The sequence below is a fragment of the Mercenaria mercenaria genome, chromosome 18 (genome assembly GCF_021730395.1).
Source record: "Mercenaria mercenaria strain notata chromosome 18, MADL_Memer_1, whole genome shotgun sequence".
In the NCBI taxonomy this organism is placed as follows: Eukaryota; Metazoa; Mollusca; class Bivalvia; order Venerida; family Veneridae; genus Mercenaria; species Mercenaria mercenaria.
In genome coordinates, this window is record NC_069378.1 from 63,898,477 (window position 1) to 63,970,565 (window position 72,089).

The 72,089-nt window shown below is 34.8% G+C and overlaps 1 protein-coding gene across 3 annotated transcripts; it reads right to left on the reverse strand.

The window, feature by feature from the left end:
* Window positions 1–22,606: 22,606 nt before the first annotated feature.
* LOC128550745 (tyrosine-protein kinase SRK2-like) lies at window positions 22,607–46,793 on the reverse strand. 3 transcript variants are annotated; one of them, XM_053530454.1, is made up of 13 exons: window positions 46,740–46,793; window positions 46,215–46,274; window positions 44,836–44,895; window positions 44,158–44,205; window positions 43,706–43,817; window positions 32,656–32,760; window positions 32,387–32,457; window positions 29,707–29,862; window positions 28,212–28,388; window positions 27,518–27,774; window positions 24,008–24,164; window positions 23,666–23,803; window positions 22,608–23,170 (listed from the first exon to the last, which is right to left on the reverse strand). In XM_053530454.1, the coding sequence occupies exons 1-13, from the start codon at window positions 46,768–46,770 to the stop codon at window positions 22,926–22,928; spliced, it is 1,617 nt and encodes a 538-aa protein (XP_053386429.1). In that variant the 5' UTR covers window positions 46,771–46,793; the 3' UTR covers window positions 22,608–22,925. The 3 variants fall into 3 exon arrangements, with proteins under 3 accessions (XP_053386431.1, XP_053386429.1, XP_053386430.1); XM_053530456.1 differs by lacking the exon at window positions 28,212–28,388 and having other exon boundaries at window positions 22,607–23,170; window positions 46,740–46,792; XM_053530455.1 differs by lacking the exon at window positions 44,836–44,895.
* Window positions 46,794–72,089: the final 25,296 nt, after the last annotated feature.

Here is a 72,089-nt window from a genome sequence, read left to right on the forward strand (position 1 = left end):
AGACCCAAAATATAGTTGTAGTGTGACTTACTTGTTCTCATGACATAATGAAAGATCAGCTGCTGTGGAATGCCAGTCATACATATGTACCTGCCAGAACATTACCTTTTAATTCAAGAAAGTTGCTTTTAAATCAATCTTGTGGCTTTATATCTTTAAACCTGAGGTCATATTCATAAAGGTTCTAAGATTATTTTCATCTAAGATATTCAATATTTTGTTAGAGACCTGAGGTTGATATATTTTCTAATTCAAAATATGAAAAACATTATGAATATGTCCTCTGTAATTAAATTAATTGATGAATCACACAATTATGCATATTGGTTTAATTTAATATAATACTGTGTAACAGATTAGGTCCGATTTGGGCAATGTTTTTAGGTGCTCAAGTTGCTTTATAAAGCATTTTAACCTTTATCATGTTGAATACGATTGATCCTGCCTTTGCAACCAGTGTAAATTGTTCATGCAATCTGAACTGCACTGTTTGCTATTTATAAGTCAGTGTCTTTTTTGTAAGCACCCCTTTTAACAGTTACCGGTACTGTCCAAAATGAAAATTTGAGAAATTCTGCAATGTAAACCAAAAAAAAAAAAAAAAACAACAAAAAGAAACACACACACACACAAATATATAGGTTTATAGAAACTTTATATAGCTATTACAGTAGGAATTTGGATGAATTTTTATACTGGCGAGTTTCTTTTATGTGAATAATCTGCAGGTTTTCTTTTTTACATTCTTAAAGTTTTTGCAAATGAGCAGAAGCTAACATAGATTGGAAATAAATATATTTCACCATTTTAATCTACACTGAAAAATGCTTTTTTCTCATCTAAATGAAATACAAAATCATAGCAGTGTTAAAAGAATGTTAAAACCTATCTCTAGTTGTTTTTTAGAATTATGCCATCAGTGGTAATGATTGCTATCACTCCAGTAAAGGTTGGCTCTTTATCTATTCAAATGTATCCCTAAATATATCTTTTAACACTAAATCTTCAATAATAAATAAGTTCCTGTCTTATTATTCCTTCTCTTGAGAAGGAATATCTTAATTCAATAAGTCACACTTGACTGAGCTACTGATATCGAAAGCTGTTGTAATTACAAGCTGGTCAATTAAACTCCGTGACCTTAGAAATAACCTATGACGTTAAACTATTCTTTCTCAATTGAGGCGACTCCATGGATTACACAATACTAAACCCGAGGTGTGATTAATTGATTCTTTTATTTCCTCCTGAACATAACATATGTACATTCACCAGATAGACATATATCAGCAAATGTAAATGTAAACAACCAATTATTATCGTTACCTTCGAACTCATGGTTAGTATGTAAAAACAACCCCTATTGTGACCCTCTAATGAATTCACACATCGAATCATATAATAGATTGAACAGGTCAATGTCTTATTGCCGTATTTACTCTACTGAAAGAGGTAACAGATTTAATTTGTTGTTGGATTTAAAAATTTATGTTAAATAACTAGCGTAAATACATACTTGATATTTTTGGCAGTATAAAACAGACAAAATTTTACAAGATGGTCATTTTATATTTATATAAATATGCCCTAGAAGGAACTTTTAGTATGCTTTAACTTGTCATCTTATTACGTCAGTATCACCACTCGCTAATTGACGCAATCTAAAATAGCACAGTGCACACCTGTTTGCAGAATGTCATCAGTGCGAGACCTTGTTAAACTCTTATCAATATACCAGTAGAGTGATAAATTACGTCAGCACAGTGTGTAATTAGGGATTTATATTGATACAGGAAAACATTAGCTTGGAATTTTGGATTTCCGGGAGAAATGATTGATTTATGTCCGGGAAATGGACAAAAAATCCGTGAGACTCCCGGACAATCCGGGAAACTTGACATGTATGTGGTTATATCATAAAATATTATTTGACTGTTTTATTTTAGGGAGTATTTCTGTGTGTCTTGAAGCATTGAATGGCCCAAAACAACCAGTATGATAAGAAGGTAATTTAGAACTCTTCTTCGTGCCTTTCACAAAATTACAAAACCTATAACTGAGTAATTGAATTACCTAAGGAAGATCTGAAACACAAAACTTCAAAACACTAACTATGCCCTGATGTACATACAGATTGTTTCTTGCATTTTTATTTTTATTAAGATGAGAAGAGAGTTCATGTATATATTTGTTTCTGCACAAGATTCAGAATCAATTTTCTATCAACTATGACAAAAGTAGACAGATTTCAAAATATGTCATAATAAAATTCAATATTTCAGGAACTTCTTTGAAAAGGATATATTAAAAATTATGAAGTTGCTTTTTATTACATTACAGACCAGAGTATACGGCTTCCCAAAATGTTGAAAGACTAAGCTGTTTTTCTATGGACTTGTAAGTATTTTGAATGTTTGATTTCTCTTTTTAACCTTATGATTGAATATTCCATTTCAATTAGTCAGGACACTTAGTCTTTTTCTAGTAATTTGCATCTACATGTCAACATGTTTACACGTTTTTTACACAGAAAGATTTTTATTTCTTTCATTCTAGGTATACTATCTAGGCTGAAAACAGCCACAGACAATGAATTTATGTGTGTGTTTTGTGTTCAATAGATATGTTTTGTCTATGTATAATTTGTTCATATAATTTCTTTCTTATGATGTGAATTGTATGCTTCTCATCTCATGGTGGAATAAAAGATATATCTTTTATCTATCATTCTAGGTATACTATCTAGGTTGAAAATAGCCACAGACAATGAATTTGGAGGTGCATGCTGGAGTATCAGAAATTAAATACTTGGAATAAATAATTGCACAATACACTTTTACTGAGAAGTGGCTAATAATTATGTTGAAGTGCAATATCCATATTTGTAGTATTTACTTGGGGGTAATAGTTACAGTGTTCAAAGAGACTACCAGTGTTACATTTAAATCTAAGTTACAGTGTCGATGCTAATTCTATATTCTTGATAATCAAGTGTTTTTAATAACTTATGAATACTAATTATTTATCAAACTGTTTAATTTATCACATTCCTACATCATTATTTTATATAAAATGCTTGTAGTTATATGGTATACATCACTAAATGATATACAAGTTCTTAAAAATGACAGACGCTTTTCTGACGAGGAAACTAACAAACAGGACGAAATCCTAGACCTCTTAGTACCATCCTTGACTGTTTACATTGAAGCATCGGAGCTCCTTTGCTGGATGTGTCATTTTTCAATGTAAGTACGATATATTTTATCTGTTTATAAATCTTACGTTGTTACACTTTAATAGAGGTTTGTTGTGATTTTTATCTTAAACTTCGTAAAAGGGGTCTATAATATCTGTTAGTAATACTCGTCTTAATGTTTTTAAAACAGCATGTTAAACGGAAAAAAGGCAATAAGAGATAAAGTGAGCTATGTAGGCTTTACTTCACAACAGCGGGTATTAAGTGCTGTGGCGGCAGTAAAAAGTCGCCCCGACTTCATCTCAGTGTTGTTAAATTTTCTGGTCCTTCGGGATCATTGATTTCAATTCATTTAGATTTTAAGATTGAATACTGCTTAAGCCGGTGCTAGGGGGGCGTGGGCAGTGTTGCATTTTCTATTACTGCTCATGAACAGACTGCAATTTTCACTGTTTGCATTGTTCTTGGTGTTTCGGAGGGATCTACTTTCCAGATTTTATTTACAAAAAGAATGGTTACTAAACTCAACTTAGGACATAATGCTATTTAAGGATCTTGAATGCCTGCTCCGTGTTAATATTGATTACCTTGCTAAATCATTGCGTATCTAACTTGAACACAATACACAAACGAATATCACCAGGCAGAGTGTTATTTATAACCAATAACACATTGTTTACATTTAAAGAAAATTCCTATAGTTCTGTTCTTTTCATAGATTTTTTAAATTCACATTTATGATAGGAAAATTGGTGCTGAAAACAAAGAACAAATAAAAACAATAGGTCACAACGCTTGTTTTTGTGAATAATTGTTTTGAACATACCCATTGTTGCTGAAACTGTCAGCGATTTTTCAACATTTTTATAATTTTCTACTTTTTTATAAATACCAATCAAAATATACATCAGGACAGCACAATAAGTTTTTTTTTTCTTTTTCATTATATATTTATTTAATATCATAGACATATCTGTAATACTCTAATTTTACAATAATGGGTACAAATGAAAAAATATATTGAATCATATTTACTTTTGTGAACTTTTTTCAATGAAAAATACCCATAGTGAAGATTTTTTTTTTATTTTGGAAAAACTCTTTCATAAAATTTGTCCTGTTTTTCTTGTGTATAGATAAATGTATTCTATGCATAAAAATGGGTAAAAATGTATGGGTCACCAGGCTTAATTTTATGTTAAGACGGCTAGAATACAACACCTGTTCGGACGGGAAATGGCGCGAACCAGGCCAAATTGATTACATGTTAGAATGTTAAAAAAATGTTTTAAAAAGTGTTAATTATTTCTATAATGAATACTTAATAATCTGAAGGGTAATACTGTCTTATCAGTACTATAAAAATGTGGAAATTAGATCCCTCGGAAGCATTGAGAACAAGGCAAACAGTGAAAATTGCAGGCTCGGTTTGACTGAGTCTGTTCATGGGCAGTAATGGAAAATGCAACACTGCCCACGCCCCTAGCACCGGCTTAAGCAGTATTCAATCTTCAAACCTAAATAGCCAAATATCTTACATTATATGAACAACACTGTCTTTGTACTAAAATGCGATGTGAAAACACAACCACAAAAATAGCAAGATACCTGTCAGGCATGATACTTGTCAGTACAACATAAACCAGTATCAACATTTGATTACTGATGAAACGTATCAAAATGTTATTTCATTCAAGATTTCTCAAATTTAAGATTGCCTGTAAAACATGTTTCAACAAATGTCTTCAGTTCAGTTTTCCATAGAAGTGTCGGCTGCGCAGAAAGATGCGCATAAAAAACTATAGGAATTTCCTGAAAGGGCATATTAGAATCGAAATAATATATAGCAAACCGTGTTTTACCACTATTTATATACTCGGGCGGTAATATGTCGTACAAATAAGTTCTGCGCATGATTGACAGGACGGCAACAGAACGATTGTGAAGAACGAAGATGCGATGGCAGAGTGCGAGAGTACGATGGACTGTCACCATCTTACTGTCGCGCTCCACCATCGGACTGTCGTATTATCGTCATAGTACTGTCGCGCTTCGTCATCGTACACTCGTACTTTCGCTTTTATAGGGAGCTGCCGATGGCCTTAACGGAACACCGTAGTTTCCACATGGCGCGGTCCACTTAATTTTTAATTTGTCAGGTATTGCAGTGCGGTCTAAAGCTATCATTGCCGTTCTTGTGTTGTTTAAAAAGTTTTATTTGCATTGCAATTCTGAATTATTGATACCTTCAACAGAAGATAGCAAAAAAAATTAAATCACCTTGAAAAGGGATATTCTTACATCAGGCACAGTTTATGACTTTGTTCATGATTTTCACGTGCAGGTAGTTAACTGATAGAGTTAATACAGGACAGTTCTATTTATAAAGTATCCGCTTACAACCGTACGAAGACACTTTTACAATAGCTCTGCTGGGGGTATAGTCGTATAAATAATACTGTGCAGCAGAAGGATTTGCAGCCAAAAAAAGTCAAGCAATGACACAAAGAAAAATCGGCGGCGAAGTGTGGAAAAGATCTCTTATACAGACGTATACATGCTTGTCTGTTTGTTTGTTTGTTTCGGGCTTTATGCCATTTTTCAACAGTATTTCATTTATGTAACGGAAGGCAGTTAACCTTACCTGTATTCCTGAATTCTGTACCAGTACAAACTTGTTCTCTACAAGTAACTGCCAACATCCACACATGGCATATCAGAGGCGGAGGACGAATAATTTCAGATACAATTTCTTTTATCAAATCGTCATGGAGAACATACGCCCCGCCTAGGTATCGAACTCACCCTATGATCCGTAGATAAACGCTCTACCTACTGAGCTAAACTGATGGGCTAACGTATACATGTATAATAAGAATATAACTGCGACAATCAAATGCATTTCAAAAAGTACATATGGGGGATCAGACCTATTCTCTTTGGAATATTTTTCTATAAGCTGTCACTGCTCTAGTTTCCCGTTCACAATTTATGTAGATATTCTCCTTAGACATGACCTTAGCTGATATTTCAAGTATTTTATGAAATCTTTGGTCTTCATAACGTATATCTATGTAAACATTACCCCATAGTGCGCAAAAAGCACACGAAGGTTTAACATAATTTACAGAACCATAGTATGTAATACCTTTTATTATACCAACGCGGGGCAATATATTTTATACTTGCTTCAACATAAAATAATATTGTAAATTAAGAAAACTCTTGTATACGTACCTAGCGTTTCTGTTATTCTTTATTAAGCAAATGATCTAACTGCACTACTTCAATGAAATAAGCATTACAAATAGCGGCGTTATCTCCTTATTGAATTCGTGTAGAAATGTTTATCTTACCTGAAGTGGATGATAATGTAGATTATGATAATGTAAAATAAGTAATAATTGCGGCTGTTTATTTTCATTTAATCATAAACATAATTTGAATAGTACTGTCCATAAAATAAAAAAACGTGTTTGTAAACATGGACGGATCCAAACGGAAGGGGAAGAAGCATTTTATAAAAATATTTCGATGGCAAAATACAATATATATCCGTAGCCCTGACCACCATATAAACCGGGCAAGTCTATTTTATAAATGCAACAACACGGTTGACCCATTTCAACGAGCTGTACATGGTTGCTCTGTTTTAATGAGTAACTTGTGTACAGAAGTTGAGCTCGTGCCAATACAATTTTACACAGTCATTGAGGGCGATTTACGATCAATAAGACCATTTCAATATCAAAGCCGTCAAAGCACTGCATTACGGTTCTACTGAAAAGAGAAGAAAACAAACATTGGTGCTAAACAAGTAAACGCTTGCCAAAAGTCACTCTAGGGCTTATTTTAACAATTAGATAAAGTACAGTAAGCTTTCGTTTGCATTGTTTCTGGTCGTCCACAAGTGGCAGATGAAGGTTAATATCAGCCTTGTTTCCATTTTCCGCGGTAAAAGTGTCATATTTTTGCTTTCATTATGTGGTGTCGTCTCAGAAACACTGCTTTGAAGATGTTTTGGCTTTATCACTAGACATCATAGACATAAGCGAAAGACAAGTTGTTTTCTGAAATACAAATTTCACTTCGACGCTTTTATATTCTTTATATAGGTTGAATTAACTACTTATATAACAAACCCATTTCAAACATGGTTGTAAGCGAAATTATTGAATATTATGTATTCTATAAACTTTAATGTAGTAATGAAACAATGTTATACAAATTTAAGTGTTCTAAAAGCAAAAACAAAATATGATTTTCAACATGCAGGTATTTACAAAAAATAGTTATCTTAATTCCGTTTTTTTTTCTTAATTATTTTATTCAGCCCATTTCATAATATCCTCCATGTATAACACAGATATGCAAGACTAATCTGCTGACAAAATATAAAATACAAACGCCATATTCAGCTGGCGGTTGAGAATCCTTTTTTAATATCAAAGCAACCTTGTGAATTTGAAAACCACAGTGATTCAATATTCAAATATCAAGTTTCAACGGGTTCGTCAGTTTACTATCACGAAAACATGATTTACGGATCAATAGGCCCATGCTTGTTTTTAAGGCAACATAAAACAATATTTGAGAGGGAATGGAGCCAATATGACGACCCCCATTCAGTGCAAATACAAAACAAAAATATCAGCAATATACAGGTTATATAAAAGCAAACTAACAAAAAAATATTGTGATTAGGATAAAGACGTCGTTTTGAATATTGCGCACAAGAGACTGTATTTTTGGTCCGAGTAGCAGCAACATTTTGAATGTATTAAAGTTAACGACGTACAAAATAATGTTCATGATTTTACGATAGCCTGCCAAAATTATCTAGTTTTATATCTTGTTTTGGTTTATTTTTAGGTTTCAGCAATATTTCAGCTATTTTCAGAGACAGTTTAACGTAACAATCTTTCTGTCTATCTGAGATGCTATGCATTGTTAAATCAGTGACCTTAAAAACGCAGAATGTAGGTTTTCTCGTGGCGCGGCTTATTCTAGAAATTTTATTTAAAAAAGATATATATAGGTGTTACTCTTTAGACATTCAGTGCGAGTACAAAACAAAATATTATGTCCGTTTTGTTGAATGGAAATTGATATTTTATTCATGCTAGCTTTTGCCTAACGTTTATTTTGCATTGCATTTCGTTAATGTTTTGTTGTAAATAATATCTGCAGTTTATCTATAGTTTTTCATCATAAACTTTTCATATCTTTCTCATACTTTAACTTTAGACTTTTAAGTGATTAATTTTGAGAAATAATGGAAGTAATAAGTGACGTATTGTAATCACGTGACGTGTAAACTTAGTAGCACTCATATTTTGTATTAGTAGCACTATTATTTATGGGAGCCTACGGAGGTATGGTGTACCCAAAGGAGCAGTTTTATGCCCTGACTTGTTTTTGGTTATGGTGCTTACCATAATTATGTTATATATTCTAGCTTCTTCCACCAGACGACTTTTACATGGTGATGATGTCACGGCCCAGAAGTACAATATCCGAACTTAGTTTATCTTCACTCGCCTGGATGTGATTTTCCCAGCACAGAGCTTTCGTCCCATGGTTGTGCCTTAACCGCAGATACGATGATTTTTGTAGACCACTGAGACAGCTCAGGGATGCAAACACCTACCATCATAGGGAGCCAAAAAGGAGTCAACGTTTTCACGGTTTAGATGGACTTTACTTTAAGATAATTATGTTGTTTATTTTTGTGCTACTTAAAGTTCGAAGTTAACGGAAACACCTGTGTGACGTCATGTTAGAAAGGAACTGTTAGTTTTAGGACTTTATATCTGTTAGAAAGAGATACTGAGCTCAGATTAGTTTTTTTTTTTGTTTGTTTGGTTCGTTCTTTCTTACAAAAAGATTTTTCCCTTTTCATTTTTCGTTGTAAATAATCATTTTCTGTAAATAAACTTGTAAATATTGCAATTGGTGTTGATTTATTTTGAAAGTTATTGTCCCCGGTACGTCCATCCTGTCACGCAGTAGGTCTCGAGCTCTTGAATGTGAAGCGAAGGTAGCAGAGGAATAGTAAGGTCACAACATCTGTTGACATATATATAGATAAGAAATTTCAGTTTCGATGGTGTACAGAAATTCATGTGTTTTTTTCTGCATAGGAAATATATCGGACACTATTTTCCATTATCAAACACTCTTTTACATTGTTCACAGTTCAAAAGAATAAGTAGGTCGCTTTAATCATCCGTAAATTGCAAACGACTGTTAAATTATGAACTTATTCTTTTCCAACGGAGTCAAAGGAGTGCACAAAAAACGAATAAGGATGTTTACTTATCATATTTATTATATCATTATATATATTTATTGGAAGGGGAGTGTTTGCACTGGCTTCGACAACTGTCCAATAAAATACAAAAGCGTTGCAGAATGATTTATCACTGCTACGGATTTCAAAGCGAGAATTTGTAACAACGAAATATAAGTCATTGAACATAGTACTGATATTTGTATTCTGTTCAAATATGAGTTGAATACATTTTTTATTTGCAAAAATATATCATGTTGCTATGGCTTAAATAAAAGGGAAGCTTCGATTCTTTAGCATCAGAAAACCCTTAATACTTAGACAAAAACTGCCTCAATAATACATACAAATTGCATCTTACTTCCGAGAAACGAATTGTTGGGGCATATTATTTTGAAACCATTTTGTGCCGTCTATCGGTTCGTCCGTCTCATTATATTGTCCCCTCCCCACACCCCTCCTATCGGCTGTCCGTCCTAGAACAATTAAAACAATAACTTTGCATATAACTTGCCGCAATGATATAGTGCTATGGGAGGAAGCGCTGAGCATAAGAAACATATTATAATGAATAATTTTAGACTTTTTTTCATATATATATATATTTAATTTAAGAAAAATATGTATATCAATTCGTTGAATGGAATTAAATATTAGTTTATATGATAAATGATCAATGTAAATCTAATATTTTTGTTATTCTTGTCGTAGTTCGTTTTAATAGAGTAATAAGTGTCAGTATATGCGTCACTACTTGATTATTACGACAGGCTACCGTGAATGAACATAGTGATTAATATAATGTGCACAGTCTGGCAGCATCAGTGTACTTAAATACTTAGCAAACTATTTTGTAATTTGTAGTTAGACAGTACGATGTAAATAGTCATATCAAGTTTTAAAATTATCATGCATTGTACAACTTGTCAGACATTGTTTATCAGCCGTGTAAAAAAAATTGATCTCGATAATCCTACAGCAGTTCGTATCATATTTTATCACCTGACAATGATATACCTACGCGGTGAAACACTAAATCGGTTGAAATAATTTATTGTAACTGCCATAAGCTGGTAATGTGATACTCTCAGATAGCTGTATTTTATTGAATTCGCCGCACTTAAGTACAAAACAAGTTTTAATCCGCATTTTTATTATAGTTTAGCCGCTTTGGGTAAATGTCGATAGTATATCACTATGGTCTAGATATATAATAGATACATAGAAATAGCGGGACAATGATAACTATACATTGTGTTTTATGGCAAGTGTTCCTCACATGCACCTATAAATGTTTCGTTTTTCATTGTACAGTTAGGTTAATATACTTTTACCTTAGGATAGTAATTAACGCGATGCATTGTCAGTATATATAAATAAATGACCTTGCCATTATCTGGAAACAAACTATTGCTTACTCAATGCATGGCCAATTTGTAATCACATGTCACTTTAGACCGGTCTGTTTAGTGGAGGTTGAACGTGCATTTTTATAATAGAAAGTTAGCTTGTTGTTGATAGATACTTATTTGCCGTTTAATTTTTTTTATATGAATGTGATTTAACTATAGAATGATTTATATATTACGTGACAGTATTGATTTACAGTAAAAAAAAAACTTCAATAGCTTTTAGCTGATATGCAATAATGGCCAGTGTAACCTGCATGCTTAATTACTGCATATCTTATTTAAAGTAAAACATATTTGTAAAATTCGTAGGTACAGACCTTTAACAGTAGATACCGTATGTACATGTAATATTTAGGTTAGTAAATATAACCTATTTCCTGTTTTAAACTGAGCTATTAACCTGAATAGTTATTTAAAAAAGAAAGTAATTTCTTCACTACTAAGAGAGTATTAAAAAGCTTTCAGTTTTGGAAATACATTGATGTTTACACTTTATCTCTTTTTTAAACGATTGCGCATTCCCTATGGGATTATAAATCCTTGTTCTACACTGTTTGGCTCACTGTACTTCATGTGGGTGGTGTCAGTTACTTACTTAGGCGATAATGACTGTGTGTCTGCCTTTGTTTCTATGAATGTACAAGGTCTAGGAGATGGTCGGAAAAGAAAAGATGTGTTAAATTACTTAAAAGGGACGAAATTTAATATGCACTTTTTACAAGATACACACTTTACAGACAAAGGGATAAATTTTATGCGTAGTCAATGCTAATGGGGTTTTGAGGGTTATTTTAGCAACTTTAGTAGCCAGTCAAGAGGGTAGCAATTTTTATTAATAACAATATTGAATTTAAGTTCAAAAGTTTAGAAAAAGATGAATTTTAGATGCTCTTATTGAAAATGTTGATATAACAGTTATATGCCTGTACGGATTATATAGAGATGAACCTGCTTTTTTACATCATTAAGAGACAAACTATCAAAACTTGAACAAAACTGTTTAATAGTAGGAGACTATAACTTGGTTCTAGATCCTGACATGGTTTGTTACAATTATTTGAATATTAATAACCCTAAGTCACGTGATGTTGTGTTACACATGTTACAAGCATTTGACTTGACTGACTGTTTGAGAGAACAGAATATAGAGAAAAGACTATATACATGGTTTGAAAAAAAAATATCCAATCAAGAAAGCAAGATTTTTTCTCCTGTTTTCAAGTAATTTATTTACAGATCTAAAAGAAGCTACATGTACATTCGAACAGGGGTATAGATCTGACCATTCGTAAATATATATTTAAGTATTGAATAAGTTAGATTTAAAAAAGGTCGATCATATTGGAAATTTAAAAGCTCTCTTCTAACAGATATACAATATGTAGATCAAATAAAAAATGTCATCAATCAGGAAAAAACGCAATACGCTGTAAATTCGATAGAAAACGGAAGTAATGAAAATCTAGAATTAAGTTTCAAATTGAATGATATTTTTTTTTGAAACTTTACTAATGGAAATCAGAGGTATACTATTTGTTATTCGTCAAATAAAAGAAACAAAAAGACAAAAGACAATTAAATTTAGAAAAAGATATAGTTTCACGAAGAACAACAATCTATTGATTACAATCTTTAAGAAAGAAAGAAAATGAATAAGGGAACTAAGACCAAAACAATGCAAGGTGTTTTATAAGATCAAGGGCCAAATAGGTATCTGGAGGGGAAACTCAACTAACTACTTCTGTAATTTAGAAAAATAGGAATTATACTTCAAAAATAATGAACTCAATCTATTTTCTATCAGGAACTCTGCTTAGGAATCAAGAAGAAATCATAAGTGAAGAAGAGAATCATTATAAAGAATTATACTCCCATAAACAGACAGAAGACAAGCCTCATTACCGCCCAAATCGCAGGTGCCCTCAGGACGGATATTTCTATCCGATTCGTAAACACATGACAGATATTATTAATGAAGAAGAAAAAATCATTAGAAGGGCATTTGAGTTATAGTGAGATGTTGGCAGGTCTAAAAATATGTCCAACAACTCATCGACCGGTAGCAGTGGTTTTACAATAGAATTCTTTAAAAGAAGTTGGAAAGATACAGGTCTTTTTCTTATTAGGTCAGTTAACCATGCTTTTGGTACAGACGGATTATCAGTCACTTTAAAACAAGGGGTCAAAACCTATATTCCAGAAGGAAATAAAGTTAAACACCATTTAAAAATTTCGCCCCCAATATCATTATTAAATGTACCTTACAAAATTATATCCGCTAGTATTGACCAAAGTTTAAAATTAGTGCTACATAAATTAATCAGTGAATATCAGACAGGCTTTTTACCAAGCAGATACATAGGAGACAACGTAAGGTTAACCTATGATATAATGTACTTTACAAAAAATATATATATACCTGACATGCTTTTACTATTGGACTTTGCTACTTCTTTTGACTCTCTGTCGTGGTCATTTATGTCTAAAACTCTTACATTATTTGATTTTGGTGAAAATTTCATCAAGTGGATTAAGCATTTCTACAATGATATTAAATCCTTTGTAATTATTAATGGTCATCTCTCAGATACACCGTGGATATCGTCAGAGGACCCGCTGTCCCCTTACATTTTTATACGCTGTGCTGAATCTTTCAACTATGCTTAAACAAAACCCAAGAATAAATGGAATTAACTTTAATAATTCTGAATTTCTGCTCTACTCTCAGATGGAAGTGAAACATCTCTCAGAAACTCTGTGTTAACATCAGAGTTCTATGCCAAAATTTCTGGATTATGTATTAATGTAAAAAATAGTCATTCAGAAACCATAGAGCATTTATTTGCAGACAGCCAAACTTCACTAATATTATGGGAAGAAGTTAAATGACGGATAAACAGAAAATCTCGGGCATGAGTTTACCTTGATTCCGCAGTTGTTTTGTTGTGTTTTTTCTTTAATTATAAGTTTATAATATGACGAAACTTCGATCTAGAGTACAGTCTAAGCCAAACGCTTGTTGAAACATGTCGTCTGATTGATTTAAATATGTGGAAATAAAATAGCAATTATTATTATTGATATCATCATCATCATCTTCATCATTATCATTATTATTATTATTATTATTATTATTATTATTATCATCATCATCATTATTATATTGAAAATCCGATTATACTTGAATGGGTCTCCATCAGATCTAGCGAAGGAAGATCGAATATGTATGTCAGGTTGTAATCTGCTTCTCCAGAAATGACGCATATTGGTTCTTGTCTGCACATTTACACCCTACTTTCGGTCTCGATTCACAATACTTGCCATCGTTGCCTGAAAATAAACATCACATTTCATACAGAATGCATTAAATCAGTGTCGAAAATGTGTCACTAGAGCAGCTGTTTTACTCGAAAATCAACAAATAATTGAAAACCTATTTCATTACATCGGGCCTCGGCAGACCGCTCCGAGTACGGGAGGACTTGGTTTCGCACTCGGGCTGCGTCATACCAAATATGTGAATAGTACTAGATAGTAGCTTCCTCTCGAGGCGCTCAGCATTAAGAGGATAATTCTATGACTTGTTGTTCAGTGCCAGCATAATGAGACTCGGTTAGGTATAATGCCACATGTCAACAGCGTAATATATTTTAGTGAAACAGCACTGTAAAGTTGAGCATTGTAGACACCGTCGATAACTGTTAAAAAGACGCTTAACCTGAACAAACAAAAACACCCAGTGACGTAAGAAATATTAGATCTTGTCTCATCATTGACAAAAGCTACACAAATCGATTATCTATGTAAATGGGTGACTTTTTTCGGGTACTGCGAAATGTCTATGGCGCTGCGAAATTTTCATGACGTTATTTAACATAGAAGAAGAAGAATATTACTATAGTTTCTTTTTGCCATTTAATCTTCATTTTATGAACTATCGTGTTTGGAAGATTATGACGACTGACCATAAGGTAACTACAAACTCGTGGATTGGAACCCTGTCTATCAAAGGAACGGAATCAAAATTTAGGTGGTCCCGTTTTGTGGTTTTAGTTCATTGTTTAAACGAAAAATGCAGGGAATTTTCGCAGAATACTTACGATCTAAAATAAAACTTATTTTACTTGTCACGCATTACTTTTGATTTTACTTTGATCTTCCTACTTGAACCAGCTAACTGAAAGTGTGAGATTTGGGCAAAATATAGTCGAGAAAATGCAAACACTTATTACTGTTAATGTCCATATATATTGTCATGAAATTTCCCAGCATGCAAGCTTATATGGCCTCCCATGCGATACCTACGTTGGCATACATGTGTCCCATATGATGTATAAACAATACTGGACTTTTTATTTTCTTCTTTTAAGTCTCACACTTAATGTATTGATGATCGACTTTGTTAATTTCCATACGTTTACGTATTGTAGTTTTAAAACTTTTACAACACAATGTAGATTATTTTTTTTAATTTACGCTTGCCTGCTTAGTCTTATAAAAAGAGGTTACGACCCAACTGTTTTGAGACATACCGCATGTTTAGTGTTCAACCCGTTTACAGTTGGACACTACGCTTCCCTCTTTGATTGTGTCTGGCGGAAGAGGGGGAGGACTCTATGATGAGCAGTTTTTAAATCCTACCAGGACTGAACTGTTTTGATATCTGTCTTCTGGCCTGTTTCGTCGGGCCCTTAAGGGTGTTTCTCTTGTTGCTCTGTCTTCTGCAAAGGCATTGAGTACATACGTTTTTGGTTCTAAAGGTTTGCTTTTTATATATTTATACACGAGCATTTTTGTGTTTTACAAGCCATGCCTTTTTGTTTCCATTACGTGTGTTAGAGATTCACCTGGAGGGGATAACTTTTATTTACACTGTCCCGTGTCTTTGGAACATGGTGGGGGTAAGAGTGAGGTTGGGTGCGCACCATAAACCGGTTTAAGCTCCCCAGTAGTGTTTTTGCCACTGACCGTTCCAAGGCGGTGCCCCACTGTGTTCTTTTGTTTGTTCGTTTTGTCCTTATGTGTTGGCTTTGTGTGTGCGCGCGTGTATGTGAATGTGTGCGTGTGTGCTTGTGGTGTACGCGTCTGCGTGCTGTGGGTTTCGTTTTCGTTTTGGGGAGGCTGCGTGTTTGGAACGTGGCATTCCCTGTTTGATATTTGTCTTTGATTTTTTTTGTACACATCTAACAGTTGCAAAATAGGTGGTTACATCCGCTACATTTGTGATCTTTTTTGGGGTTGCTAAACTACTGTCACACCTTCCACTTTTCTGGACTATTTGCTGGCCTTTGTCTGTGCTATATTGTCAGGCGATAAATCGCTATTAAACGTTTAAGCAGCAATAATTATCGTGTTTTCGCCCCGCGTCCCAGACATACCAGTTACTAAATCTCCCTGGCGGGGTTTCGACCTGCTTTCTCGACATTTGAACTTGTTTATTCTCGTGTTTTCTCTCGACGTGGCCGCGAGATGAAAATATAATTTGATAGGGCTAAAACGCGGAATGACAGAATTAGCCAATCGAAACGATTGTTTTTTCTTCGCTGCTGTATAGGAGTGCAAAATAGGAGCGCACAAAAGTGTCTACGTACCAGAAAATGTTATAAACAGAAATAAAAGGTAGCTATATGGATAGATCGACGGAGGGACGGACTGATGGACGGATGGATTGGCGGACGGATGGATTGGATGGTACCTACCTATCTACCTATTTATTTGTCTTTCTGTCCGTCTGTCTATCTTCCATTCCTGTCTAACCCGTTGCAGGGATGTAGACACTTTCATGCACGTCCATTTTGTAAGGATGCTAAATTCTGCCAATTCGCGTTTTAGCCCAATTAAATTATATATTCAGCCCGCGGACCCGTCCAACGAAAACACGAGAATTAGCAAGTTAAAATGCCGAGAACGCAGGCCGAAACCCAAAAAGAGCGATTTCGTAACTGGTATGTCTGGGGCGCGGTGCAAAAATACGAAAATTAGCAACGTTTAATTACGAGTTTTCGCCTGGTGACTGCGCCCAGCGAAAACACGTGAAATTTATAAGTTAAAGTGGGGGGTGTTCGGGGTGATAACTCGCTATTTAGTGGGGGCAAGGAAAGGAATCATGATGTTTAACAAGATCGCGAGGTGAAATTTGGTTACTGGATGTCGGGGCGCGGCTCGGAAATACTATGTTTAAGCAGCGCTAATTATCGTGTTTTCGCTCCCCACACTTGACATACCAGCTACTAATTCTCACCCCGTGACCCCGGTTATTATCGTGCTTTTGCTCCGCTTCCCCACTCAATAGAGAATTTTCAGCCTGCGTCCCCGCATTTAAATCGTTAAATCTCGTGTTTTCGCTCGAAAGGGTCACCGGGAGATAACGCAAAATGGCAGAAATCAGCAACCATACGAAATGGACGTATAAAATGTCTACGTCACTGCAAAGGGTAAGACAGGAATGGAAGAAAGATAGACGGCCGGAAGTGCTGACAAATAAATAAGTAGGTAGTAACGTACGTAGGTATCATTCAATCTATTCATCTGTCCGTCCGTCTATCCATCTATTTATAGTTTCGATTGGCTGATATAAGTCGTGGTCACGAGTTTTTATATTGTGGCCACAACTTATCAAATTGTGGCCACAATTTACTAAATTGAGGCCATGATTTACTAAGTTGTGGCCACAATTTAATAAGTTGTGGTCACAATTTACTAAGTTGTGGCCACGATTTACTAAGTTGTGGCCACAAGTTACTAAATTGTGGCCACGATTTACTAAGTTGTGGCAACAATATAAATAGAGTGTTGCGGATGTCACCTCTGTGCCACGGTATGTATGTTAGATGATACAGCAGACAATACAATTGAATAATTCATCCAAAGACCTTAATTCTCTAAAGAAAAATTCAGACAAAAGGTAAAGTAAAATAAAGTAATAAAGAATCTTTATTCAAAGGGACGCAGATTATTCGATGCCTGGAAATTTACAATTAAGGTTTCCAATTTTTTTCTGCCAGAAATATATATGAAAATATCTATAACTTCTTCTTGTTTATAGTAATGACAAACGTTTAATCAATAATGCATTATGGTACATTATGGCAATGTATTTCAATGAATAAAATATTGATGTATAACAAAAAAAGAAAATCATTATCTTGAAAACGTTCTTTCTATCTGTATATTATTAATATACATGTAACCAGATAATTATGACTACATTTCTGTTTAACTGGTTACTTTTTCAACAGTAAAATACTTTATCCGTTATAAAATGAAGGGGATGTAATTCCTATACCACGAATGAAATAGTTCTCTCATATTTACTCAACATTTAAGGACGTAAATATTGTAAAAAAGTATGTACATTTTCTTTCTAGTCAGATTTTAACACAGAGAAAATAGGAGCATGGCTTATTATGGTTTATTTAAAAAGCTTGTGTTTTTTATTTATTTAAATTGAATGTGTATTCAATTCAGTTCAGTTTTATTCAGGTTATAAGATCACAAGAATATAATATCATAATAGAAGAATCATACATCACATAAACATATACGTGATCAATATAAAAGACAATTATTCTAAGAATATGTTATTAATAACTAATCACATGCAAGTTTGATCTTATAGCCTGGAATGGCCCATTAAAGTAAACCTAATCACTTATTTCAAATGGGGTCCCTAAAATTATATATCCTATAAAATTGACAAAAGCTAAAAATGAATTGTTATCATATAATAAGTAAGTTAATCGTCTTTTATATTCTCGTACGATGATTGGGAAAAACCAATAAGTAAAAATTATTTATAAATTGTGAATCTACAAAATAAAACTTAAACTGTATCTATAGATCTATACATATAAATATCTCTGAAAATTTACTCTATTGATTACCAGTTTGTCTCTGCCTATCTCGTTTATACAGATGTTTCTATATTTCTTGTTTGAAACAGTTTTTGGATTTTATCTTTTTTTTTTTTGGAATCATGCAGATTATTCCAGTCATGTATAGCATTAAAAAAGAAGTACTTTCTACAAAACTGTGATTTTTGGAATAATAAAATTTAATTGTCTGAATCTTGGAAGTTATGATTGAGATATTCTGGGGATTTGCATCAGTAACTAACGCCAAATGCGCTGCCCCCAACAATGTTCGTACTCGTTTCTTCCCTTGTTTACTCCCCTTTTAGAACTCGGCGTCAATTCAAATTTTGCAGACAACCGTAAATGTTAAAGAATCGAATGTGTTTACCTTTGCGATTTTTTGTTTTTAGGAATCATATTTATGATTTTGGTAAGTATCAGTCGGTATGTTTTTATCTAATTTCTCGAAGAATTTATATAAACAGCTTGGAAGCTTGACACTACGTTCGTACTCATCCGTACTCCAACTGTGTCCGTACTCAATACAACTCGGATGTAAAGTTGTGATAGAGTCCACCAAATTGGGAAATGATATGAACAGTTATTGGTAATTTTATGTTTGTAATAACGAGAGATAAATAAAATCGCTTAAAAACCTTCAGGATGTGCTTTTGATGGTGTTGTTTATTCCTGGGCCCTGGATACGGATATTTAAAACATGTTTACCGTTTCCAAGAACAACAGGAATGGTAAATAAAAAATGTACCGGAATCGTCAAGTCATCACATATGAAATCAATACATAAAGTCGTCGTGTAATGTTTTTTTATGCAAGAATAACGACAATACACGTTTGTTTTGTGTATTAACGTCTGCAGAAGCCCTTGGGATATGTTTGTGACCTCGGTCTTCGGTCTCGGTCACAAACAATCCCGCGGGCTTCTGCAGATGTTAATACACAAAAAACGTGTATTATCCCTACAATAAACCGAACGACCTTATTTTGAGTAACCTGCAACGTATCTTGCTATGCCTTTGAAAGTCCAGAATACCAAGATGAACATGAATAGTCGAAATGACATTGAATCAAAGCATTAACCAGTGTTTTCTTGGTTTGAATGCTAAAATTGTTACAATGACGATATAAGAACTTCACTCAACTATTGATCTTGTTCAAGATTGAACTAACTATTTGATCACCAGAGAGAGACTGGTCAAGTACCACACCCAGATACTTGAAACTTTCTTCAGAAGGAATAACACGACCTTTGCAGACGACCTTGTATTAGACCCACAATGGCCTGTTTTGAATGTATGACATACGGCCATGACATGTATTCATTCTACTCTACACGCTTAAAACTGCTGGACTTTGATTTACACGTTATTTCATGTAACATTATTTGCTTAGGTTTAAAGTTATTTTTTATAAAAAAAAAGCCACCCATTGATATACTAAACTCCCCGCTTGTGAGAATATACTAACTGACATGGATTATATACAGTGCAATTTTGAGGCCCTGCAAGAGAAGTTTTACCTGTTGCTTTAGTTTTACATGAATAATAATATTATGTTAAGGCCTTGTCGATGGTCGTGGACTGGTAGGAAGACCTTTGCCCGAACGAACCATAGGCGATTCTGTGAAATTGCGAAGCTTTGTTTCTCCAATGGATGGATGGATGGATGGATGGACAAATAGATAGATGAACTGCTTCGTTTTACTTGTGAAACCTGTTATGTTTCTGTTGCTTAAAAACACCACAACACAAAGAAAAATGTTCACACATCTCCTTTATGTAAATGAGCGTATTCACCGCGTCAGAAGCCTTTTCGTTGGTCATAATAATGAATTAAATATTAAAACGGAGTCATTGAATTACTATCATACTGTCCCAGATGGGTTTGCGGATGAGTTCCAGATAGTACCTGCAACCTATCCGTAGAACTCCTAAGTCATTCGTAAAAAATTTCACAGTTCACAGTGTAATAATAATAAGTTGCATGTAAAATCTAATCATGCGTCCTCAATATATTTGGCGAACTTACAAACACTTATTGAAAGTGTTTTTCCACGAAATGATAGATTATACCAAGGTTGCAGAAAAGTTGACTCGGATATTCGACTTACTAATTCACGAAGACATAAACTGTGATAAAGAAAAGTAAATCTGCTGTTAAGAAAAGCACACGAAAGTGACAGTACTTTGACATGAATTTCCTTTTTCCCACTAACTGCGGTTTTAAACTCAATCAAATAAAACTGAGCAATTTTGCTTGTATAAACTACCTGTGATTTCAAAAATATTACTCTGAAGGAGCGAAACATTTGCTTTTGAGTCATCATCAATGAAATAATACATGCATTACTAGAATACAGACGTTTATTACGGGTAAGTGTAATGGAGTGGTACAACGTCCGTAAAAGGAAATATATAGACAGAACACTACATGGATAATTGTGTATAATCAAACATGAGAGGCCAATATGCCGAATAGTTAACACGGTGACTTCCAGACCGTACTTAATTGTATAAAATACCAAGTTTCAGCTTGATAAAATCAGTTTTAAAGATTGTATGGCATTTTCAGTAACGCGTGACACTGCAACATTTTTTCCTTCGAAATAGTTGTGGCGAAATAGCTTTTAACTATTTCTCCTAGTCAGAGCTTATTTTTGCCCTATGCTACTATTTTGTTCTTAAATTTGATAACAAATAGAATATTAACACATTTCAACTCTGATAGCTATTAATGGTATGAATGGATAATATCTGGGCTCTGAATATGCATTCTCTTTTGACAAAAAAAGAGAAAGAAAGCAAAAACAAACAAACAAATAAAAACACAAAAAACATCAATTTTTGCAAAAAAAATCCAATGCAGTTTTCATTTTCTATCAACATCTGACCGAAATTGCCCATTTATACCCATATCTGGACGAATCTCAATTTTCCAATGTTGCTGATGTAGGTAATACAGTAGTAAATAAATATGATTTGTTTGTTATTTTCCGTGAATAGTAAGTCAAAATCAGTGAGAATTAATCAATATCAAACTGCTGCTGAACACTTCAGTCAGAAAGTCTGTCAGTTGTTCTGTCCATCAGTCAGTGAGAAGTATATTTACTAAACACATTGTCGGTAGGACTTTCTCTCGACTAAATGTCAGTTCCCAAATGTGTGAAATCATATTCATGAAACGCCTAATTAAGTCTTTCGTAGCACGTATTTAATACAAAAACTAGACTGATACCTGAAAACATACCGTATAATGACCATTAAATAATAAGGCGAAGAAGTCGTTAAAATTCAGTCATAGATTATATGGCGACGTTCCAGCTTTTCATGGTGGGGGAGGACTCCAGGTCCCTCTCCCAGAATTATATTTCATTACATGTCCCTCCGGGCATCATTACATCACGGATAAGCATCTCGAACCAACATTTATGAGGAAAATTGATTTGATATTAGCGACCTTATACCTCAGTCACACATACAGCGCGGATAGCTACGTCTAGCCACGAATCCGTATCGATCCGTACCTGAGCCGTATACCTCCATACCGTACGGCTCAGGTACGGATCGATACGGATTACTGCGTTTCTATCCGTGGCTAGACGTAGCTATCCGCGCCGTATGTGTGACTGGGTTATTAATCACTAGATCACGAGGCATCTGTAGTTCGTTATTGGAGTTACTATGATAAAATATCATACATTTCTATGTCACTCATATCGGGTATGCTTTCTCATATATTACCCTTTAAAATTTAATAAAAAACTTTGTACCGCAACAATTACTTTTACACCAAATATCTTAAAAGGTGGTCGTAAAAGTTTGGTCAGTCCGCTGACTTAGGTCAACACAGAGAACGCTTAGCATTAGGCTCGGGGTCGTTAGATCGAACCACGGGCGAGGTGTATGTTCTCCGTTAACACTGATAAAATACGCTGTGTCTGAAATCATTCGTTCTTAACCTCTGATTTATATGGAGATGTTCGCACTGACTTGCGAAGCAAAGCTTAGTCCTGGAGCGTAATCCAATAAAAATAATTAGGTTAACAACACAACCAGTTTTATATAACTAAACAAGCAAACACAGTCAATTCTAGTTAGCAATACACTTATATCTGCAATAACTTATTTCACTTTATGGAAATAAATAGCATATTAACTATTGAGTGTATTTGAACAACGATAATAATCAAATTTAAACTCCATTTCTTCCGTATATACATTATAATGTTCGAAAAAGTCTTTAAGAAAAGCAAATGAAGGTCTGCGCTCAGAGATTGCGTCCCAGCATTTGAGCATCACCTCACAGTAATGGTCTGGATACATTATTGGGCACTTCCTTGGTATAGGCATTCGATAACCTTTGATGACACGATGTACCACATCCGAATCGGCCATCCCTGAAAAAGGCAAAATAATGTATGTCAGTATCGGCATTAATGTACATGAGAGTATTTATTTGTTTCAATGTGAAATCGGACACCTATGTACAACCAACGGCCTTCCTCAAGCCAGCTGGATGGCTTCCTCACGCGAAATTATTCTTTACCTTAAGCGAAATTTCGAATCCACAGCGGTGAAGGACAAGTGATTCGAAGCAAGCTACTATACAGAAGTCCCAAAATACGCGATGAAACATTTCAGAAAACTCGCATTATAAATTTATGTAATTTCCGGTAGTTTTCTGTTGATGCAAAAAGTGTATAAGCAATACATTATTAACATTCCAACCGAAGCTAATGCACGCTTAAATGGTTTTAGATACTAAGACATTTATTTGAATCATTCTACCGGTCACACCTTTCGAAATTGATATTTATAAAAGCATTATCGGCCCTGTATATACTTTTCTTCCCTTCACTCGTGTTTACCAAAAATACTGCTATAATAGAAACCTTGATATGGTGCCATTCCAAACGTAATGATTTCATATAACACTACTCCATATGACCATGCATCAGCCTTGACGCTGTACTTCTTCTGAAAAACGGCTTCCGGTGCTGTCCATTTCAATGGGATAAGACTTTCTGTAACTGAAACATATATTATATTTGTTTTCCTCTGTATACTTCAAATCACATTGTCTTGATTACATTGCTGTACGGTTATGAATTTATCAATGCTTAATGATACCCTTATGGCTTTTAAACATTTGAGTTTTTATAATTTTTGACTGGTCGCATCGCTGATAGTACTGATACTCCGAAAGTGGTTACATCTCAAGAAGACAATCTCACCAGAAGAACTGGCGTATGTGTCGTCGTCATCCAATATTTTAGCTAGTTCAAATCCTGATACTTTTATCTTGTTGTCAACGCCAACGAGAACATTGCATGCTCTCAAATTCCTGTGTACAATTTTCTTTTCTGATAAGTAGTCCATTGCATCAGCTATCTGAAAATAACATAATCAGTAATATGTGTCAGTAGCCATCAATACTAATGCATAACATGTCATTACAAGAAATCATGCATTCATAGCTCATCCAGGCATAATAGATCAGTCGTAAGGAACGTAAATATTCAGACAGGAAATACGAATTTCTCGTGATGATCAGTTCAATGGCATTTCTGCTTCGTGTATTCAAATTTAATCAAAGACTCAAATTCAAAGAATGCTTAACAGCCAGTTGTATTTAACACATTTCTTTCAACTTTCTAAATATCTAATATTTCCGCTTGTATTAACTATTGATTGCGAAAGATACTTAGTTGATGTTTTACGTATAGCATTTAAAGCCACTAGTCCACACATCGTGGTGTCAGCTTTTCGAAAATCAAACTTTTGCTGTATTCAACTATATGCTGCAAGTTCTGTTGAAATTTGTTGTTTTCCTAATGAATTTAAGATAAAAATATTTGTCTACAATTTCTGATAAGGGTTTCCCTATTTATAAAAAAAAGATCAGCAAACATCACGTGATTATCAGTAGAGCGAACACATATAGGTATCGCACACTATTATGACGCTATGAAATAATCAAAGCACTAAAGTACTGATTGGGCAATTTTCTTGTCGGTTTCAGGACGGGTTCCAACCCCGGACTATTAATGATTATGGTCTAGTCATGTTACTTCCCTAATACGATTGTTAGAAAAACAGACAGTCCCGTAACAGTATACCTCCTTTTCTTGAAGAGTATTCAATTCCTACCATAAAACCTACTTTAACTAATATCTTTAGGAGGGCGTAGGTTCATGCCTCACTAGGACCAAACTTTTATTCATTATATATTTTTCTTTCAACTATTAAGATAAACTAATTTTTCAAGATTTATTTTATTATTGATTTATTGTACAAAAATGGACAGTTTTCATTTGATTAGCCATTTCTTGCTGTTTAAAGTGAATTTAACCTCTGACACAGAAGTGTGAAGATTTAGACATCTTTGAAAATACTTACATTTGCTAAGTAACATGTGGTAAAAGTTCTTTATTTTGCATTTATTCTGTAGTGTACATATTGTGGAATAAATGTAGGAAGGTTTTACTTCTGCCAAATGGTTAGTTTTGAATGCAAAGAGCAAGGCCATAATTTTTCTGTGTTGGAGCTTAATTTTCTTTCACATGAGGTTCCCCAGAAAAAAATATTATCGACAGTTTAGATGCGACAGTTTTATTTTGTGTTTTTATAATTGTTACACAATACTGTGTTGCTATAATGTATTCTCTGTGATCGTTTTGCGCAGTAGTTATCACTTCAAAATTCGTCTCTGTTTGAGCTGGAGGAAATAACATAAATTATACAAAATTAAGATAAAACGACACGGTAAAAGTTGTTTAAACAATGCAACACATTGCGAAACAATGTTAACTTCAAGACTGTATCAAGTATAATATGATCCAAAAAATCAGTTTAAAACGGGTGTTTAAACAAAAAAATTGCTCACATCTACATCCCCCCGCCCCTCTTTGAAGCAAATTGGAGACAAAGCATTTTTTACAATTTTACTTTCAGCATGTTTCCAAAACAAACGAACTTGTTTAGTATAAAAGTTGCCAAAACAAAACTGCCGTTAAATCAAATAATATTATAGTTTCTATTGTAAATATAAACATTACTTCTGTAACAAAATATAACATGTACGCGGTTTCGGTATACAAATCGTAGAATGTTGGGTTTTTTTCTTCTCGCGTTACTGTGGCAATTTCACGCAGCGCTTACCTCCCCTAGAACCTATTGCAACTGATCTGGAAGAATTTATTTTTAAAACTTCATTCCTAGTAAAAGTAATAATTTTATTTCATTAAACATGTAATTAATAATGCGCAGTATAATTTATACCGACATTTCTTATGAATGAAACTGTGCTCGGAACCAGTGTTTGTTTGGTGAGCTATATATAGACCGAGGTCACAAGCTATAACTAAGAGGTAAACATTATCCGAGTGTTTTGATAAAATTTCAATTTTATTAATTTGCCTTACAAAAGACGCAAAAGTTGCATTCATATGGATATTTCATTCATAGTGGCGGAATTAATTTATTCATTATGTAATGTTTTATAATGTTAATGCCCGTTATTTAGGTAGTGCTTTTCAGTATGATAGCGGGTCTTACCTAAATCGGTAGACGAGTATATAAATTGACCAATCAAACTACAGCCCATAAAATGAACGAACGTGTTTGTAAACATAAACGGATCTAAACGGGGGAAGAAGCATTTTATAGGAACATTTCGATGGCAAAATACAATACACATCCGTAGCCCTGACCAGCCTATAAACCGGGCCAGTCTATTTTATAAGTACAACAACACGGTTGACCCATTTAAACGAGCTGTGCTGTTAGTTTTCGTAAACATCATGTTTGTAAACATTAAAGATTGCGTTTAGTAATCTTAATTTAGGGTTCCATATTTTAGTGTGTCTGGTAAAAGAAAAACGTGAGCTCAAGCTAAAACGAACCATAATCAAAAAGTAGGTAGGTTATTTCGTAGATAGATAAGTTTTACTTTGAAAACGTGTAAACATGTATGACTTAGTCATCGAACTGTACATGCACGCGTTTGGTTTGCTGCCAACGTGATGATATCGTCTAAAAATACTGCTGCGTCTCGTTCTAAATTTATCAATGTAAAATAATAATAATAATAATAATGATTCTAAAACGATCCGATTCATTTTCTTATTAAACAAAGAAGGCTGAAAACAGTGAATTATTATACAACAATTCACTGTTCTGACGTCACAATCATTACGTCATGGCGTCAAACGGCAGAGCGGCGCGCTGGACAAGAAACTGATTGAAATCGGGCAAATATTTAATGAATGCCGTCAAGGATGTACTTTAAAGTCGCAGGTAACGTGTTAGAATCGAAATAATATATCTCATTTAGTGATTTGCTCTTGAATAAAATCATTGTTTGGAGTTCAGATGCGTATTATTATATCACTCGGGCTGCGCCCTCGTGATATAATTCCTTCGCATCTGAACTCCAAACAATGATTTATTCAGCGACAAATCACTAAATGAGATATATTATTTCTTAAATATAAAAGTTCATGAGAAACACTGCAAAATTCGACTGTTCCTGTATTTCTGGAAACTATAAACTATTCATGTTAAATATGAAACGGTAGCGGCATTTTGAAAATTGCAATACACAATGTGTGGGTTAGTCGATTTAATTTAAACAAAAATGTGCTTTCATGAACTGTCTTTAAACATACAGACACAATGAGGTTTTTTTTTTCGCACGTACCTTACATGTTACGTGTTTTTGACAGACAAAATGTATGTAATACCTGACTAGCAAAATACAGGAGGCTGTCGAAGTTCAAACCCGTCCCCATGTCTTGACGCAAATAAGTAAGCAAATCCCCTTTTGTCAGTGTGTCAGTAATTATCCAAAATGGCGGCGACTGTGTACACAGAGCTATCAACCGAACCAGTTTATCATGTCGCAAGTCTTTTAAAACAAGAGCCTCAGTCAGGAAATCCTTTACTGGAGTTTTTTCATCATCCAGTGTTTTAACACCAACAAACTCATTACCAAATGTACCTGTCAGATTCAGACCGTAAAGAAACTCTTGCAAAATCAGCATTCTAGGATTACAACATTCATGTTTCACAAGATGAGAAAGTAATAATTATCATTGAATAAACTACAATTACTAAATCAATCTAAATGACTTCATGTGACGGAATACAGAATACATGCTCTTTTCATTTGGCCTTTTTCAGTCGCATGTATCTTAAACCAAATACTAGCAGCGCTGAGTATTTCCTCAGTTTATGTAACAAAACAGTTTATATAAAAAATCCATGACTTAAAAATGGTTAATATGCAGTCTATATACATCCACGTGAAAGGTAATTAAATGCTTCAAACTTTGACAAAAACATGATATAAATTAGTTTTTGAGAAATTGAAATTTTGAGGGGAAACCTTCAGCAGTTGTTCCCTTTCTGTAGGAACGTACAGTTGTTAAAACTTACCTAGGCAATGTTCTCCAAAAAAGGGGTTTGAAACATCCTTGTTAACTTTCGTGATTAATTCTACTGATTCCTTTGTTACTTCATACAACCTGGGCCCAATTAACCATGAAATCGGTAGCGCTGGTGGGTTTACCAAACAAGGATTTTCCAATTTACAACATAAGCCATTAGAGACACCTAAACACAATATAATCTTATCAACAATTACTTAATAATTTATATACGTTCTTGTTGTTTTTTCCATTGATGAAACTGCGTATAGCTGTTGCACTCATATTTCATTCCAATATGCTTGTCTCGGTTAAAACACAGTTACGCTAGAATAACGTCACTTTAACGTGCGGTGACGTCATGTTTTGTTGCGTCCAAAAAAGAGCGATAATATATCTTATCTACTGTTTTACTAGATTAAGAGCATATTAGAAACGAAACAATTAATAGCAAAACCGTGTTTTAATTAAGAAATGATAAGTTCCCAGATGTGGTTTATCGTAGATTAACCCGTGTTTTGAGTTCTTATGCGTAAGAATATACCACGAAGGCCGGCTTCGTGATTATTATTTCGCAAAAGAACGAAAAACTCGGGTTATTTCACGATAAATCACACTTGGGAACTTGTTATTTCGATTCTAACACGACATACTAGTATCAACAGTGTTAGAAAAAATAGTATCTACTACGCATCTGGATCGGATGACGTCATTGCACGCGCGTGGGTTATTGCAGAATAACCCTAGATAGATTTTGCTGTACATGTATGTAGATTATGTGCTAGTCGTGTTAGAATACTATTTATACGCTCGGGCGATAATACGCCGTACGATTAATTTCACTCGGACTGCGCACTCGTAAAATTATTACGTCTTGCGTATCCGTCGTACAAAAATGGTGTATACTGATAGTGTTATAGTACATGGTCTATAAAACACTCTTTTGCTTTAGATTATTTCTTAGATAAAATGTTTGACCCCAGGAGCAGAAAAAATCTTGAGAACACACAATGCTCGGCTGTCCGTGGTTGTCGACACGCATAACATACATCCATTTTAAGTTGCCTCAAGAAAACGTTCCTGGAATACGTTCGGCTGAGAATGTTTCGTTTGAGGGATGGATTACTAGTCATCGAACTGTACATGCGCAGCAATTGACCAATTATAAGAATTCGAAAGAAACAAAAAGAACACAGAGTCATAGATATACATATATATTCCTGTTCAATAGTTCCTATCTGGGTATGAAATACAGGGGGGAGTTTCAAATAAATGAGAAGCTTTAGCCCAAATTAAATTTAAAAAAGCATATTTGTTTCATACCAAACTGCGATATACATAATAAGTACATTGTAGGTTTTGTACGAGCACCCAAATCGTGTTTCATTACTTGAAATTTAGTGTAAGCAACTCAACTACACAGGAATGGCAAAAAGTTACAATTACATTATCACATGCGTAAGTATTGATATTGATAATTATAATTTGTAATAACTTGCACTTACAACTGTAATGACGGATAAGGTCAGGCAGAGTATCAAAATATCGCCTTGCACTTATGTAGTACCCCTTGTTTTCCGAATATCTTATTTTATAATGTTTCACTGGTTCACTGTTTGTTTCCTTCTCTATTTTGACAGATAATATGAACAATGCATCGTCTAAAATGAAACAACAAGGTTATGTCAAAGAATATTGTGACAGCATGTTTTATGCCGATGAGGAAATAGTGTTATTTATACAAATAGGCATACAATCTATAACTGTCCATTAAACAGCCCATGTACCTGTATAAGTAAATCCATTTGTAGCATATGGTCCGCCTTACTTATGATGCATCATATTTTCTATTTTGGTACAAAACAAAAAAAAATTTGAAGACCCCTCCGTGCATTATTTCATCACGAGCGGGCACCATGGTAGAATCACCGACCTGCCGTAAGCCAGCTGGATGGCTTCCTCACATGAAGAATTCAACGCCCCAAGTGAAGCTCGAACCCACATCGATGATGGGAAGTTTGGAGGAGAGTTGTATATAGGAATCACTATGCGTTCTGTCTGTTCAGCCTGTTTGTATGTGTGTCCTCATAAATTTGGTCGTGCAATTACTTGAATACTATTACACCTACCTCTCTCCAACTTTACACATAAACATCGGCATTTTGTTAGTTAATGCCCGTTATTTACTTTTCCTTTTCTCTTTATTGCGACACGTGAAGGTAAAACAGGGTATATTGTTCGTGTCCGTGCCATACATTAAGGGATTCTGAAATAACTTGGCACAAATGGTCACCATCATGAGAAGGTGTGTCCGAACAAGACTATACTTTCTAGAATTGCAACCCATTGAAACCGATATATCATCGCAAAGTACCCTGTGGCTGGACATACAGCCATCATATTTACTACCTGCCGTGATTTGACCGTTATTTCTCGTACATTTATACTTACCAAATGACATACAGCTTTCTATTTAAATGTTTCTTTAAAATATTCTAAATCTGCCGATGATATTAAAAAAAGGACGAGGTACAGCTCACGCCATTATTTACCCAACGAAAGTTGATTGAGCCAGGCTCAGCAATGAAAACAACTAAATCCGAAAAGGACAGATACCCGGCGTGTGCAAGCGTTATCACTGTAAAATGAAAAGTCTTTCAAACATGAGAAATAACGGTGAAATCACGACAGGTAGTAAACACGACGGCTGTATATCCAACCGCAGGGTACTTCTGTGTGCAATAGTTAATAAATAGGCAGAGGCTACGATTACGGTACTGCAATTCTAGCTTCCGATTCTATGATTACGGAAGTTCCGTACTGCCAGACAACCCTATGAGGATGGATCATTTTGTTTGCAGACGGGTGTCGACCTATAGTCTCCTTCTGTCTTCAGGTAACATCTCTTCGCGTGACTTCCAGATAATATTCCATAGGGAATTTCTGGCAAGACATAATAGGAACCCTGTGTATACTTTCAGTTTATCATTCTGTGTTTTATTATAGTATATGCTTGTAAAACTAACACGGAATACTTACATGTAAACGATTCTGAAGCATTCAATTGATTATATGATAAGGTATGATAGTGAGTCACAGACCCTCCCCACTCCCAATGGATTAGTACTTCGACATTAAATGACATAATATACATAACGACTGATCAATAGAGACTTTTTGGTATCCATTTTTTATTTTATTTTTGCCCTTAAAGGACATAAATCGCCTACTGTAGTCGCAAAATGGAATACGGTGTCAGTCACAAATTCGAGTCGAAAATATCATGGATTATTGGATTGCAAATCAATATAACGTGTTATTCAGCATTTTTTAAACATAACTTGTCTGTTTCATCTATTGTATCACCATATACACATATTTATGCCAGACCTATCGTTAAACTTAAATACACATTCCGTGTAAAGTAAAATAATTCATTTTAAGACGATTTCTTACCTTCGGCCTGTCTTTTTTTTTTTTTTTTTAATCTGTCGCAACAGGAAGATAGAGAGTACAGTCGTTTATAGGGTGTGTCAATAACTACCTTATTTACTACCTAATCAGTATCCAGGTTAGAAAAAGGCAAGTACTAGTATTACGATAGTTTTCTACCCTATAGCATTTTCGATTGAAATAACATGAACACCAATTCATTTTTCGCCTGACTAACTGCTTAATCAGTATCCAGTTTAGAAATGAGACAAATACTAGTATTATGATAGTTTTCTACCCTATAGCATTTTCGGTTGAAATAATATGAAAACCAATTCATTTTTCCTATGCTCGTACAGCCAATTAGATTTTTCAGTCATTTGCAAAGCAAAGTGTAATCTCGCTTTGTGGATTTGATATTACTTTGAGAGTTTACTTTGATGTACTTGCAAAAAGAACAATAAAACTTGAATAAGAAAATTAAGATGTGGTAACTGTGGCAACACAATCATTAACGAATTAAATTACAGTTTTTTAAGGTAAATGTTGTACAAATGTATAATACCTTTTTGATACATAAGACATTTGTTCGAATTGATATTTTTCAACGTTGCTCTACTTATGTCTGCCGATTGTCGTAATAAAAGAATATCTGTTGGTACCAAACATTTCTGAAAACGCCATTTACGAAAATTAACGTTTTTCTAAGTAAATTTAAGCCAACATGAGTGATGGAAACGAAGTAAATATTACCTTTCGCTCTCCTAATAAGATAGCTACCAGTTGAGGTGGAGGGATCATGAAGTAGTTTTTCATCTTTGTCTCTGTAACATATTTTTCAATAACCCACAAAACTTGAAGATACTTGTAAATGAATTAGTTATCTAAGGTGTCTAAAAGCTAATAGAGACCAATAAAAACTCATATTTTACCAGTTCTGTTCTAGAAATTCTTTATTTATACATGTATGAAAAGGAATTATGCATTATGATCTATTGGGAAAAAATAATAAAGTTTTCTACTCATGAATTTGTAAAGGGCCGTCATCTTTCGCCACATAACTTCTTGGAATATATCCTTTCTTCCCTGAAGTCTGGTGGAGGGCATTAAACCAAAACGAAGCTTGGCTGTAAAAGTTATATTCTTGCATGAAATCATCTATGTGATTTTAAGAACACAACAATGTAGGAACTAGTTGTAAATTAAATTGCAAACAAATTCTGTTGTGTGTAAAGCGATAGAGCCCTTAATCTTAACACGTGGGAACATTCATTGAATATGTTAGCACACTGATTCACTGAATAGGGATCAAAATATTAGGATGCACTGTGCTTACAGTTTGTGGATACTTTTAAAAAGGTTTGATAGATCTGATTATCCTTATCTTATTAATTACAACACCTTAGATTTCTTGGAGAAAACGACCAGGTTAATTAGATGTTTTAAGGTACAACCCTTTGTAATGGATCAAACTCTAAACAAGCATAGTCAAGGATATATTAAATCCTGCATGTCTTGTTTCATGTTTCGTCCAATAAGCATTTTTTTCAGTAATGTTTCTTTCGTTTCGTTCAACGACACGTTAATTTGTTTCTAAAATCTCATCTAGTATGCAGCTGTTCATTCTTAAGCTTTTATGTTTCATTGCCTCTATCTCTTTGCTAGGTGACGATGTTTGTGACTGCCTTATAGTAACAAGAGGACCATGATGGTCCTGAATCGCTCACCTGTCCCAACATGACCCAGTTTTGAACTGAGTAAGACGTCGTTTTTTTTCCTATTATTTGACATAGTGACCTAGTTTTTGAGCTCATGTGACCCAGTTTTGAACCTGATCTAGATATCATAAAGATGAACATTCAGACCAAATTTCATACAGATCCCATGAAAAATATGGCCTCTAGAGGGGTCACAAGGTTTTTCTATTATTTGACCTACTGACCTAGTTTTTGAAGGCACATGACCCAGTTTCGAACTTGATCTAGACATCATCAAGGTGAACATTCTGACCAATTTTCATGAAGATCTTGTGAAAAATATGGCCTCTAGAGAGGTCACAAGGTTTTTCTATTTTTAGACCTACTGACCTAGTTTTTAACCACAGTTGACCCAGTTTCGAACTTGGCCTAGATATCATCAAGATGAACATTCAGACCAACCTTCATACAGATCCCATGAAAAATATGGCCTCTAGAGAGGTCACAAGGTTGTTTTATTATTTGACCTACTGACCTAGTTATTGATGGCACGTGACCCAGTTTCGAACCTGACCTAGACATCATCAAGATGAACATTCTGACTAATTTTCATGAAGATCCATTCAAAAGTATGACCTCTAGAGAGGTCACAAGGTTTTTCTATTTTTAGACCTATTGACCTAGTTTTTGACCGCAGCTGACCCAGTTTCGAACTTGACCTAGATATCATCAAGATGAACATTCAGACCAACTTTCATACAGATCCCATGAAAAGTATGGCCACTAGAGAGGTCACAAGGTTTTTCTATTATTTAACCTACTGACCTGGTTTTTGACGGCACGTGACCCAGTTTCAAAGTTGACCTAGATATCATCAAGATGAACATTCAGACCAAATTTCATACAGATCCCATGAAAAATATGGCCTCTAGAGAGGTCACAAGGTTTTTCTATTATTTGACCTACTGACCTAGTTTTTGAAGGCACGTAACATAGTTTCGAACTTGACCTACATATCATCAAGGTAAACATTCTGACCAATTTTCATGAAGATCTTATGAAAAATATGGCCTCTAGAGAGGTCACAAGGTTTTTCTATTTTTAGACCTACTGACCTAGTTTTTGACCACACGTGACCCAGTTTCGAACTTGACCTAGACATCATCAAGATAAACATTCTGACCAACTTTCATAAAGATCCCATGAAAAATGTGACCTCTAGAGAGGTCACAAGCAAAAGTTTACGCACGGACGCACGGACGTACCTACGAGAGCTACAATAAGGGCTGCACCCCACAGTCAGTATTACGGGGTGCAAATTTCAACCCATAATGTCAAACCAGTACAAAACAGAAGTGCGGGTAGCACCTCAGAGTTCACCCCGCAAAAACTTGGACAAACTAAAACTTATGGGTTGCACCCTATATGTAAAACTAAAGTCTGAAACAGAATAAACGGATGCTACCTTTACAACTTTCATGTGCAGACTAATTGGCTACAGTCTGCCTATCTAAAAAAATCATTCCAGAAAGCTTATTGTTACTCAATAGGCAAACCTTATTATAAATGGCAAAATTCATTTCATTATTAAACTATGACAGTTAAAGAGTTGTTTTAAGGCAGTTCTGTACGTTTGATAAACCGAAGTGATGACGTAACGTAATTTATCCGGAAAACGTAGAATAAAACTTGGATTCGGCGTACAGAAATGAAAATCATTGTATGAATTAATCGCAGCTTGTGAGTAAATTTGTTAGAATGACACTGTTGCTATATTTCTGAAGTCTCAGTTAAATCAAAACGTATGACACATAAATAATTCAAAATAACGTCTTAAAATTATCTCGAAATGTCCGGTTCAATTTAATCATGGTCAAATATCTTGAAAATAAGCTCACAGACCTATACATTTTATTTCATCAAATTATAGGTCATGTCTTTATTTACAACTACGAGAAGTTTCATCGAATTTTACATTACAGACAAATATCTATTCGTGAAAATGTTACGAAAATAATGATTTTTCCATAAACTCACATTATAAAATATTGTGCGAGGTCCGCATTTTTCAAATCGGTGTAGCAAAAAATCAAGAACACGACTCTATTTTTTTATTTCCTGCATTTTCTAGGTAAATTCTTAAGGTTTAATCAAATTCTACATTGTAAAAAAGGTTTGATCCAAACGTGCAGAACTACCTTAATTAAAGTTTCTTTGCTTTAACTATCTGTTATAAACAAATTTCTCAAGTGGCAGGCAATATTAGCGAGTAATAAACTGTTACAATTCCGTAGTCACTTTTAAAACCAAAACAGAAAAAACTCTGGACAACATCAAACATTTATTATTTTTTTGTTGTATTTAAAGTTGCACCAACACAATTATAGGTCATATGGCGACTTTGGACAACACCGAAAAGGCTCATTACCGCATGATCTGTAAACAAATATTCTACTTTCATGTCAGTATTAAAACTGAAAAGGGCTTAGTATGTACTCACACTGCTCTTGTACTAGTGATGAGCATTTTCTTTTAATATTACCACTTTTTACTACTATTCTGCAAACAATAAACAATTGACATGGACATACTAATGTGCTGCATCAAACCAACATGTCATGGACATGTTATGGGCTACAGCCCATAAAACATTTGGCAAGGCCATTCTAAACGGCTGCATCGAACTTGAAGAAATGAAACGTCTCAGACAGTGTAATGGGCTGCAACTCATAACACAACTGGCATTAGGACGACAGCTGTAAGCTATGACTGCTTTCTGTCCGATTCCTGAACTGTTGTATTGCAAATATTTCATGCTTTTCAGAATAAAAAATAGTTTAAACTAACTGGCATGAACACACTAATGAGTTGCATCAAACTGAAATGTCTGTGTTATGGGTTGCAGCCCATTAGTATGTCAATGCAGACTGTTTTAACGGTTGCAGCCCGTAACATTTCAATTCTTAAAGTTTGATACAGCTCACAAGTATGTTTTGTTTTGTTTTGGATTTAACGCAGTTTTTCAACAGTATTTCAGTCAAGTAACGGCAGGCAGTTAACCTAACCAGTGTTCCTGGATTCTGTACCAGTACAAACCTGTTCTCCGCAAGTAACTGCCAACTTCTCCACATCAATAAGAGGTGGATGACTAATCCATGCCAATTATTTTTTTACAGGTTACAGCCAATTACACTCTCAGAAACATTTCATTTCTAGAAGTCTGATGCAGCCAACAAGGATGTCCATGTCAACCCTTTTTGGGGTTGCAACCCATAACATTGTCCATGACATTTCATTCCATAAAGTTTGGTGCAGCCCATTAGGATGTCTATGTCAACTCTTTTGTGGGTTGCAACCCAAAATTGGCAGTGACATTTCATTCCATAAAGTTTGATGCAGCTCATTAGGATCTTCATGCCAGTTGTTTTACAGACTCAATCAAACTGAGTCTGCAATTTTCACTGTTTGCCTTGTTCTCGGTGCTTCCGAGGGATCTACTTTCCAGATTTTATTTACAGGTTGCAGCCCATTACACTCTCAGAGACATTTCATTTCTAAAAGTCTGATGCAGCCCATAAGGGTGTCAATGTCAACTGTTTTATTGGTTGCAGCCCATATCATTGTCATGACATTTAATTTTATAAAGTTTGATGTAGCTCATGAGGATGTCCATGCCAGTTGTTTTACGGGTTGAGCCCATTATACTCTCATTACACAGAGACATTTCATAAATTGCTTAAAGTTTGATACAGCTCATAAAACTAAAATGCAAACATTTTTAGTGCTGCGGTCTCAGTGACCTAGACACTTTACCTACTGACCCCAAAAACTATAGGTTCATCTACGGGCCATAGGCAGTTGACCACTGCAGGTTCAAGCGTTCTCTTGTAATTAAGTGGGAATGGTTTTCAGTGTTGAGGTCACTGTGACCTGGATCTTTGACCTACTGACCCCCAAAACAATAAGGGTTACCTACTGACCAAAGGTAGTCATCCTATTAAGTTTGACCACAGCATGTCTAAGTAATCTCTTGTTATTGAGCGGAAACCAAATGGCCTACTGACCGACATGAGCAAAACATTGTTCAAGGGGCAAAACAGATTAGTTACTACTACCGGTAATGAAGTTCAAGCGGTTCTGGAGTAAATGTTAAAAGAAGGTATTGTTGGCAGATGCCGACACAAAGCAGATCACTAAAATGGAGCTTGAACTATAACTTGGGTTTGTCAACATTATGAATACCAAACAATCTGAAAAAAAAACAACATTTATATTTATTAATCAAATTTTCAAACCAAATTGAAAAAAAATCACAATCGTCTACAAAAAAGATGACAAAATCTATATAGACAAAAGCTGCAAATTTCTGTTTTTGAAAACGAATTATTGTCATTCTCAGTAAAAGTGAAGTCAAATCCAAAATCTTTATTCACCATTTATTTCTCCCAAAAAATCATCCTGTTCATTCATTACAGCCAATCCCTGAGGGTTTTTTTTTCAGAAATATTAGTATCACTTCCATCCACGTTACAACTGTTATATCACTTACAATATTTTCCTCAGGCACATCATTGCCACTTTCATCCATGTTATTATTGTTGTCCCTTATTATCACTATAATATTTTCCTCAGGCCTGTCACTGTCACTTTCATCCATGTTACACTCGTTGTCACTTAAAATGGTTTCTTCAGGCCCATCATTGTCACTTTCATCCATGTTATCATTGTTGTCACTTGCAGTGGTTTCTATAGGCACATCATTGTCCCTTTCATCCACCTTACAATCATTGTCACTTCAAATGTTTTCTTAAGGTACATCACTGTCACTTCCATCCATGCTACCATTGTTGACATTTCCAATGGTTTCATCAGGCACACCTTTAATGGACCTGAAAATATTTAATAAATGCACATAGAGTTTGGGCATTTGTTGTTTTCAATAGACATACTGTTGCATGGTGGCCGAGTGTAACAGCCGCAGCCCATAACTCAGTCCCTTGCTGTTTGTCCAAGTCAATTCGCAACGAGTTGCAGCCCACTAGTTAGTACATCATATATAAAGTCTTTATTTCGGGAATAAGGTTACTTCCGCGTCCAAGTCAGTTGATAATGGGCTGCAACCCACAACTTTGTCCCAGTTGTTGTTTGTCCAAGTCAATTCACTACGAGTTGCAGCCCACAAGTAGGTACATTATATATTTTGTCTTTATTTAGGGAATAAGGTTACTTCCTTGTCCAAGTCAGTTGATTATGGGCTGCAGCCCACAACTTTGTCTAACCTGTTGTTTGTCCAAGTCAATTCACTAAGAGTTGCAGCCCACAAGCTGGTACATAATATATTTTGTCTTAATTTAGGGAATAAAGTTACAAAATGTACTTCCTTGTCCGTGTTAGTTGATTATGGGCTGCAGCCCACAACTTTGTCCCAGTTGTTGTTTGTCCAAGTCAATTAACTATGGGTTGCAACCCATAAGTCTGTATATACTCCATGTATTTTATGTCTTTAATATGAGAATTAGGCTATTTCTTGTTCTTAATTGGTTGATTATGGCCTTGGGAATTTTAGTTTGGCAATTGGGAAAAATGGACACTATTTTCGATTGGGAACGGGTCCGTTTACTGGTAACCGGACATATAAGGAAAACAATCCTTGATTAGCGATTCATGTGAAGAAGTCGTTAGGTTTTTTTTCAAAATATATTTTTAGCTCTGGTGACCAGCGTAAAATTCGACAAAAAAAAAACTCGAGAGAAGACCTTGCCAGGGTGCTACAGACCTGGCAAGTTTGGTTAAGATCCATCTAGCGGTTCATGAGAAGTTGTTTACAAGTTTTTCTATTTTTAGCTGGAGATACAGCAAAAAGTGGTTAAATTACAGACTTCATTCTAACCTGGGAATCCAGTCTGACAATTTCTAACTTTTTTTCTATCTACAGCCTGGGGAAACCTGTTTTCCGACTGCAGTGCCACCTATATTACACCCGAAATATGCGGATGTTTGATAAAGAACGATAACTTCTAAAAGCGATAATCCATGGCTAAAAATAGAAACAAATTTCTCACAAAAAAGACAGATCGGAATCTTGTAATTCCGACGGTTTCCGAACATTTCCGGGTCATAGACAAATAACTTTGTACCTCCCATAGCTTTTCCAGCAAGTTGTAACAAATATTAAATATGTCAGAATAAACTTAAATGTGCATCATAGCTATCAAGATGTTATATCAATTAATGCAGCCTAGTGATCTACAAAAGTTTTCGTTTCGAACAAGCGCAACTATAATCACATGTTAATTAGGCTATTTATAGAAAATCGATAATCAGTAGTGGCATAGAAACTCCTTCAGATTTCCCCAGGCGTTGATAATATCAGAAACTCGATGAATGCCAATTAACATTAATAAGCGCAAATTAAGTGGGATCTTTAATACATAGATATTAGGTATGATTTCTTCTGACACTACACACAGACAAAGCACGAATATTATCAACGGCTTCCCAGGCTAACTTTATTCATGTGGTTTAAACAGTATCAAAAATTCAATGCGCCCTGTAGGAATTATGAGTACTGTACCATCAAATATCCATCGCAAAGGGTTGTATTTTTGACTTTCACAGTGCTAGTGCTGGAGAAAAAATACTTGTAGCTAAGCTTTTAGCCTAATGAGGAAAGTTGTAGCCAATTTTAGGGACGTTAGCTAAAAGAATGTTAGTCAAAACTGGTCCGAGGTCTACATGTATGAGAGTTTGATCAGCATGTTTGAACAGAATAACAGAGAGGTACATACAGTGAAACACCGCTCGCTCGAGCATCGATGACTCGAGCACCCGGGCTCGCTCGAGCAATTCATGTGGTTCCGGCCGATTTCCTTCTACTTTATATGTGATATTACCAAGGCTGGGTCGAGCATCGATAACTCGATCGCTCGAGCATGACACCTGGTCCCTGTGTATTAATTTACTCTTTGTTGTGTCTGGCTAACTCGAGCAGAGGTGTCAAAATTTTTCACACCTTCGGCGGTCAGAATGTATCGGTTAATTAAATATTTTCGCACACCGTGAGAATTGTGGAGTCTATTCCCAGACTATCTTAAATGTTTGTTTTTCGGTATATTTGATATTATGATGAGATTAATTATTGATAAAAGCTTAAAGAAAAGTTTTATTGATCAAATATCGATCAATTACTGATATCTTAAAGCATCATTCCTGCGGGATCGAGATCTTAGTCATTTAATCAGCGGTTGTTTGCATGCAAATGAAGGAAATAATATAGCCGTTTCATAAAATTGAGACGATAATTATGATATGCACTTGTTGATGAATAAAATTAAAAAAAAAAAATCTTAGTTGTTTCTTCGCATGTGCTATTTACAAATTACATATTGAAACGTCTATCAATAGATAATGTTTGTAATACGTTTGTTTTCGAAAATGTCACAAGTATGTTATTATAACGCATCACCGTTTACTCAGCAAACGGTCCCGATGACCGTAAACAAACTTTAGTTTTCTTCGTATGTTGGTCAATGTTTGGGTCGCTCGAAACCATGGATAACTCGAGCATTTTGCTCATCCCCTTGCGACCTCGAGCGAGCGGTGTTTTACTGTACATATTAAGTATACCCTACCAATCAGTTTGTAAATGAATTCACTCTTGGGAAAAGCCCTGAAACAACCTAGTGTTAGCATATTGGCAGTTTATAAATACCTCAGTTGTACTTTGACCAACAATGGCTGCTTTTTATATATAAAATATACACGTATTACAATTTCAAAATGGTTTATAAATACAAATTTATTGTAAAAATCTCCCATATTGACTTAGTTTGTTAAAAAAAGACAAAAGATATAGACGAATACAGTTAATGTACTCATCTCAAAACGCTTTACTATAACTTGAAAAAAAAAACACCTCTTCTAATGAGTTTGCCCGGCATATTTCACATACACTCCAAAACTGAAATTTTCTAATTTGTTTTAAACTTGGTAATTCTGTTTTAAGAGCCACTGCTTTACCATTTCTTTGCTATATCAGTACTCTTTCTTGAAAACAGAAGGGGATTCAAGATGAGAGGGGTTCTAGTTTAGAGGTTTTTAGTGTATTGTAAAGAATACTTACTCCTACCATGCAGAGCTACTTTCTGGCTGCCTTTTGGACATGGTGTCAGTCTGAAAATATAATAAAATGTTATAAACTTTAAGTTACTTTTCGGGATAAATGCCAGGCATTCACACCAATTCCACTTCAAAAGGTGCTGGGCCTGTTTAAATTTTGGACAGGTCAGACGGTCTGGCAATTTTCAGCAGCCTGGATTCTAACTTCACTTTATTTGCTATTGAGCACTTGTTGGTGACACCGGCATGGACATGCTAATGGGCTGCATCAAAAATGTCACGAACAACATTGTAATGGACTGCAACCAGTGATGTAACTGGCATGGACATACTTACAGGCTGCATCAAAATGAAATGTCTGTGTTATGGGTTGCAACCCATAAAACAATTGGCATGGACGTACCAATGGGCTGCATCAAACTTTAAGAAATGAAATGTCTCGGACAGTTCAATGGGCTGCAATCCGTAAAGCAATTGGCATGGACATACTAATGAGTTGTATCAAATTTAAAGAAATGAAATCTCATGGACAGTGTTCCGGGCTGCAACCCGTAAACCAATTGGCATGGACATACTAATGAGGTGTATCAAATTTTAAGAAATGAAATCTCATGGACAGTGTTCCGGGCTGCAACCCGTAAAACAATTGGCATGGACTGTTTTCAGAAGGTCTAAAAGAGGGCTACAAAACAAATTATTAATTTTATGTCGAAAGCCCGATCGGGCTATGTTACCAGTCTAACACAAATACAGGGATGAATACGAATATTTATTCATGAATACAAATTCTACACTAAGGTCACTGAACATTATGTGGCTTTTGCCAACAATTAGACTTACTCATTTGGTTTATCTGGATGTCAAATTTTATGATCTGATATTTTGTAGTAGTCACCCATCCCTCTAAGCCTTACTTGTATCTGTATTTTACTGTTAAGAAAACGAAGACATTAAAAAATTAAAAAGTCATAATATTCTAGCCAAACTTACTTGCTATTATAAATTAGACATTAATATTCATGTAGATATTATTTGGACTAGCAGATGGGAACTCTTCTGCCAGTTAAGGATTACTTGTATTTGTTGTTGGCCCTGCAAAATTTTGATTGAGTAATTTGACATTTTTAACTCTGTTCACTTATTTCTTTGCACAGAGCTTTCTCTTTTGATCAAGAATTCTACTTAATTTGTGAGTGTATTCACATGTTCAAATTCAGGATTGAATTCTGATAAAAATTTGGTAAACAGCTGCAAAGTCTGTTTTCATGTCAGAGATTGCCTCCAATTCAAGTACAAAACCAACAAGAACTATTTTAACGTTGGGAAAATTGAGTGAATAAATGTTTTCTAAGATGAAGCTTTCAGCTTTGCAAAAAGGCCCAAAGGATGCCATTTTCTGTAGAAATCATGGAATATAAAAACAAATAATGGCAATTGAATAGCAGGGACAATATTTTAAAGAAATATTACTTAAGTTCTTTCAAAAACGTAAAAAAAAGTCTAACTTTTAGATTTATTTATTGTGACCCAGTTATTACGTTTTATTATCTTGGTTAAATTTACTGCATTCTAACTTGACAATGGTACGACCATTTTGGGTACGAAACACTCGCTAATTTTCCTTGCATTTTCGAATTAAGCAGTTGTTTTGATGCATGAAATTCCGTTCCCCATAAAAATTATATTCAGCGAATATATGACTTTCTGTATTTCCAAATGAATGATTGTTTTACAAAACTTACTGTTGTGAAAACGCTGTCTAGATCCGCTTCAGGACTACCAATATGGCGACGGCGTGGCCAGGTCACTTGACTGCGCATGCGCTTAACTCCGTTTTTTGCCGAACAATAACGAATGCTACCGAATGACGTCATTCCATTGGGTGGCCGCTATTAATAGATTGCAATCATCTTAAACACGAATTGTGTCCGTAACTGTCCAAAGAGGGACAGATATGTCCATTTTCTTCTGGGGTGCAACTCAGAAAATTAAAGAAACAACCCACAATGTACATTTGCACCCGTTTAAGATGATGTCATTATGGGATGCACCCCATAATACAAAATCACCCCACAATGAACCTTATTCTATACCGCTCACCCCACAATGTAGCTCTCGTAAGAGCGGACGGACGGACGCACGGACGACGGACGACGGACGCTGCGCGATCACAAAAGCTCACACTGTCACTTTGTGACATGTGAGCTAAAAATAGAGGGAACCTACATAATAAGCATGATAAGTTTCATCTACATACTCTAGTAAGTTCTTGTCAACATCTAACTTGTCTCCTTGTCGGAAGCTGATTTCATTCTCAAACATAGCTTCAAAGTCAAACAGAGCCTTCATCGTGACAACTTCCGATACACCTGAAAAAAGAATCGTACACTTTTTAAGGCTGTACCATATCTGCATATCGGCATAAAAAGAACAGAAATATGCATCTTTATTGGGGTTTTATTTGTATAACATTCAAAACTGGCCATTTTAGCCATTTTAATATGATAACGGTATACTTATAATATTTACACATATTTTTTTCACACAGATCAGTCAACATATTTCAAACATTGTGTTGCATAATGTTAATGACACTGTTGTCAGGCAGAACTTAAAATGACTGATATGGTGTGCCTTTGCAGGGAGTTAAAATGTATTTCAAATTTTTTGGTGAATAGAATAAGACGAGAACATTGTTTAAATTTTGACCTTTTGCTGGTACACACTCTTCCTGATCAGTTTCAAACTTTGGCTCATCTGTCAAAACAAACAAACTCAGATATTAGAGAATAGAAACAAACGGCGAAGACAGGGTGTGAATACATCTCCGGATGTCTCAAAATGGCTTTTTGTACTTTTCCGGATGTCTCAAAATGGCTTTTTGTACTTTTAGCATGTGTATTTGTTGAGTTCTGTTCAACCCGGGGCTAGAGATCGTGGACGGTAGCATGCATTTCCACTGCCGTCCATGAACAGGCTCAATCAAACCGAGCCTGCATCATTTTCGTATTTGTCGTGTTGAGCGACCGTTGAAGTTTCCACTTTTTCTATTTTACCCACATCTAACTTGTTGACAGGTGCATTTGTGTGTTCCAGTATAAACAATTTCCATGCAAAAAGGAACCATAAGAAAGCTATGGTATCTTTTTGCACAAGCATTAATGTATATGGAACCTTTTTGCAGAAAATAATTATTTTCAAATGGTACAAACTTACATTAAATTGTATATATTTAACCTTCAAGCATTAAATAGCTGATTTTTACTAATGAAAGATGACATCAGATAGTATTGAAATATGTCAAAATGTCATTTTTGAACAACATGTGAACTGGTCCCTTTTTGCTTTAAGGTGACAAAATATTATGTGAATAACACACAAACTAACCTGTCAGAGGAGAACCGTTTACATTGTCCGGTTTGGGCCTCTCACCTGCATCTGAAGATTCTGGAAGTTAACCACAGAATCACTCTCAATCTCAAAGACACACCGCAGGTCAAAAGATAAGGATTGCAGGCGAAACGTTTTATACAGTTTTAATTGATGACCCTGCTACAAGAACTGATTACCTATTGTGTATATATACATATTTTTATAAGAAACAATATTGTGTTCCTATCACTGAGTTATATATAAACAATTTCGAATACGTTATCATTAAGTCAGTAGATCATAAAAAGAGATATGTTAATATTCCCGTCAGAGCGACTGCTTATATTCACCAATAAAGGCTTAACTATTTTAAAGGAACCAGCGTGAGAGCCATCTGGTTGAGTAATGGCGGACATGTTTTTGAACAACAATTTTTCACTTGGCATGGCCGCAGAGGTCTAACTTAAAGCTGGTTTATTTTCAAATTTCATTGTGGATGTATTTTTGACATATTGGTAGGAAAAAATGGGAGAGAAGATTGTATTGGTGAAGTGAACTCAGTTTTATCATGAATAGTACTTTCAAGTCACAGCAGTGTGAATCTGATGTGAGTTTACAGTAAGCAAATGTGACGAGAGAAATCCCTCTTAGAGGATATATGACACCTACTTTTCTCTTCACTTTATATCAGTTTTATCATATCTCTTTAAAAGGGTTTGTTCTCTGAAATGGTTCTAGCTAATTTTGGCTAACTTTGGCAGCTCTTTAAAAAAGTTAGTTTTATATAAAATATATAGGGAATACTATTTACAGGTTTGTGACCTAACAGAAGGGAACATATCATTTTTATTCTAACCACGCACGCATTCGCACAAGCTGTTAAACAACATTTTAGCATGCAGTTCATAGGCCGTTACATGGAAAGCACCGTATCACGAAATTTTGAGGCTAATTTATAACGTTATTTAACAACTTGCAACCTAATAGTGACCTGAATTATGAAATAAAAATGTTACTTGATCTTGTGTTGTGTCTGTAGTCACACCTTAATGACGTCATATTGCATGATGTCACTGAGCTATTTTGAAGAGACCTGAATGTGTTTATGACTTTACATATCAACAGATACAATGTTTTTAGCCCATTGCTTACTATATTTGTTAAAATCTTATTTACTACCGTTTAGCACTGAAATAGTTCGTGTATATACAAGATATGATGGGATTGAAGTACACTCGTGTCGGAATGCGAATGCGCAATAAATTCATCAAATTCGTCCTTCAACGTCCTGCATTCTTCATTATTACAGAAATAAGTATCTTAAAGAATGTTCCATTGTACTTTAAAGGGTTTACACGTTATAGATTTTGTAAGAAATCCATACACAGACGTACCTTCACTGGACGAATACTCTTCATGACCCATTTCAAATATCTCCTCTTCGTCATGTTTTTCTACATATAACAAAGAAGAAACGTTTGTCTAATCAGTCGAAATATGACTACTAAGATCTACAAATGTTAATATTAAGTGATTTGTTTTCCTTGACATATGTTCCGAGGAGCTGCGTTATACAATTCGGTGTCTTGTTTGTGAATTGTTCAAGTTTCCGTCTACGGATCGCATGTGTAAGATGATTTAGATTTCAGCTCTTGAAATCTTGTGAAAAGTCATCCAGCTTGCTTCTGTACTGGATGTTCCTTGAGGCCAGCCCCTAACTTTAAAAGCCAAAGTGCCGTCATATGTTCTTGGTTGTATGATTTATATGCATTGCGAAAGGCTTTATCTAATTATTACAAGCAAACATCAATTAGCTAACTAGAAATTTCTTCATGGTTAGTGTATCTGATCTATATAAATACTCTGTTTTAATGGTATGAATATTGTTTTATATAATCTATCATGCGTATATTACGTACCTTTATCAGGTACGTACTCTTCATTGCCCATTTCAATTATTTCGTCTACATTTGGGTTGTCTAAAATAAAAAAAGGTTCGAGTAAAAAGAACCGGCACTACGTAGCAAAAAAAGTAGGATCGGCAGTTAAACATCACTCTGATATCTTTTCGGTCCATTACATTTGTAATGACAGGTTTGGTGCGAGTAAGTTCTGCTTTCTTAAATTCTAATAGCCGCCGGTTTCTTTTTGCCACGCCGGTATTTGGCAAATTCAGCCCATATTTATACGCGCTTTACAAAAATGAAAATTGCCTTAAATTGTTACATTAACCCACCTATTTTAAAGTTAGTATGTTTTGATATGATATCATTACTAGTTTTTTGTTAATCAGTACGAGAAAATTACATTTGCCATGGCAAAAGCGGTTTTGCCATGGCAAATCGGTCTTTTGCCATGGCAAAATGTCTTGCCATGGCAAAATTATTTTGCCATGGCAAGAAAATTCATGATTTTGCCATGGCAAAATTGCCATGGCAATTTTTTTTTATTTTTCTTAAAAAGTGATTTTAACTATTTCCAAACGAATGTATTGGTAGAAATATGTTGTTTCATATCGATAACTCAGTTTTTTTTTATTTTGCCATGGCAAAAACTGGCCATGGCAATTTTGCCATGGCAAGATTCTGCCATGGCAATTTTGCCATGGCAAGTTTCTGCCAAGGCAATTTTGCCATGGCAAGTTTCTGCCATGGCAACTTTGCCATGGCAAGATTCTGCCATGGCAAAATTTTACCATGGTAAGTTTGCCATGGCAATAAAAATTTTTTCAAATATTTTAAAGGAAGTTTGATAATTTTAGTGATTATGAAATACAATACTGACAGAAACAGAGAAGATTTTAGATTTCTTGGCACATTTAAATCAGCAAGAACAGAATCTTGCTACATAGATTGTTTCACCATTACTGGGGTAATGCTGATTGATTTTCAGCATGTATTTTTTTACTTCCTTGTTTTAATGAATGAGAATGTATGAAATTTTTTTGTAATATTACATAACAGTGACCGTGTGCCATATATTTTCTATTTAGAACAATACAAATATTACTAAATTACAGAACATATCTATTCATCAAATAAGTAAGTTTCTTTCGTTTATGAAAATAATATTAGTTATTATCATAGTATCCTGGTCTTTGATGTTATATATGACTCGAAAATTTTTTAGCAGGCTTGGATAATCTAAGCCTCGCAAAAATAGAAAAATAAATATTCCAACAAAAATGTTTAGCGCTTTAAAGATTTTTTTTATATTCTTCATCTGCATTCAGGTACATTTGTCAAATAACGTAAAGAGTAAGCATGTTTAAATAAAATATTTCTATTTTCATACTGACTGTATCTGACAACATCTGTATTTAATTAAAAATATTCGGGAATTTGGCTGTTAACATAGACGCAGTGCTTCCGCTGTAATAAATTACATGATCACCCCTAGTCCACTAATAAAAAGGAGTTAATAAGCGATAAACATGCAAACAGATATTGATTGGAAATAAAGTTCTCTGTTTTCTACGGCTGTCTCAGGCGCTCCGAAAACAATTTACTTAAAATGTTGCATTATATGTTATAAAAATATAGTTATTTTTTTTTATTAACATGATACGTCAGCAGTGTAATTTTCAAATAAAAAGACCGATAAAACGTTTCCGTATACAGTACAAACTATTTTCAATATTTTAGTAATGTTAACTTAAAGTAAATAGCTTGTATTGCGTATATATTTTTTTGAAAAGTAGTACTACAAATATTTTACAACGGAAAATATTTTGTCCAAACGATTCTCAGGCGAAAATAGAAGACAACTAAATAAGCATTTATAGTCAAAGTGTTATCTATGACGAATTTAAAGTATCTTTACAAATCCTCGCGCGATATAGTGTAAACTTAATGAATTTCCGAGTCGAATGTTAAAATATTATACAAAGGTACCTACATTCAATCAAACAAGAAGCTGCGTTTAAGTGGCAGGGGCCAGTTTCGCATTTGGCCCCGGGTACGTTTTTAAATAAAATAGACATATGCACTTTACAGGCATATATATTCAACTGGTTATTTATAAATGTGTATAGAACTAAGAATTCCTGCGTACGAGTGTAAAATAAATATGTGCATGAAATCGATTTTCCTAGCTCCATGTAGACGGCCGGTCTAAAACTTTACCTGAGGTAACGGAAGTCAGACGAATTTGGGAAAACAGTCATCCATCCATCCAGCTTCAGCTCAAAGTTGCGGAAAATGTAACGGTCATGAGACACTTTCTTCCCACTATTATTTTCGTCAGGCCACATGCTTTAAAAATATGCATGTGTTTTAGGTCAGTCATTTGCAGATAATACGGTACAGGTCGCGCAAGGTGTGCATTTTGGGCCATTTTTGTGTAAAAATTTTGTGTCCTGAAACCTGCATTTTACTCGTTTTTATCACAGAAGCAACAGAATCGGCAGCCTGAAAATGTCATATAATGAAGTGCTATGTGTATGCAAGACATTCGCTCAATAATTGCCTTGAATTTGTCGAAATTGGATTTTTATGATTTTTTTCGCACTGGTATCAGCGCAGAGTTGTGGAGTTCAAATTTACCGTCCCTTGCCCCCATAAGTGATTCGGCCAAAATTAAATTTCGGAAAATCTCTTGATTTTGCGCAGTTTTAGGTAGTTTAGAACCTCTAGATTGAGATTTTAAACTTCCTGGGGACTTAAAACGCTAAATGACGGCACAGCGGCTCAAAAATGTTACGGTGAGGACACATCAAGGTTTGAAAGTCAATATCTGCACAGACGATTTTTCATGATTCTACCACTATTATCAGTGTAAAAACACCGTTTTCATTATTCTTAACCCACGTAGCGCATATTTCGCCAATCAGCTCTGCATTCCATCAATCAGGGGATGCTTGGAGGGTGGGACCCCATAAAATAGGCAAATGGGGGGTGGGGCTTTTTAATTTTCGCAAAATGATGCGAATATGTCTTTATTTCATTTTTACTGATAGAATACGTTGAATTACGCCAGAAAATGATAAAAACGGACGTATTTTACGTCAATGACAAATTGTAAATTTTGGCTCATTTTGCGCGAGATGGTAGGCTAGTTTAGACGCTCACTTACGATATCTTTCATGCTACTAAAATATTTTTGTGTGGTTATATTCGCAAAAGAGGTATTAAAGTTCAGAACAAGTAAAATCCGCTTTGGTCATAAAAAGAAAAATCTTAAAGTGGCAGGGGCCAGTTTCGCATTTGGCCCGGTATGTTTTTTAAATAAAATAGACATATGCACTTTACAGGCATATATATTCAACTGGTTATTTATGATATGTATAGAACTAAGAATTCCTGCGTACGAGTGATTATTGTGTAAAATAAATATGTGCATGTATCGATTTTCCTAGCTTCATGTAGACGGCCGGGTCTAAAACTTTACCTGAGGTAACGGAAGTCAGACGAATTGGAAACAGTCATCCATCCATCCAGCTTCAGCTCAAAGTTGCGGAAAAAGTAAACGGTCATGAGACACTTTTCTTCCCACTATTATTTTCGTCTGGACACATGCTTCAAAAGTATGCATGTGTTTCAGGTCAGTCATTTGCAGATAATACGGTACATGTCGCGCAAGGTGTGCATTTTGGGCCATTTTTGTGTAAAAATTTTGTGTCCTGAAACCTGCATTTTACTCGTTTTTATCAAAGAAGCAACAGAATCGGCAGACTGAAAATGTCATATAATGATGTGCTATGCGTATGCAAGACATTCGCTCAAAAATTGCCTTGACTTTGTCGAAATTGGATTTTTTTATGATTTTTTTCGCACTGCTATCAGCGCAGAGTTGTGGAGTTTTCAAATTTACTGTCCCTTGCCCCCATAATAAAAAGCAGAACATGCCCCGGTGTTATGATAAAAGGTGTTGAAGTATTTAGATTAAGGTGAAGATCATAATATGAAGGTCAGTGACATCTATATATAGATTACTTTGTATGTCTGCCACACGGTTTGTTGCGTGTAACTATGAACTAGATTTCGGCTGCTCTTTCTGATCTCTCTGTTGACCCTTTAGCCACGTAAAAGAAAAAAATAACCACATTAAAGCTTACGGAATGAATGACATCAAAGAAAAAGTACGGTTACAGCTTGTCCCTCTAGCCATATAAGAATGCAATGTAAGCACAGAGGAACAAACGAAGAGTTGAAGGAAAATGAAAAGGAAAATTTAGGCAGAACTTTGCAAAATAAGTAAAATGTTATAGGACAGTTATTTACAACATATGATTTCGTTTAACTATTAACTTGTGATCTTTTTAAATAGAAGACAGACCAACAGATAGACAGACAAACAGTTTTTATTTACATTCAGGTTCTACAGTATGTATACATGAGAACAATATGATTTATTTTTGTTGGATTTAACGTCGCACCGACACATGATAGGTCATATGAGGACTTTCCAGCTTTAATGGTGAAGGAAGACCCCAGGTGCCCCTCCGTGCATTATTTCATCACGAGCGGGCACCTAGGTAAAACCATCGACCTTCCGTAAGCCAGCTGGAAGTTCCTCACATGAAAATCCAACGCCCCGAGTGAGGCTTGAACTCACATCGATAAGGGGCAACTGATTTGAAGTCAACGACCTTAATCACTCGGCCACGGAGGCCCCATGATTTATTGTATTACCAAATGTGGGTGTATATATATACCTAGCAATTATATTAAAACAAACATTTACATGTTTACTTTTTTCTTGTAAATGGGGACCGTGGCATTAGCGTGTTTGTTCCGCGCGCACGATTAATAAGCTGGACACCACTAAATCCGGCTGTTCTTTATTTTATATAAAAGTCACTCACTTTAAATCGGGTTTTCGACATTTTCTAGCATATCAGATTTTCAGAGACTTACATTTCCATAAAGGACTATATCGCTACTTTAGAAAAACAAAAAGAAAAGGGGGTGTTAACTTTTATATAAGAAAACTACAGTCCGCTAAATACAATCCACTAAATTTACTCCTTTTCGCTTCTTTCAATTTCTCTTTCCAAAACATTAGATTCTTACGCCGCCAGTTTTACATAGAATTCGGTAGGACTATGCCGATGTCGATAGAAAGCAAAGGTATACATACTGGAACGTGGCAGGGTAAAAGTAAACACGTTGCAGTTGAGAAAAGGCACTAGGAAAGTAAAAAAGATTAGTACTATTTATATGTGGACTACTTACATTCTATTTAGTAGTGATAAGCCTTAAACACTTTGCATTGTACTATTCGTTCACGCTACACGTTTGGTTAATCGTGCAGCAAATCATATGAGATTGTTGCATTATACGCATGCGCAGCTGATACATTGGAAATGGTAAGGCGCGTGCGCAGCGTGCGTCGTCTGCATGATGTCATGTGGAATTGCTTTCATTTCAAAAGTTTAAATGGAATCAGAACATAATAACTAATTTATCTTGATTAACTACCGTTTGTAAGAGCAAACATAGAACAAATTTTCTTTTTATTTCGTATCATTTCGTTCTTAAGATCTACATTTTAAAAAACATTCCAGTGAATTTCTATGTTATTTTGAAGTTATTCCTTTAGTCACGTAAAAGAAAAATAGCCACATTAAAGCTTACGGAATGAATGACATCAAAGAAAAAGTACGGTTTGCGAAAATTGAAATCTGTGCCAAAATTGTCGAAAAAGTCATTGCTTGTAACTTTGGATGTCACATCACTGTATACAAATATACCACATGCTGATGGAATAGACGCGTGTCGACACTACCTAGATAAAGAAAATAATAATACTATCGACGGATGAAATATGTAGCCTCATAAAGTTAACTCTCGAAAACAATCATTTTCAATTTAGTGGTGAAAACTATGTCCAAACTTTAGGAACGGCCATGGGTAGTTCCATGGCACCTGCGTATGCCTCCTTATTTATGGGTAAATTAGAAACTGATTTTCTTGAAAGTTATCATCTGAAACCTACTGCTTGGCTCCGCTTCTTAGATGACATTTTCATGATATGGGATCATTCTCTCGCAGACTTAAAGGATTTCATAAAAAAGCTGAATGCATATCATCCAACAATAAAAGTTACTTACAACGTATCTGAAAACAAGGTGTCATTCCTAGATGTAACAGTGCTGAAAAATGAAAGCAATAACATATCTACGGACATTTACATCAAGTCTACAGATGTTCATCAATACCTGGAATACTGTTCATGTCATCCAAATAAATGTAAAGAAGGCATACCATTCAGTCAGGCGAAGCGATATCGACGCATCATATCAGACGACGGTAAATTTCAAGAATCTCTTGACAACTTAGAACAGTATTTTAAGAACCGGAATTATCCCGACAACGTTATTAAGACCGCATTTGAAAAAGTGTCGAGTTCTACACAAGATGAGGCTTTAATCAACAAAAATACAGACATAAACAGTAGCCAATTAATTCCATTTGTGATCCCATATAACCCGTCCCTTTCGCATCTTGGACTTACAATAAACAAATACTGGGATCTTCTGAAACTGTCCAGCAATAACAGTGTACAACAATTATACAACTATAAATCTGTTCTAGCTTACAAACGACCCAAAAACCTACAGGATTATCTTACTCATTCGTCGCTAAACAAAAAATCTTTGGATTGTAAAACAAGTAGATGTAACAGACGCAGATGTACACATTGTGACAGTATTATTGAAAGTGATGCATTTACGAGTACAAATACAGGGAAAACTTTTAAAATATTTTTCGGTGGAAACTGCACGTCTAGTGACGTTATTTATTTAATCACATGTAAAAGGAGTAAAGTACAATATGTCGGTCAAACGCATCAACTTGTGTCGAAACGATGAACAGTCATAAATTTGATATCAGAAGTATATGTGACCTACGTTTTTCATCAAATGTTCTCTTCATTTCAATTCTACTGAACATTCTATGGAAGACTTTACTTTTATGCCGATTGACTTAGTGCGTGATAACATGGATAGACTGCTCAAGAATACGTATTGGATTCATAAATTAGATACTTTATATCCGAACGGTATGAATGCAAAGTCACTGTATAAATTCTCAGAGTAACTTTTATGAAAACTGAAATGTCTCGTATTACGTGTTTGATGTTGATGTTAAGTTTTGCACTATTATATACTACCTGTTTTATATAGTTACGTAACCTTTCTATATAATCTTAACACTATCAAAATTGTTCAGTTTTAATTTTTAACATGTTTGTATTCTCAATTTATTGTAAACATAAAAACAATTAGATTATTTTTTAAATGTTCAATTATCTTGTTAATAATTTAATGTCTTTCCTTCATATATATAAAACAAAGTGTGTCTTTATCGTGGCTTTATGAATTTTAAAATTAGAGACGGCATATTTCCAAATGCTTCGGGCATTCATACAATGATTTTTTTTATTTTTACAGACTTTTGTTTTTATTTATTTTGCTGCGTATTTTTAATCCACTGTTATAAGGATGAGTTATCATGATTGTTCTTTTATGAAATATTTAAATATTTATTTAGAATTAAAAATTTGAGGGTGAATAATTATAAATATGAATTATGCAGCGAGTAAACACTGACACGGATTACACTCCATTCAGTTTGGTGTTTTGATAAATTATTCACATATTTAAAGGGGATAAAATACAGCTTTAATACGGGAGCTGGCGTATTTTTAAATAGATATATTTTACTTCCTATGTACTATAATCTATTATCTGTCTAAAAATCAACCAAAAGGAAAGGTAGAAACACATAACTTCATATAAGATGCTCACGGGCGACATGTCGAGTAGTCCGCCAGCTGTCAAAAGGACTGGAAGCGCAAAACATCTAAGTACACACAAAAATCCTAACCAGTAGAGATAGATCATACATTTGTTATACATCTCAATACTGGATGCAAATTGCATGTTGTACTGTTTAAAAGTGGTGTTAATTTTATTTTAAAACGAACAGATATAAAAAAAGTTACAATTGAAGTATCATAACAAATGTCTCTAAAATATTGTTATAAAAAAGAAACAAAAGTTATTTAAACAGCCATCAGTCACTAAGTATAATGCATAATCACACATGCGCAAAATGCTAAATACCAAGTAGACGCAAAACAACTAATGGATACTGTATGACACGATATATCATCCTGTCAATCAGAAGATCAAAGTGCGATACTGCCTTTGGCGTCTTTGTTTGTGTTTTATCTAATTAGGATATGTCAGAATAATTTGTATATTTAATATATTGATAATGTAACACATAAGCACAGATAGTGCTTGACTCCCTTTTCAGGTTATCATTGCTATAATTATTGTTGAATTGCTGTTAATAATAGAATTTGGGTCATTTGTGGCTGATTTGGGTTTATTATATGGATGGCTGGGTCCCTGCTTCGCATATTATGTCATATACAAAAGTTAAAAGGGAACCAGATAGTTAATAGAGCAGGTAGTCGTTGTAAGACGTTGTGTTTAAATTTGGACCAATCAGAAACAAGTTCTAAAAATAGCACGTCTAAAAATAGCACGTCTGCTGGGGGATAAATAGATGGATGGATGACAGAGAGGACATTCGGTATCCAGCGGTTGAAGAAGACACATCGAGGATTCAACTAATAATTTATCCCAGTACCTTGAGAAGGAGACTATTGCAGTCACCCTGTCAGGGCGGATAAATTATTAAAAAAAAGACTTTGGGAAATTCTTAGACTAAATAAGAGTAGCAGAATTTCGATAAGGTTTCGAGCTATAGGGCCAGCGCATAGGAGTTTTACCTTAAAGGTAATTGAATGCTATAGACCATAGCATATATAGGCTGAGCATCGGGAAGCTGAGACAGAGACCCAGAGTTTGGTAATCTACTGAGATAGTGGGAGGGTTCCAGCTTATAGACGATTCAGCATTATTGGCGAAGTACAGCCAAGGCATCGGGGATATACCTATATGGTAATTGAATGCTATATATGATAGCATATAGGCGCTGAGCATCCAGGAATCGGGGCATTCATATAGAGTTGAGAGGACAGAGGCCGAGCATCTATGCGATAGGACTCGTATGTTGTTGATTCAAAGACATTGTCTGACGGGAACTTCAACAAAAAGACCAGTCAAGTATAGAGTCTCCAGCCTCTAAGAGTTTGAGCTAATTGAAAATTGTTAGTTTGAAACATTTAGTGATTTGCCTGATCCCTGAAATTGTCTAGCTCATAATTAAAATCATTTACGAATATTGGTACACGAATCATTTAGGCAAGGTAGCCAGAGGAAAATTCTATATCTGAGATATTTGGTCTCACCAGCTTTACGTTTTAACAAAGGACATTCTACAATCGTTTGTCAGCTAGTCTAAGACATAGTCACCTTAGCGATTGGACCAAACCATTGTTCAAGATACTAAAGGCGTAGGCACTTCCCTGAGTCATATAACCAGTATCCTGACAATTTGGGGGCTCGTCCGGGATCTATATCCAAGGAGGTACAGAGACTAGTGGTTTTAACGTTCTGTTGGTGTACCAGAAGGTGCTTTGACTGAAGGTAGTCTGAGTCACATATAGTTGAATTTTAGAGTTAGTTCCAGCCTAAAGCTTAAAGATGAACTACGATAAATGGGTTGAGATGGGTGAACGTATGGGTCTCTCAGGTTCAGAGCTCATAGAGTTTGTGGATAGGAAAGAGAAGGAGTATACGGAACGTGAGGAACGTATGCTTAGACGAGATGAGGACAGAAGGAGGTTTTGAGGCTCAAGAGGCTGAGAAGAAACGACTGTTCGAGCTTGAACAGGCTGAGAAGAAAAGGTATTCGAGTTGGAACGTTTTGAAAAGGAACGAGCTTTAAAAGAGGAAGAACGAGTTTTGAAAGCGCAGGAGTTTGAAATGTTAAAACTAAAGGCTGAAGCCGGAGCTTTAGGGGTTGATAAAGGTACCGAGCACTTGAACAGTAAAACCTTGCGGCCAAGGCTACCGAAGTTTGAGGAAAGTAAGGATGATATGGATGCATACCTCGAGCGATTTGAGCGGTTTGCAAAAAGCCAAGGATGGAAAGAAGAGACATGGGCTGTAAGCCTCAGCTCATTACTCACAGGAAAAGGCCTGGACGTATATACAAGCATGCCTCCAGACCAAGCCAATGACTATCCTGCATTGAAGAAAGCCGTACTGAAGCGTTATCAGTTAACAGAAGAAGGTTTTAGATTGAAGTTCAGGGAATGCAAGCCAGAGCGTGGTGAAACTGTTTTCCAGTTTATGGCAAGGCTGGACAGGTATTTCAGTCGATGGACGGAGATGGCAGAAGTTGACGATACGTTTGAAATGCTGAAAGACCTTATGATCAGAGAACAGTTCATCCAAACTTGTTCCAAGGACCTTGCTTTATTCTTAAAGGAAAGAGTTGCAAAGTCGAGAGCTGAGATTACACAGTTGGCAGAACAATATATTGAAGCTCATGGTGGCTCTATCACATACTAACAGGTTGAAAGAAGTAATTTGTCATGTAGCAAAGAGCCACAGCCTTCGACCGAGGTTCAGCCAGTGTCCAGCCTACACAAAGAGAAAAGCCAGCTTTTAAGAAGCCAATATGTTTTCATATGTAATAAGGAAGGTCATATAGCACGAGAATGCAGAGACCTATCCAAGAGAAAGGTAAGCGGTGCAGCTTTAGCTAGTAGGGGATCCTATGAGGAAAGACAGAGAAATAGGCATGGAACACAAGAGTCTACACCTAAAGACTGGAGCAAGGAAGGCCAAGCGCAGAAAGACAGACAGTCGGATGAAAGAAAAGTTGCAGCCTCAGTTGTAGCAATATCATTAGATGACGAACGGTTAAAAGACTGCATAGAAGATGGACGACTTATGTTAGCACATGGAAAATCCATTTCGGTTATAGCAAACACCTGTACCAGTGATTCAACAAACGGTGAAAGGAACTTGATATTGAAGAAAGGATATATAAGTGATAAAGAAGTTCAGGTTTTGAGAGATACAGGGTGTGAGCTGGCGGCTGTCAGGAAAGATCACGTATCAGAGAATCAAATGTTGGATAAGACGTATCTTATGGTTGCGATTGATGGACGTTCAAGGACAGTTCCCGCAGCAATGATACAGGTTGATACACCATATTTTTAAAGGTGAAATTGAGGCAATGGTTGTGCCAAACATGATATGTGATTTGATAATCGGAAATATAAAAGGAGTTTCAGATAAACCAGACATAAACTGGAGAATCCGAGATGAAAGACAGCCTTCATCCGGCGAAAATATTGCTGCAAACTGGGATGAAGGAAACCAGCATGCAATAAATATGGGTATTACGGAACCCTCTGAGGTTTGCGAAGTCAATGTTGAGCAAATGAAAATTGCTCAGAAAGATGATGAGACATTAAAGAAACTTTGGACTTATGCTAAGGATAAAGCGAAACTGAAAACAAAGAGAGGTTTCAGGTTTCATTATGAAGTGAGGAAAAACGTTTTATATAGAATTTTCGAGAAGAAGAAGGGCAGAGTTGTTAAAACAGATAGTAGTCCCAACCCAGTTTAGGAGAAGTGTTATGATATTAGCTCATAAATCAATAGCCAGGGGACACATATCAGCTAAAGAGACACTTGATAAAATACGAACGAGTTTTCACTGGCCAGGCATCACAAATGAAGTAACAAGGTTTTGCGGTCATGCGATGTATGCAAGAAAGTAAAGACTGACCTGTCACCAAAGAGCAGTTACGGTAGACACGGTTTGCAAGAATATAGGCATCATGATAGAACAGAAAGAAACTGGAGACAATCTGATGACAGCCAGATTTTGATGATCAAGGATTCAACCGTATCATGAGAGGTCATCTATTAAGTACGTGAATAGAGGATCACGTTGGCATAACAGAAATGGTATATATAACAGAGATATTAACACACGAGATGTTAGGGGTTATAAAGACCATGACCCAAACAAATCTGACCGTAAGAAGTCATGGAGACCAAATGACATGAGAGATGATCTCGGTAAAGGGTTATCCGTAGGTCTGACAGGAGCTATCATGTATTTGGTGATAACAATTATCATGTCAACAGAAAAGATGACAAGTACTCTTACGATAGAGAAACAAATGAATATTCATTCTTGATGATAGAAATATAAGGTCAGATGAACGTTGTATGATATTCTTGAAATCATATACTTTATTTTGAGTCTTGTAGAGATGATTGATCTTTGATTATCAGAATGTTACTGAATGTATGTTAATGATAGCAGTGATACATGATTTGCAAAAATCGAGAAATAGTAAAAAGAAAAAAGATTTTGTTTTGTACACAAATTATTCCTTAAATGTTTGAAAAACTGAAAGTATTTTCTTGAGAAGGGGGCTATTGTCAGAATAATTTGTATATTTAATTATATTGATAATGTAACACATAAGCACAGATAGTGCTTGACTCCTTTTCAGGTTATCATTGCTATAATTATTGTTGAATTGCTGTTAATAATAGAATTTGGGTCATTTGTGGCTGATTTGGGTTTATTATATGGATGGCTGGGTCCCTGCTTCGCATATTATGTCATATACAAAGTTAAAAGGGAACCAGATAGTTAATAGAGCAGGTAGTCGTTGTAAGACGTTGTGTTTAAATTTGGACCAATCAGAAACAAGTTCTAAAAATTAGCACGTCTAAAAATAGCACGTCTGCTGGGGTATAAATAGATGGATGGATGACAGAGAGGACATTCGGTATCCAGCGGTAGAAGAAGACACATCGAGGATTCAACTTATAATTTATCCCAGTACCTTGAGAAGGAGACTATTGCAGTCACCCTGTCAGGGCGGATAAATTATTAAAAAGAAGACTTTGGAAGTTCTTAGACTAAATAAAGAGTAGCAGAATTTCGATAAGGTTTCGAGCTATAGGGCCAGCGCATAGGAGTTTTACCTTAAAGGTAATTGAATGCTATAGACCATAGCATATAGGCTGAGCATCGGGAAGCTGAGACAGAGACCAGAGTTTGGTAATCTACTGAGATAGTGGGAGGGTTCCAGCTTATAGACGATTCAGCATTATTGGCGAAGTACAGCCAAGGCATCGGGGATATACATATATGGTAGTTGAATGCTATATAGGATAGCATATAGGCGCTGAGCATCAGGAATCGGGGGCATTCATATAGAGTTGAGAGGACAGAGGCGAGCACTCATATGCGATAGGACTGTATGATGTTGATTCAAAGGACATTGTCTGACGGAGAACCTTCAACCAATAATAGACCAGTCAAGTATAGATTCTCCAGCCTCTAAGAGTTTGAGCTAATTGAAAATTGTTAGTTTGAAAATTTAGTGATTTGCATGACCTGAATTGTCTAGCTCTATAATTAAAATCATTTAAGAATCATTGGTAAACGGAATCATTTAGGCAAGGTTAGCCTGAGGAAAATTCTATATCTGAGTTATTTGGTCTCACAGCTTTACGTTTTAACAAAGGACATTTCTACATAGTTTGTCAGCTAGTCTAAGACATAGTCACCCTTAGCGATTGGACCCAAAACCATTGTTCAAGATACTAAAGGCGGTAGGCACTTCCCTGTGGTCATATAACCAGTATCCTGACAGGATAACTGTACATTTTGTATCATAATAGTACATTATTGTCTCGAATAGCTCGGCAATATCTCTACTATTATATTGTAAATATTTTGGCGAATTCCAATAAAAATGTTGAAATTGTAGTAAAAAAGTTCAGATACGTTCAGCTGTTTTTAAAACTATCATAATGCAGTTAAAATCGAATAAATTATGAAATTAACGCACTATGTATGGAACGTATAAAATAAACTCTTTTTTGTAATTTAAACTCGTAGTCAGTATTTGGGAAAGGAATTGTAATTGTTGAATGAAAAATTCTGCAATAAAGCATGTAAAAATTCTGACCATCTATATTTTAATAATTCGTACTTTTTTAAGGGGACCCTGTCCTCATTTCAACGTGTAGGATGAATCTTATTTAAGTCGTAGGCCCATAGTTTATGCTATGACATGTCTAAATCAAACAGTTATTTTCCTGTACTTAAGTCGTAAATTAAAGAAAACGTTTTAATGAAAATTTACTTCTGACTCATGCAATGAGAAACTTTATAGTATCGCTGGCGGTAAATAGTTGAAAAATATTGCATAAACGGTCCGAAAAAGTTCATTCATAAGTTGCGTGTATAAAGTTAAACGTTCAAACCAAAGTATTTGTTTCAGTGTTACACTAAAAAAGTTACCACTATCGAACCGTGATTTCTTACTAAATTACAATGTTCAAACGTTGTAAAACGCCGGCGGGTGGTGCGGGGGACTTGAATGATTTCTTCTCAGACGCTTATAGAAATTATAATTACATTCACAATAATTAAAGTAATGATCGTTATAGAAGGCCGTGTGAGTTAAAACGTATCATTATGGAGCTACGTGTTTTCTGTGTGTTGCTTTATGAACCAGGGGAACTTTTCCAGTAACGGAGGTTCATGTTATTCAATAATACATCTTTCATTTTTTTACTTTCAGCTTTGATTAACATAGTAAATCTTCAAAGTGACTTGTGACAACGATACAGGAAGGTCCAAATTATATGACAAGTAGCGACAGTTGCCAACCACCTGAGCTATATCTATCTTTACAAGGGGGTGCTACCCCAGGATGAACAGCTAGAGATTATGCTCCCAACATAGCACAGAACACGCATTTTTTGAGTTTAACGCCGCCCGGCACATTTTTACGTCATGTGGCGACTTTTCAGCCTTGATGGTGGAGAGAAAGACATCAATTTACCTCTGCGCTTTATTTCATCAGGGGCGGTACCTGGTAGATTACACAGCCCTTCCGCTCGAAAGCAAGCTCGATGGCTTCCGGGAATGAGTTTTCAACGCCCGAGTGAAGTTCGAACCGGCATCGGGAGAGGGGCAATTGATTCGACGGCAGCGACATCCCTATTGCACAAATATCATGGAATCCGCAATTGTGTAGTTGCTCTATGCTAAAATATCCTTTATATGACATATGATGATTTTACCTTAAATACTTTTTGCATTTTAAGCTTTTCGCTGTTTATTGAACAAATCAAGAACAAAAATTCTGCATTTTACTGAGTCAAATGGGATTAATTTGTGAGCTAAATTTTAATTATGTTATATGTGGCGATTATTAGCTTAAATACTTCCCGCATTCTAAGCACCTAGAGGGACTGCCGGAACGGGCAACGCAAAAACAAAGTACAAAAGGGACGATGATTTTAAATGGTTTCAAGAGGTTACTGTTTCTTCTGTTACTGCTCTCTATCTCTTATATTTGATAATAAGTTACGTTGTCCGTGATGTACTTAGTATTTCTGGACAAAAAAATTAGCTACATAAATGGAAATATTCTGAATACTAAAAACTCAAGATTTCAGTTTCTTGTTCGAGGCATTTCGTCTCAGCGCTAATTCTGTGTGCATCTTTAAGTTTCAATGTAAAGTACGGCTGTTTCCTTTAGGACCTTCAACTTAGGTATTGAAAATGTGACTGAATATCCAAATAGAATAGACAGAAGCGATATCTCAACTTGAAAAATATTCAGCTTTATTGGTACAATGAAAAATATATCATATCGGTACCAGAACTACAATAACAAGTAAAATAAATCCAGTGCAGCTACTTGATATCTTTTTAACATGAATGTGATAATAGGTCGTTGTACCTTAACACCACAAAAACAGTGTTAAATAATGAATTAGTTTTATACTTCCGTAATAAACAAACTTACTCGGTGTGCGTTTTTTCGTTATAGAAGTTTAAAAAAAAAGTATTGTCTTGTGCAGTTATATCTATCATTCAGTGTATTTTGCGGCGACAAACAAAGGAAACTATTGATTTTTTAGAATTCCAGGCTATTTATTTGTTTTAGGTCCGCCCGTTAGCCCTAAATAGGGAGAAGCAGATCTAGTGTATCGCGGTGTCGTGAGTTCGATTGTGCGGAGGCGTGTGCTCTCCGTGGCGATTGAAAAATGCACTGTACTGAAATCATTGTCCTGCTCCTTGATTTATGGGGGGAAGTTAGCAAGTACTTGTGGAGTTCAGGTATTGTAAATCAAAGAACTCCGGTTAGGTTAACTGTATGTCATTACATAACTGAAACACAGTTTCTAAATCGCTAAGCTCAAAAACAAACCAACAAACAAACTTATGTTTAACTGAAAAACTGACATCTATTGATTTTTACCTCGGAAATTTCGAAAACTTTTTATGGAACGACATATTTAAAAAGAATCAAGCAGAATCGGTCGTACAATAAATTAAACTACGATCTGATCTTTTTTTAATAACTGATTTCCTTCGTTTTTTTTTTTTTATTAAAGGGAAAAAATTGTTCAATGAAATTCTACAATTCTTGCAGAACTTATGTTTCAGGTTGCCGACTTGCAACTCTTAGAGTTTATATCAGACATTAAAAAATAAGGAAAATGGCGAGAAAAAATGCAGCAGGAAAATAACAGATTCAGTTTAGATCGCTGGTATGAGGGGATCTGAAGATATAATTTCTTTTCATTTTGATGTATTGGTTTTGGGTGAAATTATTTAACGAAATCTATCCCTGAAATGTTGTAGGTTTTCGTCGTAAAAAATCTTAATTGTCATGGAAAAATAAGTCATGCTTTCGATTTGTATACTGCACTGACAACATTCCTCAAGATAAGGTAACTATGTCAGTTTTTCAAATGGTCCCCGGTGCGTTGCCTTTACACAGTGTGCGCTGCAGCCACGGGAAGTTCCTTGTTTCATATAAATAAAAGAAGTGCCTACAGTTTTTAGTGTTGTCAATACCTCAGTAAACTGTTCCCTGTGGTTACCTTCGCGTTGTTTCAGCTCAAAGTGATAAGCAGTGTAGTCGTCTTCAATATGGGAATTGTCGTTCTGCACATGGAATTGTAAATGAATTTTAATTTATTTAAACCAAGCTTAGTTTTGTAGAAAACGTTTTAGGTATGCGGCCGTTGTCGATTCATAACGTGATGAACACTTATTTTAAAAACGCTTCTTCTATTACACAAAATTACATCCGTTAGCATGATAGCTCAGTCGTAGGGCCTTAGACTGTAGATCGCAGCAATTGGAGTTTGAAGTCGCACCGAGGAGAGACAGAGTAAGGGAGGTCCACAGTTTAGCAGCGTAGCTTGTCACAGCAATTTATTCCTGAAAGATAAAGTTCTTCAGAAGACGGCAATAACAAATGCAGCTGATCCGCTTGCCTTAGCCTCCGCCATATTGTCAGACCCTACAAAAGACACTTGTTCGTGACCCACTTGATCGTTCAATACATCAAAGCTATTGTTGACATGTACAGTTACCTGCGGGGTAATTTCCTCTTCGTATAGAATAGAGTTCGTCTCACTCAATACCTGACTTAAGTCTATTGTATGGTCTATAGCCGACGGGGATAATCCGTATTTTGATATTTTGCTCAGATTTTGTTCATCATCACTTTCACTCTTTTTCTTCCTTTTCTCTTTTTTTTTAATTTTTCATATTAGAACAGTTTTATGTCTATCAAATTCCCTGTTACATTCTCTACTCACTGATATAAAATTCTTAAAAATCAGTCCACTATTTCGCTATATTTTCGCCATAATCCGTGAGACACAAAAAAACACGTCTTACACTTTTCCCGCCATGTTTAACAGTATATGTATATGAAATATAAATGATAAAAACTCTTCATAATATCAACTTAAATATCTTTTTGAAAAAAGTAACAGTAGTATGGATGTAAACAATTGTACTGATACCTAGTTAGTTTTCTACAGAGACGATTTAAATGTGTAAGCTTCTCCTGATATTATTGAATATCGTAAAAGACATATTTATACCGTTTCACTTATAAATCATAGTAAAGGAAGCTTCGACGAATTCCTTTCGTATACGAACTTAGTATACTCAGTAAATTGATGCTGAAATATCCGCAGTTGTAACAAGTTACCGTGAATAAATTTTCAAACTAATAACATTTAAAAATCACTTTGTTACATGATACTATCATGCGCAAGTACGCTCGTGCATTTTATAGACTTGTATTGCTCCTACTTATATATTGTGATACACTGTACTATAAACAAGAAAAAGGGCCCTAACAAACGGTAAAAAAATGACGTCGTTGAGAGACTGGCAATGACAAAACGTGCCTCAATCAACATTATCATATTTATAAGTGTCCTGGGTAATTGGAAGGTGGGTGCGTACTGATATCGTATATCAGCAACACCAGAATAGCCTGTTATCAGATCAAGATCCGTTGTATGTTTGCAAATGTTTAATTGTAGATTTTATAACTCTGTAGAAAAAAGAAACGTTGTTTCTGCAATATACAACTACATTTCAGTTCAGCGGAACATATCCTAAGACTATATATTCTACCACTATCGAGAGAGAATTGTATTCATAGATTGATTGTGGCTTTTTTTGAATTTCTGTCTTTCACATATTGGCAATGGCCTCACGTTTAGGTAAACGTGATTTGATTCTATTACCTGGTTTCAGATGAATGTGCAAACAAATAACAAACTCTATATTACAAGCTTTAAGGTGATTTCTTTGCACTCTGTCGCTAACGTAATAAATTAACGTAGCAATTTAATCTGGTGTTGTTATCAATACTTACGTTAGAAAAAAATCTGTAATTCTAGTTTGAACGTAAGATTGAGCATGCTAATAAGATAGGTCCATACTATCCGCACATCATAAGTGTGCTGATAAAACGTTAAAGCGAACAAAATGTCTTTGCTTAGATAAGTTATAAAATATGAAGAACTTTGTTTCAACAGAGGCAATTCATTATTATATTTCCTGTTTTTTATTGCTTAACAAGTACACTCAGGTTCATTCGTAAAGTTTGTGGTCTTTATGATCTGTTCGAGTTTGCTCATATATCTATTCATTGATGCCATAAATTATCAACCATTGTTAACAGCAGTATTACTCAAACAATTCATGTTTTGAAAAGCAAAATCAATAAGGATTAGGACTCCTTCTAAGATTAAAATATCCCTTAGGTACTAGAGTACACAGCAAAGCTAGCATTAAGTGGCATTCAAAATAAATATATAACACGGGTATAAATAACAAACAGTAATAAACATGTAGCGGGGCATCAGGTAGATGCAATAAAATGCTAGGTAGGCCTAAGTGAAATTGATGAATTTCAAAAGCTTCTTTAAATTGTTATGTTGACTATTTTTCATTTAAGCTCCCAAATGGCTTGTGCTTAAAATTTATTAAAGATGTCTTTTCTGACAGAAATGCGCAAACAATTAAGTTATTGTCAAAGGAAACAATGACTGGTCAAAAAACTAATCATTGCTTATTTGATAACAGTTATAACGCTAAGAAGATTGGTTTATTTAGTAAATCTTAAACCTCACCTTTTTGTCACAAGCAGAAGAAAATTCGACAAATACGCCTTATAAGTTTGAAGAAATATATAAGTAATGTGTTATCCCTATCATCAGCTGTAGATGCTTCGCGCGTTCATGTATCCCGAGGCGATAACACCTGGCTTAAGTGACCGCATGTGATAATCTGTATATTGCATATTACAGAGAGAATGGAAGTCACGGGTAAGTACTTATTTGATTTAATATGTTTTAATTTTTAATAAACTGAATTTGACCAATTTTTTCTCAATATGAATTCTTTTTGAAACAAACCAGACCATGAATTATATTTCAATTAATCGGAAACACGGGTTGCTTCTTATCAAGTATGTCGATTTAAATGATACACTTCAGAAGAAATACTCTTTTATTGCTTTAACGAATTCAGAAGCGTCAAAAATGTCAATTAAATAAATTGTGTAATCTTAATATGAAAAAAGAAATTCAGAATAGCCGTTAAATAGTTCATTCATTCATTCATTCATTTATTCATTCATTCGATTGATCTTTTTTTTTCACAACTCATCATTTAACTATTATTTCATTCATTCTTTCATCCAATAGTCGACAAGAATGTCAGTCACCAAAAGTTGAAGGGCAAGTGTTTGAAAAAAAAATTATCGAGCAAAAAGCATTTGATGAATACCATTGGGGTTCAACGAGATTAAAGTTGCAAGGTCAAAAACAACTCCTGATTGAAGTTTTATTTCGTAGAAGCTAAGTAGCCAATGCTAGCTTCTTTAAGAATGAATAAGGCGGCACGTACATTCATTCATTCGATCAAAACTGGAATCTCGGAAAAGCATTCATGAAGTTAATAATTACAATCTTTTATCTTTAGAAAATGAGTACCGGTATTCTAACTGACAAAATAGACTAAAATGTAAGCAGTTGTTATGCGTATTATTTTTCCAAAGTATTATATCAAACAAGAAATATCTTTAAAAATGATAGTCGGCGGATTGTAATAAGGAAAGAAGTTTATGAATTTTTCATCTAACATACATCTTTCATCTAACATTTTTCAAATTGCAAAACTTAACACCGCACTTTAACAATTTAAATGGTTCTCTTTTCATTTTTCGTAAAAGAAAGGCATATCTACTTTTAGCTATAGTGGTCCCTAATAGGGCCCAAGTTCCTATATAAATAAATTTGGAAGAGGAACTTATAATGATGCTCCAGACCAAGTATGACAAAGATCCACCAAGCTGCTCATGAAACGCTGTATAAATAAAATCTGGAAAGTAGATCCCTCGGAAGCACCGAAAACAAGGCAAACAGTGAAAATTGCAGACTCGGTTTGATTGAGTCTGTTCATGAGCAGTAATGGAAAATGCAACACTGCCCACGCCCCCTAGCACCGGCTTAAACGGTATTCAATCTTCAAATCTAAATGAATTGAAATCAATGATTCCGAAGAACCAGAAAATATTACAACACTGAGATGAAGTCAAAGGCATTTCTAGTTTTAGCTCTAGCAGCCCCTAAAAGGTGTCAAATGTCCCAGCTAAACAAAGTTGGCTGCAGGCCTAAAAAAGATGCTACAAATCAAGTTTGATTAGAATACATGAGAAAAAATCAATTAAAGGATTTTTTTATTTATTATTTTTATTTATTTCTAAAATAGGCCAACTGATCCCGCTTTAACAAATGCATATTCGCTATTCATGAATCTTTGGACAATGACGTCACACCTATAAAAAAGTGAAGGTCAAGCAAAACATACAATTGTAATTATGTCAATATTTCTGTTTCATAAGCAAAGTTTGACCGTAGTCATATCACTTAGATAAACTGTATGCAGCGTACCTTCATTTCAGTGTAATGAGATTCAGTCATTATATAGCATATATATAATGAAACAGATTTCAACTGAGTTCAATATTTGCATACCATACTAAAGAAAAATATTCATATATAATAAATCAGTTAAATAATTTCTAACAAATATATCAAAGCAAACAAGTACTCATTTTAATATGCAATCTGAATAAGTCACAAAAGCAAGAAACCTTTTCATATACAGACGACAACTGTAACAAGGAAAATCTTTTAAAAAGCACTCCTCTACATAAATTACTCTTATCACACCCTTATTCATGTGATACGCAGACCGTATTCAGCTCTTTCTTTAATTTGATATATGTTGGTATTTGAACAGGTTTTTATCATATTTATTAAACTTACTTATCATTTTGAGATATATCAATATTCTTGCTAAATATACTGAGCCAAAGTTAGTTTTAAAACTGTGAACAGCGTCGTTTAGTATAAACGCTTTGTCTACATTTCATTCAGCGTAGCACAACCAACAGAGTGAAAGAAATTGACACTCACGTCCAATCAGGCAGAGTGTTGCATAAATCTTCCATTTTGATAAATTATCTATAATGCGTTATCAAGCAGTTTGATTTGCAAACTGAAGTCACGTGGCATAGGTAACGAAAACGAATTTAGACGGCGTCGCCGAAAAAGGTTGGTTATAATAAAAAATCATATCATGTAGAATTTGATTATTAATCTGAAAGTGTTAAGAATTTTATATTAACCTAAAAATAAGGAGAAATACATACATACTATAGGTCTTTTGCATTACCAACTTTTAGTAACATCTTTAAAACTGATAAAGCGGGACAGCTTTATCTATCATAAAAGTCAATAGAACAAATAATCAAATTCTTCGATTTCCGTATTTAGTGTCGTTGTTGTAGTAACACGGGTGTGGGATGGGGGAATCGATAACTAACAGCTTTGGTCATTATAATTTTATCTGATGCATTTACAGGCGGACAGTTTACTAAACGATGTACTTGAATGAAGTTTAAAGTGGCATTATGCGCATCTAATACTGCACATAGTGTGTTTTGGGTGAGTGTTCTATAAAAGCAATTTTCGGTTGCTGTGCAATTAGATGTGTTAAATTAACGATAATGCCGCATTAGTATTTGAAGCTGATGCTTTAAAAATAAAGCAATCGGACGGATAAAATAATAGATATTTTTTCAATTTTCTGCGCAATGATCTCCCTTACCTGAAAAAAGAAATTTCTGAAGTAGAAGGGAAGCAACTCCTGCTTGCAGTTTGGCGTTGTTTTTTTGTTTTTAAAAAAGACTGTCCCGGTCAATTTAAGAAAAGTCATATTTGGAAACTTATTAGTTTGTACTGGTAACAGGAAGAGTTTGGTATGTTGGGTTAAAAGCTATAATTTCCTCCACCCTTTTTACATTCACATCTATTTAAGCTTGATGTTTACGTGAAAAAAATGCATATAATTCCACTTTAAATTAATATTAATGTGAAATGCGGAACAAGTCGAATATGTATATAATACTTTATTTATTGTCAAATAAAAGTAATATTTAGCAATATGAATATGGTATCTAACATATTTAAAAAACGTTACATATTATACACCTAACACAAACTTTTACTTTCAGGACCATACATGTACAAAAAATAAGTAACTGCTCAGCTAAGTCTGTTATTTTAAATATGCGCTACCGATCGATTTTCAACGGAACATTATGAAATTTTCACAGATTAAAGTTGACGATATTTCCGATTGACTGGTATTTTTTCAGTTCTCTGTTTTTCTCCATTTTGCAGCTGTAAAATCTTCAATTATGACCACAAACGTCTTTTTGCAGCAGGACTCAAAAAGATGATATAAAGACAGAAGAAGGAAAGTGATATTACAACGTAAAAAACATAAAACCACCTATCACCTGTAGTAAGTGGGGTAACATATTTTTATGAACCAGCTTAAAACAACACTGACCGGATATTTCTTATCCCCAGGCAGTATTGTAATACACAATGAAATTTAAAGGGTGATTAAACATTTGACACAATTAAATTATTTTATTTTTAATGTAACTATATGCAATCTTGGGGCTAAAATAATTTTAAAAAATAACGCAATTTTTAAACGAATACTTAAAAAAGGCACTGGCCTCCAGATCGTCCGACAAGAACAAAAAAAAGAAAAAAAAATATATATATTAGATATATGGAAATTAATGGTGTATATGCTACGTATACTGACAGACTATAATGTTGCGGAAACACATGAGAATTAGATGTTTTAACTAATTTTTACGATGAAATTTGTATATTTAACGCGCATTAAACACTAAACCCTCCATAGCGTTATTGGTAACGACAGTGGAAAACTTCTTTTTTGCCACGGCGGTCGGGGTTCGATACCCGGCGCGAACATCGTTTTTTCTATATATGACATTTTTAACTAATTTATAGAAACGAAAATTCCTATTTTAAGTTTCATAATGTGACAACTTCAGCTTGAAAGATATCCTTGATGAACTGCTAATTCTGCTTTTTAATTGAACCTCCTTTCAATATTTTATTCTGTATTCATAAATAACAGATGTCATTTGTAGAATTTTATCGTCAAGTATATCCTGTGGATTAAATGAATATTAATTAAGGAATATTAAAGCCGGTTTGCCTAGGGTCTATATATTTCGAAAAGAAAACAAACTGTGAGAACAATAAACATCTCGCGGGAAGGTCTATCTTTGCATGTCCACCATTTTTCTGTTACTCTAGCCAGGCCTGTTCACGTGCATGACATGCACTCGTGCAAAACCAATCATTCAGAAAACAAAGTGGTCATTTGTTAGGAATGAAATCGAGTATGTCTGTAAATTCGATCTTCAAACATTCAATCAAACTAGTAACATTTCTTTCATTTTACCACAGATTAGACATGTATACACTGTTACATAATTATTATCAAATATTCGGCAACTCTCATACGAAATAGTGTAAATTATTATAACTTGATACTTTAATATTACTTATTATATTTCAGTTAGGTTAATCTATGAGATTTGGATAATTTTAAATCCAGACTTACAGTTAGTTTTCTATTTTCATACTTTAATACAAAACTACTGAATTAAAAACCGAGATGCATTACATTTATTTTAACATGAAGAGATGAGACGTTTATGATGAGTATTTTACTTGTCTAAGAATATTATATTGACCGCGAAGATTGGAAATTCTGGAAACTCTTCAGATTGTTTAACCAAAAAATTAAAACGTTTAGTGGCAAATATATCGTTCAGAACTTGTTTTAGTCACAAAGTTTAAAGAGATGTTTGAAAATAAATTTAGAAAAAAGCTTAACAACGCGACTGTTATGTCACTCTCATACATTTTATCAAAACTGTACAAAAGAATTATTGTGCATTTTGAATAAGTTCTAACACGGAGGATTGCGTAATGGCGGACAGGTTATAGAACACTAATTTAGCATAGTTTACGTTAACGCTAGCTTTGGTTTAAATTATATTGTGGATGTAGTTTTGACATTTTGGTAGAAATAAAATGGGGAGGTGTTATTTAGATCCCAAAACCGTACTGTATGTGCTTTTGAGGTTTTGTGACAAGTAAAATCTCTCTTGAAAAAAGTCTCTCCCGTACTTATGTCATTACTGTATGTCAGTTTGAAGACAATCCTTCAAAATGAGGTGAGGATTGGCCGGACAACGTGTGACGGCACTAAATACACCATGCATTTTATATTAAATATAATTTAGGAGATTTTAACGTAATATAACCATAAAATGCAAATAAAACACATTAGATAACTTGAATTAAATATCAACAGGCACATTTAATGATATCTAATTTCTTTTCACGACGAAATGAGTATGATGCTTTCTGACACTTAAATGATGGCCCACATGTCATTTTATTCGTCATAATTTTCACATCAGTTAATATATATAATTATCAGTATCTATGAATTGCTTGGGGGCATTTTTTTTATTCCAGGTTCACACAAGAGTTGTTTTTAGTTAACTCCAACTGGAATCAGAAAACGGGACGACTATTTATT

Coding starts and splice junctions, on each gene's coding strand:
- LOC128550745 (XM_053530454.1), bottom strand. CDS start 46,770: ATGGGCAATGAAGAGTACGTACCTGATAAAG. Junction 28,389..29,706: donor CCTTATCCGTCATTACAGTT/GTAAGTGCAAGT, acceptor TATTGTGTTTAG/GTGTCTCTAATGGCTTATGT. Junction 23,804..24,007: donor CACATACGCCAGTTCTTCTG/GTGAGATTGTCT, acceptor TATATGTTTCAG/TTACAGAAAGTCTTATCCCA.